This window comes from Strigops habroptila, chromosome 9 (assembly GCF_004027225.2).
Source record: "Strigops habroptila isolate Jane chromosome 9, bStrHab1.2.pri, whole genome shotgun sequence".
Lineage (NCBI taxonomy): Eukaryota > Metazoa > Chordata > Aves > Psittaciformes > Psittacidae > Strigops > Strigops habroptila.
The window spans coordinates 35,220,439-35,292,527 of NC_044285.2; the positions used below are offsets into that span (position 1 = coordinate 35,220,439).

The following is a 72,089-nucleotide window of genomic DNA, read 5'->3' on the forward strand; positions in this document are numbered from 1 at the left end:
CTGGAGATCAAAGGGAATGCTGACAAACTCACATTGCTCCACGAAGGCAGAGGTGAGCTTTGGGTCTGAATTTAAAACACCACTGAAACTAAACTGGAAAGACAGCCCTGAGGACTGGTGGGTTTCCCTATGTCAGAATTTCCCATAGTGCCTCTGGTGCTCTGGGTGTGGATGACCTCTTCTTGTATTAATTTTTGTTGTAGGCAGTAATTTGTGAATAATTTTCTAGGTAAAACTAAGGTTGAACTTTTGAAGCAAATGTACACGACGTGACCTTTATATCTCTTAGTCACTGTCAGGCTTCGCTGAGTGCCCTGCACCTTGACATTCAGTAAAGCAATAAAGAAATCAAATGTACTAATGTAACCTTTATAAAAATATTTAGAATGATAGTTTAATTTTTAATCTCCCACTATGGTGTTAAAATAAGCTCAATAAACTTTGGCAGTAAATCACATTCAGAAGGAACTCAGTTTAAATGACATTACGGTTACAATAGCCAGAAAATTATGTCCTGAACTGCTGCTTCAAGAAAAAAACCCCATGTTTAGCGTGGGGCTGTTGACCTTTCCAGTTTTGGGATAATAATTGGGCAACAATTCAATTTTTGGTAGCTGATCTGGAACCTTAGGTTCTTTCTTCTCTCATGTCTTGCCCAAGCAATCAAGAAGATGAACATCTCTCAGCAGCCAGAGCAGATGATTCTTATGTATTTGAGCTGCAGCACTGTGTTTAATTTCACTTTTATAAAAGATCTGAACAAAAATTTATCAGAAAACTGTTTGAGGGAAGATGAAGAAATGAAACAAAAGAATGGTTTAAGATGGATTATAAAGTTGTTTGATAGCAAAAAATAATTTCTGGTCCTCATATAAAGAGACGTGGTTTGCTGGGGGATCATTACAGATCAGGCTGTAAAATCAGGTTGAACTTGTGGCTCTGGGGTACCTACCGCAAACTGAAAATGCCATAGGTTCCTATATACAAATGCGTGCTGGAAATGAGTGCTGTGTGATGGCTGAAATCTGCATATGAGATACAGGTGATTTAGAAATGTATATACAAGACTGTGTTGCATCTTACATGGAAGGATCTTAAATTATTTCACAAACATATTTCTCAGCATTATTTTACCCATATATGGGTTCCTTCTGTAGTTTGTAGTGATACAGCAGTCTTCATCCATTGACCTGGATGCAATTTTCATCTCTCTTTTCTCTAACTGGACAAAACGTATTTGGGCAGGTGAGGGAAATACGGCCAGCATTGGCTTGGCTGGTTGTTTTAATCCATGAGAGGTATCGACGTTCTACTTGTTCTCTCACAAAATAAAATCCTTCTCCCATAGAGCCAGCCTTTCATTGCCTGTAGTGCTTAGATAGAGCTTGGACAGGGACCATAAAAGTACTTTGATAAATAGGCAGGACTAGAGAAAACAACAGTGCCTCAGCTCTGCTCACCCTCTCCTGCATCTATGCCTGCTTAGCCCAACTGCAGTATATCAAGGTGGAAGGGTACACGTTACCTGTCGTGGGGGAAGTGCCAGGGAAGCTAAATACAGTGAGAAAATACAGCAATGCCACCATCTCAGCTAGACCAGGAGCTATTACTGGAGGACTGACTTTATTTCTTATAGCTGTCTGGAGGTTTCTGTTTCTTTGAAGCTGAGGACTGCACAGTGAAGGTGTGGGAGGTAATGTTCAGTGAGGGGAAGAGAGACAGAGGAAAAGCAGAGTTTGTACTAACAGGGAAAATGAGCTGAAGGGACAGAAACAAATCTTGTCTCTGGGCAGTAAAAAGGTGGATGCACATTATATACGAGTGGGTGCTATTTTCTGGAGAAGTGGCGATATCTACTAGCAGGCGATCTGGTTTGCAGTACTAAAGGCTTATTATGTTGTTCCCGATGCTGCTCTAGGCTTAGGTAATTTCACATTTTCTCTATAAAGAAATAATCTTCTGAATGAGTTTTACTGTATAATTTTCAGTTGAATGTAATTTAAAAAGGCTTCAGTAAAACAGCTCTTTAGTCCTTGTAGGAAACTGAGAAGTAAGAAGTAAAAAATTAGTGATCTGGTTTCATGTTATTAGATTTCCCCTGATCAAGGCAGCAGTGAATATACTGTATTAATAGAGCACCAACTATGTAGAACAAATGGATTATGATATCTTTTTTTTATGATGGTACTATAAATACTTCATCCCTACATACCTTTGCCATTGGAAGTGAAGAATGACATTTAAAGAAAGCACATAATCTTATCTCCATAAAAGTTCCTTTCACCTTCTTGTGACTAATTAGGAACATGGAGACTTCTGTTAAGCATTGGACCTTTCTTCTTGAAGATTAAGGTAGATGAGAGTGTTACAGATGCTGAATCAGAAGGGGTTTCATGCCTATGGTTATACTGTTACTACTTTCACCTTAGTCAAATTGGGGGCATTTATACACTCTTACAAAAGACAGGACTTGTTCAAAGGGGCACAACTGACAAGAAAGGAGTGGGCTAAAAATGTGATACTCCATGAAATCATTTGACCTCAAATACCTGGAAGCTAAGAGGAACATTTCCACTGACTTGTAATCTGGACATGGCTCAGCCAAGGGAAAAGCACGTTGTGTGTTTTTCTATTCTTTTTCTTCTGTTGAATGAAACATCCTATCTAGAATTATCTCATTTCTTGTGTTGTAATTTGCTTTTCCCTTTTTCACTCAGTAATTTCTCAGTTGATTTTCAGTTATCACAAAGAAGCTAAGTTTACATCTCTGAAATTTTTGTAAAAACTGAGGAAATTTTTGAAAAGTTATGAAAAAGAATTATGATGCCCTGAAGTCTGCCAGGATTATTCTACTGTCTCTAAGAACTAATGAGTGAAAATGTTGCAGGAAGAACAGTAAAGCAAAAGTTTCAACAACACAAAAGGGCAAGTATTATATGAAATATTTGTATAAAAACTAATTAAATGAAAATACAATCAGAATTGTATTTTGCTTTTAAATTTGCACTACAATATCTTGGTGGGGGAAAACCCCCTCCTGTTTGATGAAGAACTCTCTAAGGTAGGGAAAAATCTCAGACAGAAGATTTCTGCCTGTTTTAGCTGTCAAAGAAGAGCAGGAGATTGAACTCAAACATCTAAATTTAGCAGAAAAAGAGTAATGTGCCTGCTACGGTCTGTAGTGGGAAAGGGCTGGCACCGTTTCCTCACTGGGCACCTGGGCACCAGTGTGGTCCTTGACTGGCCTGTTGCCACTGCACTGCTCCTGCCCAGTGGGATGTGGTCTCTCTGGAGGGCAGGTCACTGCAGCCTGGTGCCTGAAAATGTTCCTGAGCACATCCCTCTGTAAGCAAAGCCATAATGTGCTTTTTGGCCAGCCCTGAGCGTGCTTATGAATACTTCATAGTAAAAGCTTCCACAGAGAATATAAAAAGCAATTAAATCTTAATGGCCTGATGTTTACATTTTTTTGAACTACAGGTTGGAAAGCCTGAGTGCAACATTTTCAGACACAGCTAACATTTTTGCTGTAAGGGGATTTGTGATAAGCACTGGGTAAAAAATGTGTTTAACTGATCTAATCTCTCATTTTTTCATGTGCGTTTTGCTTGTACCACCAGAAGTGAGGGGTTTCATTTGTATTTGAGAGGATAGTTCCCTCAGAAAAAGAAGGGTTATGAGCTCCCAGGGAGAGGGGAGGATGAGAATGCTGTCCCTAAACACCATCAGGGTGCTTAGACACCATCCCCATGGGAGCCACGATGGCTACATACATTAAAAAAAGACTCAAGTGTGAAGTATTTCATAGTTGGCTTATAGGAGCCAGTCCCACAGGGGCAGCAGCCTTGTGGCGGGGTTCTCTACCTTGGCTGGGACTTGGGACCCACCTCACATTGATCTGCTAGCAAGCTTTCATGGGTATGTTATGTCATGTCAAGCAGCAAGTTTCATTTCCAAATAAAACTTCCTCTTTGGCACTCGGGAGGATGACATCTTTGGTGCCTCAAAGATGCTCCCCACTAGCCATTGCCACCTCAACTTGGGTGTAACTCACAGGCCAAGAGACCCACCAAGGGAGGCAAAGGCAGAGGCTTCCCTTTCAGCCTTGCAGACTCTGTGTCTTGGTGCCATTTTCATTTATTTTAAAATAGAGTAGCAAGCCACCACATGCAGTCTTCCTCTTGTCCTTCTGGCTCACCTTGATCATGACATGGAGGGTTCAGCCATGCTTGGAACATGACTTTCCGACCTATGTGGCAGCCAAAGTATGCCAGCCAAGGGAGAAATGGTTCTCTGCAGGCACTTTCATGAGGGTGCTGGCTATCAGAGGGTACCCATCTGATATAGATTGAAAGCAGTGACCTGGAGTTAGGTGGTGGATCCTCTGCTTCACCCAGGCTTCAGCTGCTTTGCTTCTAACCTTTGAAAAACCCACATCTGCCTTAGGGAAGGCCTTAAATGCACAGAGCTGTGACAATCGTGTGGGGAGTAAGAGCCTCTCTTGGCATGTAAATATTGTTGTCTTGGCCAGCTCAATTTCATCTGCTCTTTTCTCCCGCTGTATTTGATTTAGTCTGCAATCAATAGTGAAATTAAAAGGACATGGGTTTAGTCCACCCACAGTCTTTCACTGTGCTGCTTGGAGATGCCAGATCTGCAGGTTCTGCTGGCCTGTGCTAAGCACCGTACAGAGTGGGAAAGGTCTAACAGAAGTCAAATGCTGAGTACTTGCCTAAAGAATGCTGCTCTCCAAAAACACATGCTTCTGCCCAGAGGAGTTTCACCTGCTCTTGCTCTCACTACAAGCAAGACAGCTCTGCTGTTTATGTCAGTCAGAACAGGGTTAGAACTACCAATCGCTTTAATATCAGTGTAGCTTATGAACTGATGGTACAGCCTGGCACTGAGTCCAATGCAACTTTTCTTTCCTGGGCTGAAGCAAAGTAATTCTATTGCAGTCTTTCACCAATGGGAGAAGATAAAGCTTAGCGAGGGCATTTTTCAGGATCTGTCAGAAAAAAAGAAATTTAATACACATAGATATTTTAAAATACATGAGCATCACATATCTATGTGTGCGTACAGACACGCGTCATCAGTTCTGGGGGTTTTTTTAGGACAGAAATGTAATCTTTCATGTTGCTGTGATATAGGCTAAAAAAGCATTCTGTGCCCAAAATACTAAGGCAAAACTTTCAAAGAACAATTAGTATAACAAGAATATGTTCATTTTTCTTATGGAGATGGTGTCTGTTTTGCTGACAGCCTGGCTTGTAAAATGAGCATGCAGTGAAGTCCACTGCCAGCCTGCTCCCTGTGCAAAATATTCAGAGTGGAAGTGTGTGTGTATGTGTGTGTGTATTTCCCTGTACTGCACAATGTAACATCACCACAATAGATTTTGAATGACTCATTACATGAAAAATCTCTCCTTAGTGCAATGCGAGAATACATGCAAGGCTATACTGAACTATCTGCTGTTTAGTTTAAACCTAGTTAAGAAACCACCTAAAGCCTAAAATTTAAAAATAGTAAATCTATCTGTATATTTTCCATTTGTGCTGTTATAGGTAGATTTATGATTGGAATCTGAAAATGTTAAAAACTCAAGCTGGAAACAGGAGTGTGCACATAGCGCAATTTTATTTTGCCATGAGCAGTGTTTGGTTTCAGGTGAAGCAGTTTGTGCATCATCACAAATTGATGGTATAGGATGATGAGGTGAGTGCAGGCACCAAAGAAACGTGGATTGTACAATAAACTGGTCCCGCTGGGATCAAATGGTACATGCTGAATTCTGTATTTATGAAACTTCAGCACAGTGTAGTTTGCCTCACCCTACAGTTCTGTACTGGGAAGGAGAGACTTCATTATAGACTGGAGGTTCGTAACGGAAAAGCAATTCAGTATGTGCTTCCAGGGCAGTGGAGACCCTGTGCTCCTTGTGTGTATTACTGACACCACAAGAAGGGGCTGGGCACTGCTGAAATAGGTATCAGGCAGATTAAAAATAGACAGACAAGAAAGACCAGAGAAAACACTTTATCCTGTGAGTTTTCAGAGTTCAGTGAAGCCTTATTAGAAAAAACAAAACAAAATATTTGAGAGGCGACTTGACTCCAGAGAATAAACACTTACACAGGGAAAAAATAATGGGTACCAAAGGGCTTTTTAACTTAACTCTGAAAAGTGTAACGAGATCCAGAGGATGGAATCTGGAGCCAGACAAATTCAAATTGGAAACATGACCTACATTTTTAATAGTGGGTGTGATTAGCCAGTGGAACAAAATACCCACAAAGTAGTGTATTCTCTCCTCTTGATGGCTTCAAATCAAGACTAGATGCCTTTCTGGGAGATAAGCTTTAGTCAAAAATAGTTTTGCTTTAGTCAGACACATGTTACAGGGCTCGATATAGAGGTAATTGGGGAAATGTAATGGCCTGTGATATCCAGGAGGTCAGGCCAGATGGTATAATGATCCCTTCTGGCCTCAAACTCAGTGAATCTCAGAATGAATATAAATGCTATCATCTGGATGTGTATTTGAAATAATTGCAGGCAGAGATTAGACACGCAATTGCATATGGTTCAGAATTGGTAAACTTTCCTCCCCCCCAGAACAAAGGCCCTTATTTATGCCTAATTACATGGTGCTGTTGTAATTCAGATAAATATCCATTAGGAACTCAGATGGGATGTCAGCAAATCAGTTTTAACTACTGTGTGTATTGTGTGGAAATGTAGTTTCGAAAGCTTATATTCGACTCCAGACTTGCTTGCACATGAATGTTTCCAGGAAGAGCTCCAGCATGGACATTTACTCCACCCTGAGAGCGTCGTTACATGATTTAGCCATGTCGACTTTGAAGTTGATTCAGTTAAATCATAAAGACATGGAAGTCCTGATCCCCAGAGCAGCTGGCTGCCTAATGCTTATGACTACCTGTGCATTGCTGAATTTTACAGGAAAGGGCTGTTGAAAGAGTAATAGCAGAAAATAAAAAGGTGTGCAAGCTTCTTTGAGTAGTTTTGCCTATGCTGACTTTATCACAAATGGCATCTCCGCTTAGTAATGCACAGGCATCTGCAAAATAGCCAGCTATTGCAATGCTTCTGGAGAAAGAAGTACAAAATATTAACTGGTGAAAGAAACCACATTAAAACACAGGTAGCTTTTAATATGAATTTCCCCACATTATATAGCTTTCAATTTTAGTGTTATCTCGCTCATAAAGCATTCAAAACAACTGCACAGGTAAGCAGTGAGACCGCACAGAGGAAATGATATTGTTAAAGTTCGGTGAAATGTCGTCATTTATGGTACATATGTATTTACCTGTGCTCAGAAGGCACATGCTGCTGAGTATGAAGAGTTTCATTCATAAAGGTCCCCAACGCTTTGTATTCTCAGTCTTCCTCCAGAATCAACTCCAATCGATGGCACCAAACACCCAATTTCCAGGTGATGAGAAAGAGTTTATTTTCTCAAGTTCTGAGCATTGCGCAGAAATCCTCACAGTAGCTAATGTGCCACTTGAGGACTTAATATTCTGAGGTAAGGAGATTTTCCCTGGGCTATATGTTAATTTGAAGGGGGCAAAAGCTTGGATCTGCAGCCACATGCATAACTGCCCAAACATTTGAGTAGTTCTGTGCAGTTTTACGGGTTGGCCTTGTTCAAAGTGAATGAGATCTGGCTGATGTATGTATCCTGGAGTATAAAGCTGGAATCCGCACATGCATCCCAACTGTATTTATTATAACCATCTTCCTTTTTAGCCCCACTTTTTTCCCCCAAGCAACATACATAGAATATCATGACTAACATGGAGGCTGTAGAAATATGTGCAAATCTGTGAACTTTAAGCCAAAACTTTTTTGAATTCTCCCTCTGTATTGATGCTCAGAACCTTACAGTTAATTACACATTTACTAATTGTAGCCTGCTTTTTCCAACCTCTGTCATTTCAGCTCAAAAAGGAATCAGGATAATGGTGACTCTGCAGGTACTCTGTAGAAGAACCAATGTTTTACTGAATCTCAGCATTACTTTCTTATGTGAAGATCAAGTGCCTGTCTGCAGATACTATTCTATATAGTTGTTCTGAATGTCTTGTTAGATTAGGCTAAAAATGAAAGTGACACAAAATAACGAAAATCAAATTTAAAGTTAGCTGTGTTTTAATGTGGCATTTTGCCAGTTCAGTATTTTTTAAAAAACATTGCTATAGCTGCTGATTTTGAAGCTGCTTTTTCAGTACTCCTACAGGGATGGCATTTATGATAATACTGCTGTATCAGCAAAACTACCAATACAGGTATTTTACTTTTATCTTGCTTTATAGCCCTTTATACAAGGCCTTCCTATTACAGTTCTGCTGTAGCATTAATCTTATAAAGGTCCTGAAGGTCATTCTTATTTTCAGTTAAATAACAATATCCAAGAATTTTAATGATGCTCTTGCATTAGTGTTATAATGTTCAGAATTGTTATAAAATTCAACAATGTATGAAAATGTCATCACGAGGGATGAATGAAGCAGCTCATCTGAAAATGAAAATCAGCCCAAATCTTTGCAGGTGTTCAAAAAACTTCAGGTAATTTCATTTTGTCTCCCTTACCTCCACTTCTCAGGTACTTCTACAAGTTCCGGTGCCTGAAATATCATCATAATTGATTTTTTTAGACAAAGGAAGTGCTCAGAGCTAATTATCTAAACTTAAGTACAGCATTTGGTACAGTGCCATGTGGGAAATTGTTAGCTGAAATGGGAGATTAGTACAGAAATTGAAAAGTGAATAAGAAAGTAGTAGGAGGAGATGATCAGTGCTGAGGGAAGGTAGTAGACCTTCCCAAGCATCAGTCTTGGGCCTGATATTGTTTAACATTTCTTATTAATGATGATCCCATAAAAAATAAGCATGTGCTAATGGAATTTACTAGTGGCATAAGGGAGGGAGGTACTGTCACTGCAGAGACGAATAAAACTCTCATTTAGGAAGAACTGAGTGACCTTGAGGACCAAGATAGGGTAAATTGGATGAAATTCAGAAGGATTGGAGTGCAAGTTCATGCATCTAGGCCTTGTTAACCAGGTTTCTGTTATACCTGTGTGCTCACAGGTAAGAAAAGAATAAGGAGGGGAAAGACACAGAACATACAATGCAAGATATTTTCACCGGAGTCCTGAAACACTGGTAACGGTGTATGAGGCACATGTTAGAAATCAGCCAGGATAGTGCATGCTATTCACAAATGATTCACTTTATTTTTGGTAAGCTACCAAAAAAGATGATTAAAGTGACCATGGGAAGGGAGAGCTTTAAGTGTGAGAGGGGTTTGGCAAAATTAAGGTTGAGGGAGGCCACTATAAATACCACATGGGCATAAGCTCCAGGAAGAGAAAACATCTATTTAAACTAAAGGACAACATTGGCACAAGAACAAATGAGTATAAATTGGTCATGAATAAATTTAGGATGGGAATTGGAAGCTGTTTTCCAAACAACAGAATAGTGATGTTCTGCATTTGCTTTCCAGTGTTAACAGTGGAAACAACAACAACAAAAAATGCAAGCTACTTTTAGTATGGAGTATGAGTTTCTGAAAGGGATGTGTTCGGCTAAGATTGCAGGGAAGTAGACTTCATGACAAAAGAGGTCCATGCAGGCCAGTCTTTTTAAGCCTGTTTTTCATGACCACATATTTCAGAGCACTTTTAAATGCTTCCTTTCCTTCATGTATTTTTTAGATAAACTTTTTACAGTGTACTGCAGGGACTGCTACCTGGACTGATTTAGGGAAGGCAGGAAACTCTGGTGTCCCGAATATGCTGAATACTTTCCAAACAAAACAAGAGAAGTGTCCAGCATCCTACAGGGCAAGGCTTAAGATGCTTAAAGAAATCACCATTCTCAGTGGAAAACAATGCGAACTAAGTCCAAATGGGAGCAGCACCCCTTTGAGGCTTGGTTCTTTGTTGTTTCTCATACTTCTCTGAGCCTGCTGCTCTATTTTGTAGTTTGCCTTCTCAGCCCCACTGCAAGTAAGAAGCAGTAAGAAATAGGATGTCACACAACACTTCAGATGCATAAGATTAAACAGATAAAAACTGGAGCAGTTGGTTGAGTCTGACTGGGTGCCAGCACTGCAAAGGTGCAGTGAAGATGGCTTGGAGGAGAGGGGAGAAGGGAGGATTTCTCCAGCCCTGGTGGTGTGGTGCAGAGCTGTGCTAGCAGTGCCACAGTTTCTCTCTTCTCAGCTCAGGAAGCACCTCTGTCCTTTGGTTTGGTTTATCCCGCTAGGTGCCTCAATAGTTGCTTAGTGTCCCTTGTTCCAAAATGCAGTAGTGTATACTCAATGCATAGTCAATGTGGTCATAAAGGGATTTGTATGGAAGATTGGGCTTTGGGGTTCAGTAGCTGGAGTTTTATGGGTTCCTTACCCACAAAAGCAAAATTAGGTGTTTACAGCTCTTTTATAGTAACAGATACAGCTTCATCAAAGTGCTGGGCTGGACTGGTAATGTGGTGACACCCTTATTAAGAGAGCATCTCATAGTTAAAAGTTTTATGATTTTCTACCTATGCTTTAGGTAAAATCTGATGAATGGGGCAATGAGATCTGCAGAATTGCATGATTCTGGTTGTTTTTCCTTTCCAGCTAACTACACACATACTTTTTCTGAAATCAACTGTTAATATTGAGAATAGGTTAAGAAATGAGAAAAATGAAATCCCCAAACAGTACAGGTAGTTTGGAAAAGGAGAAGAGATAGGCTGCAGCTTTATGAGGGAACAGTGCTTTGCTTACACCTTGTCACCATGCACATTAATCACATTTGCAGTAGGCAGCAGCTCTACTTTTCGTACAAATACTTTAAAAACAGATTTAAAAAACCAAGCAGGATAGCTGAGTCCCCAGGTTCACATAAATGGGGTAATGAACACCTGCATAACAAGAGAGAAAAGCCATAAACACGGTGATGGAAGTTTTCAGTCCCCTTTCAGCTGAGGTTTTCTGCTGCTTTCTCAGGTGCCAGGCAGGGGGGCAGCTGCTTGCTGGGTTCTCCCTGCAGGGCAAAAGGTTCACAGTACCTCCAAAAGCTGCAGCTTTGCCCTCACTGACTTTGGTGCAGCGCCCCATGTGTGAGCTACTCTGTGGCTCACTGGTCAGAAATGCCCATCCTTCAAAAGGAAAAGATAAAGCTAACTGGAAAAAAAAGATTTTCAAGGAAAAACTATATTAAAGGTCAGAATTGAAAGACACGCACTGTGAAATGATCAAGAAAAAACATTTTGATTGATTGAAACTCAAACAGAGGAGCCCCTATTTTTGGTAGTTTTTAATTGAATTTTTGTTCCTGAAACTGAAGAAGGGGAAGTTCAGGTTAGATATAAGGCAGAAGTTCTTTACTGTGAGGGTGGTGAGGCACTGGAACAGGTTGCCCAGAGAAGTGGTAGATGACCCATCCTTAGCAGTGTTCAAGGCCAGGTTGGACAGAGCCTTGGGCGACATGGTCTAGCGTGTGGTGTCCCTGCTCATGACGGGGGGTTTGGAACTAGATGATCTTAAAGTCCTTTCCAACCCAAACCATTCTGTGATTCTATGAAATGTGTGTATCTACAGAGCTATTTTTTCACCCATCCTTAACTTCAACCAGGACACAGTATTCTGTGAACACCTGGGTGAGACAATTTCATTCTGCCCTGTCCTGCTAGCAAACTCATTTAAAATGAATCAATCATAAGCATGGCCTATACTTATGGCTGTATTTCAGTGAGTTATTACTCATACACCCAGGTGTGAGAACATGGCTCATTAGGGAGTGCAGTGGCCTTGAGTCAGGGATGAATTGCTCCCTGAGCTCACTGCAGCCCATGGGGGCTGGCCCTGGTAGCCATGGTTGCAAGGGCAGCACTGCCAGGAAAGATGCTCGGTTTTTTCCATGGGTGGAAATATCTACGAGGATATAAAAGCACATTATCAACTTGTTTGCAAACAGACCCATGTGCAAGCACGTGTGTATGGGAGCTTTCAAGTGACAAGCGTGCTGAGGAAATGCCTGTGGCCACAGCAGGTGAGAGAGATGGCTCTGTCAGACATGTCTCTGGATTTCGGCTGCCCGCTCGCACACCACACGAAGGCGGCAGCAGCACTGATGCTGTCAGGAAGGATGTGAGGGGCCTCCTTGCCTGCGCTGAGGCTGGTGCCTGCCTCCAAGCAGAAATAATGAGCACCTCTAACATTAACAGTGATTGAACACCACCAAAGCCTATGAAAATAGCCACTCATGAGATAAATCAGGTGGGGGCCAGGGTGTGTAGGCACTGGAGCAGCCGCCATGGAGCAGGGGCCATGCTCAGCACCTGAGGTGAGTGGCCTGGTGGGGCAGGTACAGCGAGGCCAGATTGCTTCCTCTAGTTTCTCACCCCTGGGGATTATAAAAATAAGAGGTTATTTTGCAGAGGGCTGTTGGGGTCCTGCTTTGCTATTCTTTGTCCCCCCCTTGGACTAACGCCAGAGGAGACAAGTGCTGGCAACATCTTCTGACGATGGTGCCATGGTCCTGGCCTCCCTGCCTGACTCTGGGCAGCCATCAGCCCCACAGCTGTCGTGTACTTCGTCATGTCACAGGGAGCCGCATGGGGTGGGCAGTGAAATGACACCTCTGTGTGCGAGCTGTGATGCCATCAGGACGTTACAGCTTGCAAAAAAGGAAAACAAAAAGAGGTAAAGGAAAAAACCCCACAAAACAGCTGTGCTCGTTCCTCACTCTTCCCTCAGTGTTGTCTTGCCTTGTGCAAAGACTTCAGAGGTGTGAACACATCCTGTTTACATCTGCCACCCAGACGGAGATGCTGAGGGGAGCACACGGCTGAGGAGCAGTAAGAGGCAGCGACGTGCACGGGGAGAGCCGCCCGCAGTGGGAGACAGCCGCAGCATGGATGCGCTGCCCATCTACCATGGGGGCATCTCCCGTGAGGCTGGGGAGAAGCTGCTGCTGGCAACGGGCACTGATGGCAGCTACCTGCTGCGGGACAGCGAGAGCATCCCAGGAGCCTACTGCCTCTGTGTGCTGTGAGTACCGGGGTGCTGCTCGGAGGAGCGGGGCAGCCAAGAATAGTGGAGCTGGGAGCAGGGTGCCGGGATGGGCTGGTCAGGGGATAGCTGATTTCCAACCTTCATGTCCACAGTATGGGGTGTTCCCACGTAACGGTGACAAAATATGTTGCAATATCACCATTTGCAGACGTGCGAGACTCTTGGCTCCTTCACCTTGACTTAAGGTGGAGGGATGCATAAGGGGTTGGGAGTCCTTTGCACAGCAAAGAGGAGCAGGTTTTGCCATGCAGAGCCTATGGTTCCTACAGGCATAAAAGAAAAGAGAAAGCAGGCCTGGAACACATAGGAAAGACGAGTGAGGGGCTATGGAGAAGAGCCAGGCAACTTTACTTTGTGGTGGGTAATCCTCTTGCTTTCTGCTCCCATCTTCTGCTTCTCTAACGCGCTCATGGGTGTGCTTAGCCACATCCCTGGCATCCCCTGTCATTGGGAAAGGTAGCGTGGATTGCTGTCATCCAGAATGTGCGTTTGCTTTGGGATGCTGTCAGTCAGGCTGTGTGTCCCAGGAGCTGTTGGCTTGAAGTAAGCTACCTGTAAAATACATGAAATCCTGATGGGTAACAAACTAAGTGGTAATGTTTCATCAAATAGGGTGAAAGGAGAAAAATCTGTTGGGATGGTCTGTCATAGGGTAGATAGGATTTCCTGAGAGAGCCGGGGGACTTTATAGTCATCGGAGCTAATTTTAATGAGGCAATTTAATTGCCCTACTTCTGGCAATAGCAGAAGTCTAGTAAGTCCTGAGAGATAATGCTGTCCGATGAAGTGCCATTGCGTCAAAAGAACAAAGATGTGTCTACCACAGCTAAACAGACACTTGTGCCTTACTTCAGTAGGAGAAGGTATACAAGAGAAAACCATTTTAGAGCCAGCATGAAATTAGCTAGCAGAGTGCACTTAGGTACCTGGCAAAAAAACAGAAAAGTCCTGAGTCAGGTTTTCCCCAGATGTCTTGAATATGTTTCCAACAACAATATGTAATTAAGCCCTGGGTGGTCATTATTATTCACCTATTATAGACCAGTAAATGAAAGCATGCAAGAAGGTTATAGGCAATCCAGAAATATACAACCTTCTTTTCAGGGAAGATCTTTGTGGCAGAAGATGTATTTTTTTCTTCATGAACTCAGGATAACCAAGGTAGGCGCTACTGCTAACAAATAGCTTAACAGCTAGCTGAAAAATGGGAAAGAAGAAGCAGCTTGAGCATCTTGAAAATGGACTAGTCATAGCAAGAGGTAGGGAGTGCTATGATTCCTGTGATGGGAATAGGCAATGAAAGCAGAATCTCTTTTAAATAACCATCAGAGGAAATGGTGATATATCTCCTTAACACTCAGAAGTCATCCAGTGCAGGTGAAACACTAAGGCATTAGAGAAAGGGTCAGGCAGAATGTTACAATGCTGAATAAAATAGAGAATCCTAAAATCACTCCACCAGTAGTCTAAATCAGGGTGTAGATATATAACGAGGTCTTTCATCTGCACACAATCAGTTGGGATTTTTTGCTATATTAGTGGTAATTTAGGTCTTTTGGAAGAAATGTTATGAACGAAATAAAATATATGAAATTTAAAAAGGAAGAACAGAAAGGATTGTTAACTATGAAGCTCTACAGTCTTTGGAAGAAAAGACAAGACACTCCAGTGATAAACATAAACCTACCTAATTGTTTCTGGAAATTACGGGCCATTCATGTCTTCATGTTATGTTGTGTTCAAACATATATATCTGACAAGCAAAGGTATAAAAGCAAAAAGTCTTATTGGTGAATGTTATGCAGACTTCTTATAGAACATGTATCCTCAATGCATTTTTTATAAGGGGAAGTTTCAAGAGCATCTTGGATAAATCCAGACAAAAAATTAAATGAAAAATGTTTTGATGAATATGATGTGATATAGACAGAAAGGTGGCTGAAAAATGCTAGGGCTAACCCTTGGTTCTAATGCTTCATAATATTTCAATTCAGAGCATTATGTAAGAAATAGGAGATAGGATAAAAAACATATCACACAATAACTGTGGAGACAGTTATCATAAAGATACCAGGAAATCGTCTCACACTGAAGATAGCAATGACAGTTGAAAGAAATGCGGGCCATAAACTAGAGAAGTGCTTTGACAGGCAAAAGTTTGCCAAAGCTGAGCACTTTAGTGGAGAGGTTGGGGGAGTGAGTAGGGAAGGCACGACAGATGTAGATATGTATTCAATGGAGGATGCTAAGCCTGGCTTTAGCAAAATAACGCAATGGACCCAACCTTCCAAATTCCATTCTGGACATCATGCACGGACATGAAGCAGGTGGCAAGCATGTATGTGCATGAGAGCTTTGGTAAAAACTGAAAGGAACATGCTGTTGCTGTATTCACTGCTAAAGGAAAAAAAGAAGAAAAGTAAAAGAGAAAGTATTTCTCCACTTTTTTTTATATTTCCTTCTAAGTAAATAATGGAAATTATTAGGAATAACAAAGTTATTCAGAAATTTAAATTTTGGTTCAGAATCCATGCTGAAAATCACTCTAGTAATACCTAGATATATCAAGATTAGGCAAAACATGTTTTTACTGAAGACGAAGCTGTTCGGTCATTAGTTATATTGCTATATGTATCAGGGCTAAACAAAATATTTTACATCTGACAATTTCTAACAGAAAGGGAACGACAATTCCTAACAGAATGACAATTTCTAACAGGAGGGAAACTGTTTCATACTGCAAGTGATGTTGCTATTTCTCTTAGAAAAGAAAAAGAGAAAAACAGTCCAGTTTTCCAAAATCAGAACATGTTCAGTCTGTCTTCTTTTCCTTCTCCCTGTGCTTCCCATGTGAAATAAAAGAAACCAGATCTAAAAACCCCCAGCTTTCCAGATCCAAGCCTTCTTAAGGATCTTTTTCTATCATGGGGAAAAGGGGAATTGTCAAAATCAAAAGGTACATTTCTGACGAAGAGAAAAGAAACATTTATCAAAAAAATCATTTAACAAATGTTTGGATATCAATACTGTCATCAGCTTGAGCTCACATAGGTGGCCAGTCTGCACTTCCAGCTCCAGGTACAGTAACTGGAAAATCCTGTGATTGCCACTGCATTGCTTAGGCTCAAACACCTCTGTTTTCCAAGCAACTGCACAAATTTGTAATGCCACCACTTCCACCACACCCTCCCTCCCTGGGCACCCCTAAAAACCCCCAACATTTTGGCAGTCTTTGAGCCTCCTAAGGCACGTAAGAAGGGCACCAGTGCTCACGATCAGGCTCATTCACCTTTTGCTTTCCCAATTAAAAAGCAGAGCCCTGACCTTTAAAAAGGAGATGAGTCAAAGACTTCATGAATCCCTTGTGACTGATTTTACAGGGCAAGCATAAAAGAGACAGGTAGTAGCATAAAACCTGACCTACAGAGATGGGTAACTGCAGCAGGCAGGACCCTCTCATTGGAGCATTTGGCTAGAAAGCTCTGCTTCTCTCTTCTTTGTTTCTCCTGAAGTGTTGTTTTGTCTTCTTTGAATCTTGCTTTCTGCTGTCCGAAGTCACGGTGTGCACATGGCATGTCTGCAAGCCTTCAAAGAAAGCCTGTTTTTTGGTGTGGCTGGGGCAAAGCACTAAGAACCCACTTTCATAAATATATAGTACCACAATTAAACTCTGCATAGAAGAGTAGAAAGGTTTTGGTTTGCAACCAAACACCAGCGTGTCCCCTGGGGCTCTTACAGAGGTGCTGCCTGCAGTTTTTGTCAAAGTTTTTTAATACCAAATTCTCCCAAGATCTTCATTGTATAAAGATTATTAAATTGATAATATGTACTTTAAGGATATTGTTCATCACGTTTTGAGTGTGTCAACAGAGAAGCATAATATGTTCCTGGAAATTCTTTAGGGTTGCATTGAGAAGCAAGACGACTTTTGCTGTTCCTGAGAACTGGGCCAGAAGAAAATGCATATGCTTTAAAAAATGCATATGTATTACCTGTAAACATGTTAGACAGTACATGCAGTACATCAGGGTTTTAGTATCAAAACCTGATTGTACCAGGGAGCTTTCTTTACTGCTCTGTTTCCCTCTCAGCTCAATAACCCATTTGGTGTTTTTAGCACCCTCAGAAGTCCTCTGTGCGTACCACTCCTAATGTCAGTGGCGGGCACAGGCCACAGTAATGGTAGCTAGTTTGAGAAGTAGCCTCTTAAACTGTGCCTGGAAAATGCATAAATAAAATGCCTGGGAGTGCCGAAAGCACCACTTTCCTTTACAGATGTATGAGCACACATGCAGAAACAAGCAGCTCATGCCTGAATTGGCAAAGATAAAGCATTTGTAATTTGGGTCTTAAAATTCATATGCTTGAAAATACTTGGTATGTTAGTAGTTGCTTCAGACCTTTAAGTAAGCTAAACATGACACACTTGTCAAACTGTATGTTTTGATTATTTGTTTGTAACCAGCCGTTCATGTACTGTGCTGCATTCAATTTGGAGAATAATCAAAAGCTGGAATAGAAATCTGTTTAGAGCTCTTGAAGCAGCAGCAATGGCAACAGGGATGGCTGCAGTCCTATCAGATTTTATGTGTGCTATTTTTTCTGTCACCGTAACCACAGTGCATTAGTTCAGGCAGTGTGCTGAACCTTTCTGATGCAGCAGATGTATCAGCTGTAGAGTCAAGGTGTGATGCAGGATCATGAGCTAGCTTCAGTTTAGCATTTCTTTTGTTTCCTATCTAATATTTTTGAAAGAAGTGGCAGAATAATTGTGTTTATTGTAACACTGCACATAATCATCAATTACAATGTAATTTGGAACAAAAGCTTCTCTCTGAGGAGGAAGCCCTCAGTTCAGGGTTGCCATTGTAAATATCACGCACTATGTTCAGCTTTGAAAAAAGTTTTCTGCAGCACAGTGGTAAATTCTACTGAGGTGAGTATTTCAGCTCCCTGCTAATCAGTGACCTATGTCTTTGTTGAGAATAACTTGGCTAATGGCCTTCAGATATTCCAGTGGCTTTTCTTGGAAAGATTTTAGAAAGGCAGACAGCCTGAATGATGGGTAACTGCTACATTGATGAATCTGTAAATGACAGAATGGGTACAATCATTAAATAGCAGAACCTATATTAACTCTACCCTCCTTTTGTAGGCTTGGGTTTTGAGGATTTAGTTGAAGCTGTGATTTTGGGTTCACGGATTTTTATAATTAGATTGCGCCTACCTGCTTTGAGAGAAACAGGAAACGTTTTGTAGAAATACTTAAAAGAAACATTTACATGGCTATTGATAGTGTTTTATCTATTGCAGTTCTTGTGAGTTTTGCCTAAAGTGATGAAAGAGATTTCACCAGATAACCTTATTTCATGAGTTTTTGCCTTTGTGAGATACTATTTTAGAGGACATAGTAATTCATGAAGCTTAGTTACTAGCCCGCCATAAAGTAATTTCCTTCTATTTAACATCTTAGATTTGAATAAATTCTCATTTTATTTCCAAATTTGAAATTCCTCTTTGAGGAACTGCTTTTGGCTGGCATCGCTTTGTACCAGACCAACACAAACCCTGCTCAGAAAGGCTACTCACTTGCTCTTTAGGTAAATCAGTGGCATTTCTACTGATGGTTTGGAGTGTTCAAGTAGTGACAATCTTCCACAGAAATCTGTGCATAAATTCAGAGACATTTCACAAGCTTTGACTTGCTCTTTCAAGCTTCTGATAATTTCAGAAGAGAAAACAAAGATAGTGCATTTGTGTTGTAATGCCACAGCATTACGGCAAGCTAATGTTAGTTACTGATTCAGTTTCACGGGTAAATTTTTGCCACAAGTGTTGGTAGGGGAATCAGTGGCAGAAGTGTAAGCTCAAGTGGGCGTGTATAAAGCACTGCTGTGAGTTAAGCTACAGTAACTCTGTTGGGCTTTTAAGATGTTGTAAACACTGATTTAAACTATTTTATTCACTCTTGCTGACATAGAGCTTGTAGCTTGCACATCATCTCCATGTGAATGCTATTTCTTCAGCATGGGTTAGCTGATGGGTGGTAATTGCTAAGTTGCTGTACCTTGATTGTATGTCTGAGACCTAAATAAAGCAGGAACCAGGCTGCTTGTCAACCAGAAAATGCAAATTCCATGACAGAGTGAGGAGCTGTAAGCTTAAATAGGATTTTCTCCTACATTAAATAACAGGACTTTTTGGCCTTTCTGTGATTAACAAACCAAGCAGAAAGATAACAATTAAAAAGGAGAAAAGCAAGGAAAAGAAAGAAGTTGAAGTGAATGGTTGGATTGACTGTTTCATCATGTTGGCAGCTGTCACTTCTGTTGCATGGGGGAGGCCATGCAGCTCAGGGGTACTCTGCGCAGCGGAGACCTTGATGAACATACATGTGGGATGTGCAGGCTCCAAGGCACTGCTGTGGATTCCCCTGACCTTATGAGTTTTGGCTGTGTAGTAGCCATCTCCCACCTCTGTAGCCTCTGTGGCGTTCATGCCAGGGTTGCCCACTGGGATGCTACCTAACGTTGGTTCTTCAGACCAGGAATTCAGGAGCTGATCTGCAACCTACATCAAACACCTTTGGATAAGACAGAAACAGCAGCAACCTAACCTCTCATTATATGTGCTGTGTGACATTGACCCCTACTCTGAAAGTATCTCAGGACCTCTCCTATAGTACTCACCTCCATTGCATCAAGTGGTTTCTAAGCATTACCTCAATTTGTGAGCTGAAGAGTTTAACTCCATTTCACACCAGAGAAACTGTGGTACAGGAGGCTCACATCTGCAGTATCTCTAGACTTCCCAATGTGAGGGAAATGGGTATGGATTTTGAGACTACCCAGTGTTATTCTGTACAACCTGCTGGCTTTGCTTGTATTGCTTTGCATTGCATGGCTGTTTCCTTGTTTCATACATCTTCTGTTTCCAAACCACCCATCTTCTATTCCTGGATTTTTCACCCCTCCAGCATTTTGTGCTGCTCTCAGTTCAAGCCCCTTCATGCTTCACCTTTGTATATCCCTTTCCTTACTCATGTAGTCTTACTCTCTTCCAGGGTTCAATTTTCACTGCTGTTTCCTTGCCCAGCTTGCATAGACACAGGTCCCCTTTTTTTTCTTTCCACATCCACCCCACCCAGTCCCAATCTTCCTTTCCAAGATGCCAAATATAAATGCATTGGAAAAACATTGTTTTGCCCAACATATCCTGTTTTCTGGCACTTCTGCATTCTCCATCCCTAAATAAGTTTGAGGCAAACACCTAAGAAAGAAAATTTCAGCCTGAAAGACTGAGATGTGGCAAAGTTTTAAGAGACTGGGAGTGGGCAGAATATAATGCTCAGGACCACTTTTTGTAGGCCACACCATTGTCTGGTTCTTAAGCAATATTGTAAAGTGAAATTCCAAGATAAGGTCAGGATGCAAACATACCAGGTAAGAAAAGCTGTGCAAAGACATCAGAAGAGAAAGCTATGTAAAGAGGAAGAAATTGGTGTAATTTATTGCTGACATGGCTTTCTCCTGTCTCTCTGTCTTTCTCCCTTTATATTTATTCCATTTTGAACCCAGGAATGAATACAAATTAGTTTAATAAAATTTCCCAACTGAGATACAAAACATTTGGAAATTATCTTAAAATATACTGTGCAGCTGAAATGTCATGGTTAATTTTAATATGCAGCATGCTGCTAATATCCTCTGGCTATTCCAATGGTGCAGAAGATTGTAATTATTCACCTGTTAAAGCAAATGGAGCTTTAACAAGTCTGATCACAGCTGAAAAGGAGGAGTGGAGAGGACAGGTAGACAGATGCTGTCTCAGTATGTCATCTGTGAATGATGCCTTTGTAGCTCTTTGGGAGGAATTATATAGCTATAAAGAAAAAAGCCTGTGTTACAAAGTGGACTGTTCCCTGTAATAGCAACTTTTTCTAGATTCCCCTTTGACAAAGTTTTCCCAGCATTGCAACAGAAACAGTGCTAGTGCAGTTCCCAGCTGGTGTAACACATCTTTTGTTACGGAGATGAAAAAGTAAGTGGGATGACATAAAAATGTCATCAGTAGTGACCAAAGTGTAAGTGCTATCCAATATTTTCCTTACAGCAATGGCTGTTTTCTGCTTCCTCTCATCACCATTTTGGCATTTTTTGCCTTTGATCAAAAATTTATAGGGCCTCATTCATCAAGCTGTTAATTCACGATTGCTCCTGTCCCTTGAGTTTCACTGGCATCAAAGAGGAGCTCTGCAATGAGTGAGGCTTGTGGCTGTCCTTGGCCTGATGAAGGGATGGGGGAGCCCTCCACCAGGTCTTTGCCTGGGTGTCAAGAGGTAGTCCTTCTACAAGATATGCTGGTATGCCAGTGTCACTGTAAGAGTGCTGTCTGAAATCCTTCTCTCAGTGACATGTGTCCATCTCCTGTTGATTTTGTCCATCAGAGAGAGGAGTTCAGGTCACTGAGAGATGGACTTGTCCTGCATCTCAACAGGTAATGGCTTCAAAGCATAAGCTGTGTGAGATGCTCCGAGGGACTAGCAGGATGCCTAGGCCACAGAGTGTTTGTGTTTTGGCTTTAGCTATATGGTCACACCACATATAGGAGCATTGTGTCACACTGGGAGCCTTTTTTTTGCCCTGAATTGAGTAAAATGTAGAAACCTGAGCTGTCCCCCCACAGTGGCTGAGGAATTTCTCATCTTCTGAGACCTAAAGCCCAGTAAATGAACTTTTCCACCTGCTTTTGCCTGGTGATACATGTTTTGCTCTATGGGAGGAAATGTTCTATACAATCTCAATTTTAATTTTTGTACTTAATTTTTGTTTTAAGAAAAAAACCTTGATCTTCCTTCAGTCCACACTGATCTCATGTTGAGTAGTTTAAATCATAAAATCATAAAAACCTTTCTCACGGGAGAACGTGGCTCATCAAAATCCTGTCACTTGCACTTGGAAGGTAAAAAGCACTTTGAAGTGGTAATGAAATAAGTTCCTGCTGCTTAACAGAAAGTTTTGATAAGATCATATTCACTGGGTGAGTACTTATCAGAAGAGCTGTAATTCATTTAGTGGAAACAAGGATCCCAGTGGAAAGTATTTAGATGGGAAGATCTAGCTGTTCAGCTTCTTAGCAAAATGCATCCTCCTCCCTTTGTGTATGTCCTTTGAAGCAGGTGTGGTGGTCCTGGGCCATCTCCCATCTACATGGTGACTGTGTTTACTGATGTCTTCAGAGCCAACAACTGAAGATAATGTGTTTTTCAGCATAAGTGCAGTGAACTCCTTCAGGCCTTTGAGTCTTTCCTCCTCTAGAAAAAATCTGTACGTTTGCCAGGTGAGTGGCAAGCTCTCACTTGTCCCTCACAAGGCAGGAGATAGGTGTCTATCTTATACTTCACCCTGCTTTGGCCCTCAGTATTACTCTATCTATCTGACCTCTATTTTTCAATTCCTCTAGCTTAGTAAACCCTTCTGGCAAAGTGCTGAAAGCCATCAGGCATTTCAGAGCCAGGGCAGCACCCCAGTCCCTCAACCACTTCAAGCCATGCAATCTCTTAGGTAGACAACATGATGAAAGAAACAACAGATGGTAGTAGCTTTCCAGACAAGTGAGCCATTTGTGGAAAAATCAGATTTTAAAGAGACTGAAGCAGTTGGAATGCTTTGGGACAACCAAGAACAAGCATGGCTAAAATGCACAGTGTGCATTTGAAAACAGGAGGCAAGAGAGTGAGTTTTAGATTTTTACAGAGTGATTCTATCGGGTTTGAGGCTTGAAAAAAAATCACTATGGGGATGGTCAAATACCCACCTCAAAGAGAGGGGACACTATGGGCTGTAAAATGTTACTTTCAGTAACCATATATTGGCTGGCATGCTACATATGTAGGTGCAGGAAAGCCCCTTGTGATTTCTGAAAAGATTAATGTGAACATCAGCTACTTGTGAAAAGCTGACAATATAGGCACAGCTCTTGGAGGTTTTAAGAAAGGATGTGATGGTGTGAGATTGTCTAAGGGCGCTAATGGGAGATGCTGGATTCCCTGAACATGAACATATCTAGTAGCTTAGAGCGATGTGCTTTTAAGCAACTGGGCTTGAGCTGTGGCGTCAAACAGTCAGTGGCTGTTGTGCCATGGTATAGACAGGAGAACAGCATTGTCCTTCTGTGTCCTTCCCCACTCCTGCAGCCACAGCAGGTTGTTCACACCTTGTTCCACGGGTCCTGACAACCTGCAGCAGTTGAGTTGCTGAGGGAAGAAGTGGGGTAGCAGCGGCTGTTTTCCTCCATAGGTTTCCATGCAGTGAGCATGGCTGGCCACTTTTCATGTCTGTCTGGTGCTGGGTGGAAAGTCATGTCTCTGGGGACAACACTCCCTTGGTTAACATGAAGAGGTGGAGGAAGTTGTGGGATTAGGGGTCAGAGTCAGGCGTATTTCCATACACGAGGAGGAGGGCAGTGCCTCAGAGAGTTCATCCTTGCAGCAGCTCTGACAGGAGGGAACGACTCTGTGTCTTCCGCCTCTGTATTTAATCACAGTGGGAGTCGAGTGTTGGGGGAGAGCTCACAAATCACACCAGGCAGTTTTGTTGTGGGGTTGTAGCAGTATGACAACTGTTAACAACTTCCTGCTTGGGAAAATTATATCAGACATTGCTTTGCAAAGGTTGCTGTAATGACTTTTCAACAAGAATTTATCCAGGAACCATGGCAGGGAGCGTAAGTAATTGCGATCATACGCTACCTGTGTCATTGATGGTTTCTGTTATTCTGTAGTAACTACTATAATACTGTGCATAATTGGAAAGAAATACAGTATTTTTTCTGCTTTCTTAAGAACAAGAATTGATACTGAAATACAGAATGGTCCCTAAAATCCTGCTGTGTATTTATGTAAATCTACGTAATATGAAATACAAGCTTTCTTATCTGATACCATCTAAACTAATGTTGTACCCGTGGAACTAGTATTGATTGTCTCTGCTTTTGAGGTGCATTTTTGGATATCAGTATAATAATCTACCACATAAATCATTCACTGTGTTGGGTTCATAAGAGAAGCCAGACTGAGTCTGGACACAAGTATGTCTTGTGTTATTCTTGAAAGACTCAGATTTAGAAAAAAGGAAGATTCCACACTCCTATAAGTCTCCTTTATCAGTTTTTGAGGATTAGAAATGTACGGGCAAGGCAAAGAGGAATTTTCCTCGCTTGTGTGGGTCTAGCTTTCCAAATAAATTACACTCATACTATTGCTTCTGGGAACATCTGCATTTAAATGAATCACAATACAGTAATACTATCTTCCAATAATACACCTTCTCTTTTTTCCAGGGAAAGTATGTCTGGTGTGTCAGTAAAAGGAGGTCAGTGAAAAATAAAAGAAAATGCTGAGGCAGGAATGAACGCAGCATCACTTAACTTGGTATAACTGGATATTGCTTAACTAGATCTGAGTCAGACCAATTCCTCTCATCCAAAAAGAAGCCAGTAGCTCTGACCTGCATCTCAGGTGTTTTTGTCTACCTAGAGCCTTTATGGGTGAATTTATTTTTAAGGAACAGTTAGCAGATGAACTGGCTCCCACATAACAGAGTGTGCCTCTTGTGAACCCTGACAGTAGAAATGAGTAATAAATACCTGTTGATATTTTTTTTTCCCACAGGCATCAGGGTTATGTTTATACCTACAGACTGTCCAAGACAGAAACTGGGTCCTGGTGTGCTGAGGTGTGTACTTCTCCTTTCTCTTCTGAAAATTTCTACATCCTGTTTGGTGTTCCTATTGATTTAATGAAATATATTAAAATTATTCATGTTTCTGCATAGTCTGATTTTCATCGAAGGTAATCGATCTTGAGTGTGCCCATCAGTAAGATGTCTTGGTGCCATGTCTGACAGTCTTGAAATCATAAATTAATTCCCTGTTACATTTCAGCTGTTGCATAATGCAATAGTGCATTATTTTGCATCATTTTAAGTGGCAAAAATATTGTGTTTTTATAATTTGACAAGCACAATCTGGTCCCTATGATCCCATATATCATTAATATCAGAATATTTGAGGAAATTATTTTCAATATCTATGGTGTTTTAAAGAAGTTAATTTCCCTCCAGATTAATTCATCGTTGGTGCAAAACATATATAGGGTAGGCTAAACTTGATACAAAATGTATTTTCACCCATCTGATAAGAAACTGGTAATTCAAGCATAGAGTTAACACCATTTGCAATACAGACAACTATTTGGGTTGATGGAATCAGAATGCTAACCTGTGTTTCTTTTATGAAGGTCTTGTTCTTTGGATGTACTCTGTGTATTAATTCATATTTAGCTTTCTGTTTGCACATTAATGAACACTGATTACGAACATTAAATAACTTCTAGACAGGCCTAATTCCTTGGCCATTATTACAATAGAAGTGGTCTGGAAGACAAAACTAATTCCTGGGGTTACTCAGAAGCAGACTGGGAAGTAAAAGTGACTCATATGAGTGAGGAGCAAATAACTATCTGTGCCACTCTTGGGAATGGTACCCAGGAAGAATTTGCGCATTCATTCCTCTAAGGCATCGGGAGCACGCTGTAGGTTTGCACTGCCCAAGCAGGAGGGTTTTTGGGGCAGGCTGGGGGTGGTAGTGCACCCGGTGTGCCAGGGCGAGCGCTGGTGTCTCAGGAAGGATGCTGGTACCCTCAGGGACCTGTGGAGGATAATAACTCCCTGAGCAAGGATGCAGCCTGCTTTGACCCTGGATAATGTCAGAATCTGCAGTTTGGTGTTATGTAGGCCTGCTACAACTCCTTCCCCAGGACCTCCACTGGTTTCCTATGTCTGGGTCTTGAGTTTTCCGTCACTGTATTTTAGGCAAACTTTGTGTTTTACAGCGTAGGTGTCCTGAAAGATCAGGACTCCCAGTACCTCCTCTCAATACATCCTCTGCAAGGAAAGGTGCTACCTATAGACCGTGATACCAACCCTTCCATTAAGCAAACAGGAATATTTAAGTAAATGTTGCTAAGAACATGCTGGCCTCAGCTGTTAGAAACAGCAGCCTAAATCCAACTTATCCCCATGAAATGTGCCTCCAGGGCCAAATCAGGCACCAGCTGCAGCTGGTGCTTTCCTGTCTCTGCTTCCTTCCCTGCGGCTGGTTAGACTCTGACAAGCTCAGGTCGCACCCATCTTTCAAGGAGGAAACAGGGAAATTAAAACAGCACTGGTAAAATCCCAGCCAGATGGTGCCAGGGAGGCAGGATTTAGCCCACAATAGCTGATGAGAGCAAGGTCCCTCAGCTGGGACTATGCCAGCAGGACCTATGCTTGTCCTCCCATGATTTTGGTGGGGAGGACTTATCATGAGAATGCCCTGAAAGATTTAGCAGAAACATTGGATTTTTTATTAAAAGCAGGCACAGTTTCATTTCACAGTGTTTAAAAAGATGCTAACATAGAAAGATAGAAAAACTTCCACTTTTAATAAATAGGTAACATTTTGCTGCGGCCGTTGCAAAGAGGTAGACAGAATACTCAATGAACACGTAAACCAGTACTGAATACTCAGAGAAAGGCTTGCAAAAAGACTCTGTCCGTGCCTGAATTGAGTGCTGTAAGGACTCCCGCTACCCAGTAAGTGCCAGGTAGCTCTCTAGATTGTCTTATTTATTTCCAGGCTGGAAGTATCTTACTGATAAACCCCAGGCTGGAGGTTAAATCACTGGCTGCAATAAATCAGGGTCAGAAATAGCAAAAGAACATTTGGGAATTCGCCTAATAAGCATGGCAGGCTCTGGGTTTCTCTTGCAGCGATTAAGAAATTGTCCCTTTTCCAACCTTATATCACCACACAGCTGGAAACCGCTCTTAGTGCAGGGAGCGGAAGGAGGAGGGCAGTACGGCTCATTGACTCAGTTTAGGTTGGCACATCAGGGGGTCCAAGAGAAGGGCTGGCTCCTTCCCTGTGGGGTGTGTGTGCATTTCTGGGGACAAGGCTTCTGTGCCAGTGCCTGGAGCCTGGTACAGAGCTCGGCACTCAGCATCTCCTCTCACCTCTCACCCTTTGACTTCGCAGACAGCGCCCGGCGTCCACCGGAGGCACTTTCGGAAAGTGCACAACCTCATTTCGGCCTTCCAGAAACCTGACCAAGGCATCATAACGCCTCTGCAGCACCCTGTCGTCAACCACGCGAAAGCCAAATACCCGCCTGGTACTCAGGGGACAGAGGGAGGCTTGGCTGTGGCTGAGCAGAGCCCTTCATGGTGGTGGGGATGGAGGTCTTAGACTTTTCATCTTTGACCTGAACTAGCTAGCACGGTGGCATTGCCAGAAATATGTCATAACTTTGCTACTACATGATTGAAGTGCTGGCACTCAGGTGCTCATTGGGGATTGGGCCTGTCAATGTGATGAGAAAAGGGATTTTGAATATGTATTCCTGAGTGCTATACTGGCAGTAGCTACCTTCCCTCCCCAGCACCCTCCTTCTTGTAGGTATGAACCTTCTGATCTGTCCATTTTTATTCAGTATTCCTCCTTTAATATCTCTGTGGTTATTTTTCTTAGGGATAAATGAAGGCCATGACTTCCACCTGCAGCCATCATGAAGATGTTTCCTCAAGTGTGACATAACCATATCTTCCAGTATCTCCTGTCATCCATGCTCTAGAACAGAATGATTCATATGATAGTTAAAACAACTCCATGAGTTTTCTTGTAACATTTGCAGAAATGTGTATGTCGTAGAATTTTTAACTCAAAATTTAGAAGTTTAAAGTTCCCGAATGTTTTGACTTTAGGGGATTTTATTTTCTTCTCCCCCCCCCCAACAGAAGATAAAAAATATGTACTAAATAGTGTAATATCTTCTTTTTTCTCTTTGTGCTTTCAAGTACAAAATACTTTTCACTTCAGTATTAGGTCCTGATTAATAATTAGTTACTAATTTTACATTACTTCACTTTGGACTCTGCTTTGCTTTGTTCTAGTCATTTATGCAGAACTGAGCAAGTCTCCTCCTATAGCCTTAGCGAAATTGCTTACATTAAAGCCTTGGGTGGGCTGTGTGTCTGTCAGTCGTACAGTTCATAAAGATATTCCACAAGTGACCCCATGAGGATCCCTGCTAACTGATTTCCCATCGCACCAGGTGCTCTGCCCTGTAATGCATCAGAACTGGCCACCACTGCCTGGATGTACAAAGTTTGTGGTCTGCACAAATAATCAAAAGCTTCAGCAATGCACTGAGTAACTGAGAACAACCAGTAATGTGGAGAACATTGGTTTTGCTTTTAGATGTTTTCTGTACTTGAAACAAACCACCCCTGCATAGAATTTAAAAAAATAAACCTCTCCTTTCTGCTTTTCCTTACCTATCCATGTGTGTTTCTGTGCTGCTGCTGGAGGAGAGGTTTGGATCTACAGGACTTGTCAGCCATGCAGGGTTAGTAAGTGGTTACTGGGGAATTTGGAGTATGTGCCTTTTACTCTTGGGGTTTACCAAGCATGATGGCACCGTCCTGTTTGAACTGGCAGACAGTAGGAAAACACTTTTGAACAGACTGGATGTCCTACAGCCTTCTTGTTTCAGGAGACAGTACTGTGTCTGCACTGCGGCAAAAGGGCGGTAGACATGGCTCGGTGGCACAGAGGCAGCTGATGGGACTGGTGGTGATTCCTGAGGCAGCAGCTGCCTCTCTCTGATAGTATTTGTATCTCCATATAAGATACTTCCATGCGGATGCCACCTTCACCAGTGTGTTAAAAAACCTAATTGCTGGTATCCTGGATCCTGCCTTGTTTTCACCTCACTAAAGGCAAGCTGGATGTGAAGAGTGACAGAGCTTAATGGGCTGCAAGTGCGAGATTCAGCGAGGTTAGGCTGCTCCAAGCAGCATTTGCTAAGGCTGAAAGGTTTACCTTTTATTTCCTTCCCTGTAAGTGGCTCTGTGTGCATGTAAGAGAGAGACAGTGCAAGCAATAAAACATTTTCTGTGAAGCACAGCAAGTTCCTTGTAAACCAGCAGTGGAAATAAATGCAGTAAATAAACAGTCCCATTGTAACAGGGACTGGCAGGCAATACTGTTGCAAAGTTGAGACAATTTCAGCTCATTGCTCAGTTTCTGTCTGAATGAAGGCCAAAAATCATTTATGGTGAAATGTTCCGTCCGCGACCCCCCCCCCCGACTGGTCACACGCTGTATGTGCATGTGGTGCTCTCTGTCCCTGTGTTATATATGCTAGTTGATTGAAACAAGGGTCTTACCTTCATACAGTGGCAGATCTGCGGTGACTGGTCCCTGTGTGTTCCTCTCCAGCTTTGTGCTCCTGCAAAGCATCCTTCCCTAAAGCCAGCTGACATGTTGGGTGATGGCAGAGTGTGTGTGTGCCCCGGGGCTACCCAGGAGAGCCCTTTTGCTTGCTAAGTGCTAGGTCTAGACTCCTGGTTTACCTGGCCTCTTCTGGGAGCAAGAAAGAATGTGCTTGGAAATGGTCCCAGGCAGGTGATTTCACTGTGGTGGGGATAAATGTAGTGGGAAGCACTTTGCCGAAGGGCTGTTTCCTTGCTCATCCGCTCTGCAGTGCAGTGAGCTGAAGATAACTGCTTTGCCTATGGGTGACGCCAGAAGTGCATTGTTCTTCTAAAAGATACATAAAACAGGCTGAAAGATGCCATTTTTGCTTAAAGCTAAGGATGTTGTTTCAGTTTCTCATGTAAATTATTAAGACAGAGGCTTGTTTGTGTTGTTTCTTTTGGGTACCCAAGGGTCTGGAATTGCTGTAGATTTCACCTTAAACAAGGTAAATTCCACCTTGAACGAGGTGGAAAGAGAAAGAAAGGCTCACGGTACCTGTAGGACAAGGAGCTGATGCTTGGTTATAGGAAGAGTAATATGGAAATGATACAGATTTCATGCATTGACTTAGGTGTGAAGAGCTACAGATCCTTTTAGGTGTGAAGAGCTACAGCAGCTTCATTCTGTGGGCGTCACTTCCCAGGTAATGTCTGTCACCTGTTTCTTCCTTCCCTCCACCCCTGCAGCCACAGCAGGACGCAGTGCCTCGGTGCTGCGCTGCTCTGCCCTGTCCCACCCTAGCCCTCCTGCGGCCCCTTCCCCTGGGTGCCGCAGCCCTGGCTCTGACAGCGAATTGTGCAGCTCCCTGCAGGGACCCTGTGTCCCTGCCCTGGCACTCCCTGCTTTGCCTTCTTCACAGTGAAGGCAGTGCTGCTCCTCTGCAGTGACTAATCCTGCCACAGCTCTGTTTTTCCCTCCCCTAAGCCCTTCCCTACTCCCCAACTACAGGCATGACACGCTGCCCGCAGCACTAAATCAATACCTTCTCCCAGGAATCAATACCTTCTTCCCTTTTCTATGAGAGCACCCCTTTGGCCTCGCTTCCTTCTTATCCATGCAACACAGCTCTTCCAGCATCAACCCTCACACTCTCATTACTACAAAGCCCAGCTGCTCCAACCTGTTTTTTACCACATAACCTCTCCTTTAGCCTTAAACACTTCTCCTGCCCCTCTGGTTCACTGTCTCCTCCTTTCTGCCGCATGTGCTGGGCTTTCTCTTTTTCCTCACGCACACCCTTTTGATACACAGTCATTCATCATCATCTATTTGAGGCAGCTCTACAGAACGTGTAAGTACTTAAACTTTGCTCCCCATCCCCTACCACCACTATTGACTTCACCCACTCAGTTCTTGCAAGTGCAAAGGCATTTAGCAGATTTTTTTCCTCCCTCAGCTTTATTCTGATGAAATGTAATAACCTGTGCACAGAAACTGTGAAAACTGCAGAGTTATATCCATGAACTTTGGTGAATCAGAAGTAAAATTAAATCCTGCTAGCAACCCCCTGCCCCCCCAGCTTTTGAATCAACCAATATTACCTGAAGCCCTTATTTAGTTGAATGGAAACAACTTTTACTGACATGACCAGAATATCCCAAATACATGGTGTAAACAAAGACAAGGTCACACGCCATCAGTTTGCACCTTTATTTTTTAAAAATGAAATAGTCAAAGTACTTTCTTTTTCAAATATCGACACATAATATATTAACTTTTAGTATTTACAGCGTGTTGCTGGGATGTTCTTGTAGAAAATGCATGCTTCTGGTCTGAAACCCAGAGCAAAATGCATCAGACCATTTAACTGCAGCCATATAACATAGACCTGTACAGTATCCAGTCACTATTCAGCACAGGAGTTAGAGCAGGAATAAAAAAATTGGGATCTATTGTTTCCTAGCAACGAGGCTGAGGCCATTATAACACAATTTCTGTAAGATCAGAACCTCTAACTGGTGTTAGACAGAAACCGAAGATCGTGGCATACATTGTAAACGTTTTTACTGTTGATGAGAAAGCTAAAAAGGAACATTACTTTGACATATATTGTATGCTATGCTTCTCTTTCTTGTTTATTGACACTTCTGCCTGAAGAGTATGAAGATTTTAATGTTTTATCATGGTTCATACAAGTAAAATACTGTCAAGGACACGATCTGATATAATAACATTTATTAAAAGGCTAAAGTCCATCACAAGATCTAAGGAAAGACTGGAAATTGTCGAACATGTTTCCTTAGACAAATAATGGCAGGTGACAAATGCCCGGAGAAATCCACAGCGAGTCCGACTCCACCATTCCCAGTTCCTGCCAAGAAGTGACTCCTCTGGCAGTTAGGGCGCTTTCGACCTGGTATGTTTTGTATCAAGGAGAGGTTTAAATAACAGTCAGCATTAATAGGGAAAACCCTCACTGCTGTCAGCGGCAGCCTCATCCGAGTGGCACTGTGCTAGATCAGCTGCCCTATGGCAAATGTCCCCGAGCAAGCTACCACCCTGTCAGGGATCCGCCCATCTCTTTTTTGCTCGGGCTACAGTAGGAGCTCCTCTGCCTAAACCACCTTCCCCTTTGGAAGTGTACCTTGGCTTCCAGCAGCACCCACTGCTGTTGCTCACCTTGGAAGGCAGAGTGGGGCTTGGTGGGCAGGGGGTGCAGGGCTGGGACCCCAGAGCTGTGGAAGCAACTGTGGCTAAAAAGGGAGGCCACGTCTACCTGGCTCCTGTACAGCTGAGAGGACGTTAAAAGAGCTGAAACCAAACAGCTAGGATGTGTATACCGAGTTGCACATTGACCAGTTCATATATATTTATTTGGCTATGTTCTACATAGATATCTATATATATATATTTATACCTTTCAAATGTTCTAGATTTGCTAAATAAATATGAAAGCAAAGGAAACATTACTTGTACACACTATTTGTTTGGCTGTCATTAAAAATACAGCACGTATTTCGCATGGTAGATACTTTGCTACAGGATAGTGTGCAATAGTGATTTTATTTTATTTTATTTTAAATTTTTTTTTTTTTTTTTAATTTTCAGAACCTTGTTTGCAGTGCAGAACGCTAGCATCAAATTATCTGATCTAAGTAACAGTAAAAATTTCCACGCCATTATTTCTCTTTTTGTCATTTGGGTCTCTACGCTGTAGTGCAAAATAAAAAATAATAAAAAAAAAAAAGGAAAACTGCAAAAAATCCAGCACTGAGAAATCAGTCTAACTACTAGGGGAAAAGAAAAAACCAAGGATACTGAAATATTCCCTGCCTCCATCTGAGGTTGTTCATGAACAAGATGTCCCAAAGCTATTTGTTTGCTCAGTTTTCACAAATCACTCCTGGTTGGCCCATGCGCAGCTACTTCAGTCTTCAGTGCTCTTTCAGTAATAACTCATTTCTTTAGCACTGTCACCTCAACACAACATTTATATTTAGTTTCCTAAATGTCTGAAACTGTTATGATGAAAGTATTTATTTTTTTTTTCTTCTGTAACCGGGCCATGTAATGTCTTGTGATTCCTTATACAACCACATTCTTATAAGAAATATTGTTCAAAAATGTACCTTAGACTGTACCCAGGAACTGGGAAAATGCCAAATGTACTTTCATTGACAAACTTGTAACACATTTCACTCTTCGATCTTTTGGCATAATATGAGAACAACAGTAATCAAGGCAGTATTAAAAAACACAGCTGTAGTAATACAAAGTGCATTTCCTGCATATAATACAAATATAACTTTAAGAAACTAAAGGCACAAGCTAACTAAATATGTATTACATACTAGAAATGCACAGTTCAAGGTAATTCTAACAGCTTCCAATATTTGCTTATAATGGGTATTTAAAGCAGTTTGAAAATGATCCTCATTAGTGAATTGCAAAAAAGTATAATTGCTTAAAATATAAGTAAAATAGACTCTAATATTGACATCTCGGATCAGTGATAAAATACATCATCACGTTTATGAATGCACTCTTATATACAATTCATAACTTATTCTTCCATTGATTAAAAGCGTATTAGAGGCTTGAGGATTTGAAAGTCCGTTTTTAGGCTGGTGTGGAGGTATTCAAATTCTCCGTGGTTGTATGGAAAATTACAGAAATCAGAGCTGACAAACCCAGATGTTGCCAGCTCCCAATTCTGTCCATTAGTTAATGATGAGCCTGATCAAAATGTGGATGTGCAGATTTTGGTCCACAGTTCCCCCTGGCTGGGGAGCGGAAGGAGTCTGGAAAGAGACGTTAATGGGGTGAGACCAGAGTTCAAACCCCTGGGCGGGTTCAGGCTCATCTCTAACTTTGGTACAGTCTGCTCCACTTGCCCAAAAACAAGGGGAAAAAAAGAAAACTGGAAAGAAGGGAAGAAAGACAAAGAAAGCACTTTGTTGGCTTCAGTAATATGAGCAGAAATTGTTTCAACATATTTACTATGTCTGTTTTGAAAGAAATGTGCAATAACATCACTGTTACGGATACACAGGCTCTATTACAAGACTTCTAGCTCCATCTGAAAGTCAGTATAGGAAATCTGCTCTCCCGTCCCTCCCACCCTGTGTGCCCTCCCCACCTCCCAATAATCAGGTCTTTTAGAAATGACTAGCTGAAGAAAGGATCACCTACTCTGCTATGAAATAACTGTGCCAGCAGCGCATGATACCTTGGGAAATAAAAATTTCTGTCCATGCAATATAATGCTTTTCTATGCTCTCTAGATATTGAGCTGAAAAGTGAAGAGTCATCCCCAAAATGACTCTACGTTTATCAACATATTCACTATCCACACTTAGGTTCACCAACTCCCAATCCACCAATCTTCTTCAGACTTGAAAAAATGAATAATACAACAGGATTATTAATTTGAGATGAAAATAACACGATGCCTAAAACCAACAACACTGCAATTTCCAAATGATCTGTGAAAAGACGAGTCCTGGCCCAATGACTACAGACAGGACTGATACTGCACGGCTTGTCCTTACCACACCGTGTGGGCCCTCCCATGTGGACAACAAGGGTTGTCCTGAAAGCACTGAGTTAAAGCCCACCCTGGAGCACACTGATGTCAGTGGAGAGACTCCAGTTGACTACAGTGCTCGCAAAGCTCTTCTTTGGCCACCCCTGACACCCATCTGAGGCCCATCAGGATGGTGCCACGCTGCACCTCTCCTCCAGGAAGATCAGCAGCTCTACGTGTGCTGCCGGACTCCAGCATAAACCAGTGCCAAGGGAAACCTTGGGAGAGAGGCCTCCACATGCAAAAGTAGACACAAGGCGGCATTCGTCACTGAGAGGTGGCAAAGCTAAAGGCCATATGGGACAGCCTTTTACGTATTGTATCCAATACAAGTTGCGTTTCCCAGATTAGAAAACCCCTTAGATCACAGCTGTGAGGAACGACATGTGTGGGGTCGGTGAGCAACTACAAAGTTCCCATACACAGTCTGGTTTCTATATGCAATCCCTTGAACTTCTGGGAGACGTCACTGGGATAAAAACTACCCAGTGAATATGGGCTGCAGAATCAAGCTCTGTAACCCTTTAAATAACTGGTGAATTATTAAATCAATGACAACAAAAAAGCTGTGTTTCTTTAGCAGGCAGCAGAGCACGCTGCGGTCTGCCCTACCCCACGGGGACGCGCGCAGGTCGCGCTGCTCAGCCGTCAGGACTCTGCTTCTGAAGGTTTTGAATACTGCCACACAAGAACTAAAAATCGTCACTGTCATCTCTCAAAGAGTTAAACGAACAATATTAAAATACCATCTTCTGTCACATTTAAAGGCAGTTGGATATGTTTTTTTTCCTCTATATTTATATATACAGAGTTCTGATCTAGAAAAACCAATACAATAAACCATTTTACGTTTAAAAACAGGCAGTCTTTGGTGACGCAAAGGCAGAGATTTTCTTTGTTACCTTCTGCCTATTTCACTCTGTCTCATAAAGTGAATATTATTGGCACTGTCAGAAAGTTCGAGATACTGCTCCACAGATAAAACAAAATATCCATCATAACCTTGTACCCGCCCAGTGCTTAAAAGCTGCTGTTTCTCTCCATCTGTCCATGCCCTAATACCTTCTTCCCCTTCCTGCAGCCGTCTCTGCTCCTTAGTCCAGGCCTGAGCCACAGCTCTCTGCCTGGCTACCTCTAACACATGGTTCTTTTCTTCTTCGACCGTTGTTCCATACCGAACGTTAAAGCAGAGTGCGCCGTGCTGGAGCTGGATGTCAGCAAAGCGTCTAGTCCTCCCATTGATGACAGAAGTCATCTGCGACACCGTGACGTTGACGCCATTCTCCAAGATGCGTCGTCCTCCAGTGTTGCCGATGAGGGCCAAATCTTCTTCCAAAGACCCCAGCTTGATGAAGTAATGCGTGTCTCGGCCCTCTATGGTAAAATGCAGGTTCTCCAGGTAGTGAGCGTTGTTGAGGATGGCAGCAATGCGCCGGCTGTCCTCGTTAGCCACACCTATGATGTCAGCTGTCACTAAACCGTCCTTTATAGCGAATTTGATGCCTTTTCCGAATACTGAAGGAACAGCTGCAAATCTTGGTTGCTTCACTCCTTCATAGCACTTGCCATCACTATACCTGGGTGTCATAGGAAGTTGATCCAAGGATATGAAGTTTCGGAGTTGCTTTTGTAGCTCGCACTGAATGCCAAGGATAGTCTGGAAAAGAAAATACCAGTAAAGTTTGCAGCTGAGGCATCTTGCAGTTCAATATAGCGTCTCACAGACCCTACTAATCTCTTTATTGCTTAGAATGGATCTTCAATTTGTTTGGAAAACATCATGCACATCTACAGAGCCTGGGTATATGCACAGGCTTTCTAATCACCTAAGGCATTGTTTTCTGCATCTTTGACTCTTTTATTTCTAGGAAACAAACAGAAAACACGTTTATTAAAAACGCTATTTTTGTATTTACTCTTCCTTTTTTTGATTCCACCCCTCCTTGAATTGCTACTCTAAGGGCTGGCTTTCAACTCTTAGGCATGGGGAAACCTGAACTCAAAGCTGTGCTCTTTGACATGATTCTATGCGTAGTCTCTGTGTGTCTAATTATGTCTTCTGTAAAACAGCAGTAACAGTTTTCATAGCCCATTCTTTAAGGAAAGTAGGCTGCAAAGGTCTCAAGATACTAGAACAATAAGAACCAGGCAAGTACATCAGATTCATAGACTGAGGCTAAAAAAAACCCCCTCACTCCAACCAGCTGTTTGTCTTTCAACACTATACCCATCACTACACTTTTTCTGTGCTTTTGTAACAGCTTCTTTAATATCCCAGTGACAATTTTGCATGAACATGCTCCTACGTCCGGAACTAGGTCTGACCCTCCAGCCCTCTGCACTTCTTGCAGTCATTTGTGCATGGAAAAAGAGGTGTGCAAAATGCTGTGAACATGAACTCACAACACTTTATACTTCCTTTTCCTGACTGCATTAGAGGAAAGGTGTCTTTTCTCTCTCATCTTTGCAAAATCATATTTCATTGTTAACAGATGCTCATATGGTCAAATGCAGAACATGAACATCTGCTCAGAATATCGGTAGTTGGTTCTGTTGATGTTTCACTGATTGGTAGACCCTGATAGCTGCTGCATGGCTCTTCTTTACTGAAAATAAGCCCTGGAACAAGATTGAGTTTCACAGACCCCCCCTATAAATCCATAGCAAAATTTCTCTTTTCCTTTCTCTTTCCTTTCTCTTTTCAATAACTATGCTGCTGCTGTACCTCAATAACAAGAGGTACAGACTTGTAAAGCTGTTTTTACGCTCAGTGATTTTGCATCTCTTGTTGCATCTTTGCTAACAAAGATGAAAATCTGTTGTTTTAATATTTAATCTCACAAAATTTTTTGTAGCTTTTTCAATTTTCACACAAACACCCTAACACTTTTACCCTTTTGTTTCTCAAATTTGGACAGTTTCTCTGTAAAGAGCTGCAAAGTTGTTGCTAAAAGCACTGTGTTTCTAAAAGCGTCTCCTTAAACCTCTCACTCCACTCTGAATTAACGTGCATAGAATTAACGTGTGTATAGAATTAACATGAAAGTTTCTAGCATTGTTAGACTATTTGCCTTGCCTGTTATGGAGAAAGATACAGTCACATTGTTTCCTTGGTTCCAATATATTCTAATAAAAATCCTTATTTTAGTATTAGAAGCAGCTGAACAGAGTTTTTGCTGACCTTTCCAGGATCCCACTCCTGGGTTTTTGCTTGAAGCTCTAGAAGTTCGTATGTTGTCCCCAAAGCTTCTATCTCTGGTTTTGGGAATCCAGGTAGTACATTGTGCAACTGGAAACCAAACAGCTCTAGCCAACTTCCAATGTCTACAAAACAAGGAAAGGATGCTAGCAATAAGGTACATAACTCCTAGAAAAAGCGTGGGTAGTCTGCAGAAATTGCAGCTATGCAGAAATAATGATTTCACATCCATTTATGTTTTCAGTACTGGTTACAGCATTTATTGTAGCAAACAAAGTATTTGATTACAAAGCATAGCTATACTGAGATCAATAGTGTACCTTCTATTTATAATGGAAAAAATTCAAATTAAGCTGCCCCCATTCTTCCTCTAATTTTAGCACTTAGAAAAGCAGCAGAAACAGTTATTAATTATTTTCTTGGTTACCATAAAGGCTATAGAAAACAGATCAAGCTCACTAAAATGTTATCTATTAAAGACATGAATTTAACATATGTAAGATTAAAGCCAAATAATAACTTCGGACGTATGCAAAAGATTTCTGGAGTCTCAAATCCATGCCAGAATTTGATAGAAAGTTGTAGTTTCTTGAGATACATGTTACTTTTACCTGTTGTGTACTTAGCAACATCTTGGATTCTGCCAACTGGGTAATTATTTTCAAATGAGTAGAGATTAAATGGTTGTGGGACAGCATTCAGGTGTTTCCATATGTGATGGTTTGGTGTCGTCCACCGACCAGCAATGACATCATAGTCCCGCTGGCCCAGATGAACTAATTTAGTAAGAGAATCATAGAGCCCTCCATGAAAACCAATGATAACCTGGAAATCTGGATTAGTCTCCTGGTAGATCTCTCCATATGGGGTGTACAGAATTTCTTTTATGACTTGGCCCCGACTGCTAAATACAGCTAGAGGTGTTCCAGTGTTATCACAAGCAACATAATATTCTTCTCCACTGCTTAATTCCATTGCAATGAGATGACCTTGGAGATCATAATACAGGGATGTTATTTCTGAGCTGGTATGATTGTACAAGTGAGTAACTCTTATTGGGTTGGAGAGATCAGCATAAAAGAACTGTAAGTGTTGTCCGAGGCTTGACTTGCTCGCAACTCTTCTTCCAAGACCATCATAACAGTATTGCACAGTCCAGCCAGACACTTTGTTGTATGCTTTGTTCAGCAGACCGTTAGAGTTGTATTCAAAGATCTCATTGCCTCTTTGCCTGAGAAAACCATCTTCATCCATTTTATATTGAATTTCTCCAAGTCTAGTAATGCGATCTCTCAGATCGTATCTCAGAGGAGTGAGGCGTGCGCTGTTCCCATGGCTCAGCAAGTTGATGTTGCCATTAAGGTCATAGCTGTAGCGCCACTGGGTTTTATCATTCACAGACACCGTCTGAAGCTGACCATCAGCATCATATTCATAAAAGTATCTTGTTATATTGGCATCTACACCTACGCGTATATCACAGATCACCATACGACCCGTATTATCATACTGGATGGTCATCCAGTAAGCGATAGACTTGAGAATTTCATATTGTACTTCAATCACCTGACCATTGGCACTAAAAATTTTGGTATGTTTCATCACAGTGGTGGTTATAACTTGGTTTAAATCATAATTAATGACACTGAATTTTCCGAATTGTTCGGTCCTGCCAGAAACATCGACGTAACGGTACAGATCTATGGGAAGAGGCGTCTCGTTTATCATGGCCTGCATGCTCGTGACACGGAAGTTGTTATAGCTGTAATCAAATCTGGCATTTACAAGCCCTTCTTCACTAAACCTGAAGATCTGGCGGCCAATAAGTGGACCTGTCCAAAACAAACAGGGGCAGAGGAAAAGCAAGAAGAATAATAAATTATATCCACAGTATACTTAGCCTACCGATCAAGCACAGACAGGCAATGAACTCAAATATACCCTTAAGCCTTACTGCTACTTAACTGTCTCAGAAAATACTATTAACTAAGAATATGTTAGGTTATTCTCTCACAAACCCTTATTAATGTTTGCTCTGCAAAATATTTATATTTTATTAACATTTGCTTAAATGAATCCTCTCTTATTAATAATTATGATTTCTGTTTACTTACAAGATAATTCTAAACTAAATTTATATTACATGGCTATTTCCTTCTTTGTATAAACAGTCCTTTTGAATTTATGCTATATTATGGTATAAACAGGGAAACTTGAAAATACAAACAATAAAACAACTTGATTTAGTATTTAGCAAATATCCACACAGTGGAATAAAAACAATCAAACATTATATGAGCTATTCCATACCAAGCAATAAAAAGAAAACTGTATTTCAAATGGGAGAGCTATATATGCCTATGGACACAGACACAGATACACACACATTTTTCTATTGAAACATAAAATATAAGAACTTGTAGACATAAAAATAATGAAATTTCATGCCAGGGAAGTGCAGGATCAGGGCCAAAAATTTTAGTAAAGTGGTCATAGTTACACAAACCTGTTTGCCTGTATCTGATGGTACAGATGAACCCATCATGCATCAAATGGATTGTTTTAATAACCCCAGAAGATTCCTCATAGGTGAACGTGACTTGAGTGGTATCATACAGAATCTCAGAAAGCCGGGACTGTTTGGTGTACTTGTAAAGGACCCTGCGCCCTGTCCCAGGGTACAGTGTCTGCAGAAGCCGTCCATCTCTGGCGATGTCCTGTATGAACGCCGCGCTGCTGTCTGGAGGGGTGTAGATGTTGCGGTAGTACCCGACGGACAGCATGGTTTGCAAGGCATGGCGCACCATGCTTGGCATGGTGACCGACAGCAAGTAGCCGGACTGGTCGTACTCAAAGATGTATCGGCGCTGGCTGTGCAACAGCAGCATCACAGACTGCAACAAATAGGAACGGCAGTGTAAGCAAACTATTATTCATCTAGGGAGTGCCTCATGGTTAAGGAAATGCTGAAACAACCATCCACTCCTGTAGTTTGGTCTTACTGTCTGCACAATGCCAAGTGAAGCTTTCAGTTCCAGGAGACCTGGCCAGCAAGGTGGTACAAAACAGGAGAATAATAGTAAGTTTAGAGGTAAGGACCTCCAAACTGGAAGGCAGATTTGGCGCTCAGTAGCATTTCAGCCTCACGCTGACTTGCTATGTTGCTTTGAAATATTTAGGTCGTCCTCCCAGGAAGCAAAACCAGAGAGAACCTTTTCTGCACACACAGGCAGAGCATCTGCACTAGCAGATGTTTCTAGGGCAGGTGCAAAGGGGAAACTTTCAGTGGTGTGTACAAGGCGTTTAGCTTTTATTGGCACTCTGCATATCTCTAGCACAGACCTACCCCTTTTTCTGTATGTCTTCTATTAAATGCACGTTTCCCCCAGAGGTCACATGCTTACAGATGAAGAAAACAGTCTGCAGGTTCTTTGGTGTGACTACTTCTAGCTCTGTTTTTTAATGGTTACAAAGAATATAATTTCTGCAGAGGTACTTGATATTTTGCCCTGTGCTGGTTAATTGTGGCTGGTCAATGAAATCTGGCTGGTTTGTTTGGCATATGAATACGTAAAGTCACAGTGTTGCAGAGTACGAGCCCACTGGTGGACAGTCACTGTTGAAACATCCTTGCCACAGTACCTGAGCTGAGACAGAGTGCTGACACTTCACAGTTTTTAGCTCACAGCCCAAACCTACCAGGCACATAAGCAAATTTATCAGGCTTCTGCGTGATTGAGACATCCCCTAAAACAAAGTCTTATGAGGAACAGCGTGACTGCTTTTCCATAAAGCATTGGGGAAAGAAATCAGAAAAAAGGGCTTTTTATATCCTCTAAGCTCAAAAATCTTCTCTGGGAAAAAACCATCAATAGCTCAGCTCTGCAATGTGTTAAGTAACACTGGCCCTAAGCCACTTTGCTCTGACAAATATCTCAAGTGTTTATTCAAAGGGCCAAAGACAGGCTAAGCCTTGGCCATCCTCTCTGCAGCCCCGGCCCCCTGCCCTCCCAAGATGTATTTCTTCCTGCCCTTGGTGAAAGGCATCTGTCACCTGTACACAAGCCAGAGAGCACCAACATATGCCACTCACAAGTCACCCTCTGCCAACTGGTGACGACAGACCTTTACATCGAGCTTTCTCTGATCGCTTTACTGCTAATCTGCCAAGCATTTCTAACATGCACAGGGTTTATTCTGTTTTCACCTTCCGTCAAGAGTCCCCAGTCTGCAGTAAACCACTGGCTGAACTCTCTCCTAGCACTGATGTGATGCCTCTCTCTCAATACTGCTCCCGGGCCTGTTTTTAAGCTGTCTGCCATTGACAGAGTATGAATAACAAGATCAGAAACATCTCTAATATAACTTTAGTGCCCCTGTGTGCCATTTTTACAGCACTTTGTGGCTTTTCCACTTTTGTTCAGGATAGTAAAAGGATAGACAGTACAAGGGTTGGAGACTTAGTATCCTCTCTAGCCTATGAGAAGATACCTCTAAAATTAATTCCCAATTCATCCTAATAATATTACAATAGATTTTTCACTCTTTGCACAAATTGGGTTCTAATTGTTTTAACGGATTTCAGAGGGTAGCTCATCAAACATCCAGAGAGCTGTCATTTTATAAAAGCAACCAGAGCCTGATCAACCACGTAATGATTGATGCCACATGGTATATCAAGACAAACAGCCAGTGGCAATTACTTGGAGCTCTAGTGGGGATCCACAGAAATGCTGAGCATCACCACTAGATGTCATTTCTGTCCAACATACGCACACAGCCACTCATCTATTTTGCCCGGTGGTAAACAGCAGGATCTTGGAAGCAAGCTTGGAATATACAGGAAATTTTATAACACCGTTAACTAATTGAGGAAAGTGATCAAAACAAGAAGAACTGGATCTCATCAGTAAAAACTATTTACAGTGCTACTGTCATAGTGCTTTTAAAACCTAAAGTATTGGAGGTTGTTTTAGAAGGAGTAGAGATTTTTGAAGATGTACAATTATAGATTCATAGAATGGTTTGGGTTGGAAGGGACCTTAAAGATCATCTAGTTCCAACTCCCCTTCCATGGGCAGGGACGCCTCACACTAGACCAGGTTGCTCAAATTAACTCATCAAGTGCTAAAAATGAAGAATTAAATAACTGTGAATTGGAAGTGAATTACAGAATTGATTTTTTGATAAAAGGAATCATTGGATCTTACGAGGTTTCAGACAACCTTTAGCAATCATTATGTAATTAACACAATGAGTTATTGACTTTAATGGAACCACAAAATGATATTTCATTGTCTAATTTTGATAGTGAATCCATCTTTCCTTGGCACAAGGAACAAACAGTGATGAAAGTACATTAAATGATTGGAGATCATGTCCATGGTGTGTATGAGTTCCAATTATTTTAACGACCAATTACAGCATAACCTGCTAGCTTTTGCCATTTGCTCTTACAAGATCAGGATTTGGCCACTTGTGTAGAATTCCAGAATAACAGTTTTAAGTTATATGACTTTATTTATAAGCTCATCCTAAACTAAGAACAGACAAAGTGTTTTGGAAAGATAAGAAGTATACATCTTTCCAAAATTATGGTCCATTAGACCCAAAGAAAAAAATAAGATTCCTCCAAAAGGCACATTGCCCAAATATTTGAAAGCTCTACTAAATGCCTGTTTACTTGCAAGTTGCAGAAAAGCACAGAGACAAAAGAAGTCCTGACAAATTCATCTGAACCAAACTTCTGAAGCTTCTAGGGTTTGCCAATCTTGCTAATATGTTCAAGAATCATTCTGCATGCAAACAAGGAAGGAATCACATTTTTATGCATTCTCCAGTCTCAATGATTTTTTTTCTCCGTGTTAGGTTTAAGTTTTTTGAGGATCAAGCTTAAATACGTTCAAAATAAGTACACCAAAGCTTATCGTAAAAGTACACATTTGGAACTATTTTATGTATAAATAACTTCAAAGCCATTGGATTTTCTGTGTGGAATACCCCCTATCAGTTTTACCTCATCTGCACCCTTCTAGCCTTTCCCTGTGGTTAAGAGGTTCAGAGAAAATGTTCTGCAAACTCACAGTATATTGGATAGTCCAAGATGTTGCTATTTAAAAATAAAAGGGTTAAAAAGATGCTGTTTTAACACAATTTCACACTAAGTTTTGAAAGCTTTGAAAATACAGGTTGGCCTTTTGGTTTTGGGAGACAAGGACCAAATGAAGTGCTTCTACAGATGAAAGAAATGCTGTTCTTCCTCAGTCTGTACAACACTTATTCCCTCATTTTGTGACCATTATCCATAGACATAAATGAAAATTACAATACTCAGGCAATTTAGACACGAAGTCACTACAAAAGCAGAGCAATAACTTATTTCATATTAATGTTGCCCCCCAAATGGCTCTCATAAATACTGAAGTAAACTTTCACCTCACAGGATCAATCCCTTTTTTACAGTGCAGCACTGAATAGATATAAGCTTGTACTTGCTGCTCATCATTTTGGTTTTAAAGAGCTGTGTTTATGTGGAGCAAAGAGTTCCCTTTCAGTACTGTTATATTTTTGACTATGTTATACAGAGTAGCAACATGTTTTTCAGCAGTGAGCATGTCCTTTGCTCACTTAGACTGAGACCAGGAAGTCATTTTTACTTACCAATTAAACAAATCTGAGGCGCTGATAACTTTTTCAGAACTAAACTGTGGTAGGTTTGAATGGGTGGCATGTAAGCCCAACCATTTCCAGAGACATTTTTATTTAGTTATGTAATTGTATGCATTTTTTGTTTCAAAAGTGTTAAATACTCTTGCAAGAGTGGCATTATAACATAGTTCATCATATAATATCTCTATAAAACCAAATATTTTTGGCCTTGGTACAACAATCCACTTTTAAAAATCATTTACCTTTTCTAAATATGTGTAACTCCATATTTTACCATCTGCCCATGTTCTGGAAATTATGTTCCCACTTGGATCATACTCCATTTTCTCAGTCCAGGTTCCTCTTTGGATATAGGTGACTAATCCAGAATGCGAATAAGTGATATTGACCTCATTGTACTTGCTGATGGGTGACCATAGAACTGGGCGTCCTGTCTGGTCATACATAATCCGAAGAGTGAATTTTCGATGATCATCATAAATCTTTCCTGTTCTGGTTACATGATCAAAATCAATGGAGAGCAGGTTTCTGTTGTGGGCCTAAACACAAAGATAGAGCAAAGTAAGAAAACCATGCATTTAATCACACACAACACAAACATGTCTGTGTCAGCTCCAATCAAAATGTGCAGTGGTTTAACATTATGATGGAAAATTTAGGCCTTATTAAAGACAAGAAAATAGAAAAATATTCACACAAGAAAGAGGAGGACCAAGAAACAAATGCTGCTTCCATTCAGCGTTGTTATACTTCCATTACAGGATGTTTCCTATTTCCACGTACTAAACACTCACCTCTGCTCTCATTTTTCCCTAAGTTTTTCATCTCAACTGCAGACGGACTTTTTGATTCCAGCAAAGACGTGTAGTTAAGCCCACAAATTAACAAAGATATCCTATCTCACATCCTCTCTTTTAAGGTCTGTTAATGTTGACAGGTCAGCTACTGCTCTGAGACAGCCCACACCAGGTCACGTGCCGATGCTGCAAAGGCAAGAGCTGTGCTTGCAGCTCCCAAAGACCCTGCTTGACAGCATCTTCATACTTCTTCACAAAACCACCCCACTCCCAGAGCTCGTGACAGCCAGTGGCAGCAGTGCCTGGTGCCAGCCATGCCTGGTGCCAGCCATATTCCTCACCGCAGCTCTCTCCACATTTGGGACCTGCCACATCTGTTAAGCTCACTGTGCCTGACAGACGAACACAGTGACTGTGTTACGAGCTGTTAACATTTATGGTCCAACAGGAAAATGCAGAGGGGCAGCCCAGTTCTCAGTTTGAAATCAAGTTCAAAGCAGATTCGTGAACACAAAACATATTTATCCAGCGTTCTCATCATCTGCCTCCTTACATCATCCACTCACTGGGCAATCACTATTAAAACTCCATTTAAATCAGAGATATAATTTAGGGAACCATAAAACATTGTTCATTGACTTGTCTTTTTCAGATCAATGCTCAAAGTGCTCATTGTATTAACCTGCTGCATTTTATCTAATCACTTGTATTAATCTATTCCAATTAATAACTTCTTTACAGCAGAGACGATGTCAGTGCAGGTGTTAGCACAGTGCACAGCGCAGTGCTAACTCCTCACTGAGACCTGGAGGCATAGCCATAAAGGAAATGGTTAAGAATATCTGTTTAATAATTCAAGCTGTGATCATATGGTGGTAGTGATTAGAAACAACCTTTTTTTTTCCTTCCCACTTTCTGTTTTTAGATACAAAATAATTTGAAAATCTAGAAGAAGCAGGTGTTCTTTCCTCAACTACCATTCCTGGGGTTTTATATACACACATGTCTAACTTTAATAGTGTTCATTTACAATAGCTATAAAATACCTATATACTCCTGTAGACTGCTGTAACTATTACAATTTATGCTCTAATGATAGTTAAGGAGCCCAAGTAAAATGTGATGCTCAGTTCAACTCACAGAGTGAAAATAAGGTTTGGGTGGATGCCATTACTTCCCTTGTATTCCACATTTTATGTCTCATTAGTTTACTTTCTTGTATTAGGTTTAAGTTAAATTTAACACCCTTCTCAAGGGACAGGACAATACGCTGGTAGCAGGCCTCATTTCAACATCGTCAGTGGCTTCTTAAAGATGACTCCTCCAACGTACATACAATGCAGTAAGGAGCCCCTGTGAGAGGGTGGAGATCATATGTCCTCTTACAAGCCAGGGAAAACTGGTTTCTGAAAGCAATGTCAGGTCAGAATGTCAGCTGCTGAAAATAAGGAGAAAACTCAGCTGACTTACTTCAATAGTAATACTAGTAATGCATAAAAGATATATTTATTATATATTTTTAAACACTAGTGGACTCTACTTCCATTAGTTTTATAGCTAGAAATCTCGCAGTGTAAATAATCATATAAATGTGCACTTCTCTTGACTCTCATTCTCAAGCCTAAACTGTCTAGAATCTGTAAATCAGATGAGATGATTGTATTATTTCCTTGTCTGTGTTTTGATTTGAGTCAATGTAAATGGATACACACTGGCAGACGATTTGGTCCTATCATTAGAAATTGCTGTAAGACTGGTAAATGAAAGGAGATAATTTGCTAAATGCCATAATAAACATAGCTGTCAAAGCCTTTATGTGCAGGACTTTTGAACTGAGGCCAGTGAGTTACTTCCTTTTTTATTAAAAAAAAAAAAAGGCAAAAATAAGTAAGACTGGCCAAGCATTCAATTTTCAATTTTGTAGATATTCAGTTATAAAACCTGGACTGCATCCAATGCCAAGTTCCTCTAAGTTATGCAAAAGACAGGAGGGAACAGAGCTGCATTCTAATCAGTATATTACTATGCATCATGCTCATTGGTTTTAACAGCAGCTTTTGCTTCATTTTTAGAAGTCAATTAAAATAGCAGTTCAATTGATAAAAAAGAAGTCTTGCTAGATTAAGATTGATGTTAAAATGCCTGATTGTACATAGATTTATTATTAATATAAAATGCATACATGCCTACGGACTGTTTTATATACTTTCAGGAACTGCCAGGGCAGGCGGTTCTTCACTTAAAGGAAACCTGTGATTAATTCCTGTTTCCCACATTGGTTTAGATACTGAGATAAAGTTAGATGTCTGTTCTAGCATTTCAGTTAACTTACTCACTCCTGTTCTATTTCTAGAGCAGGGAATTCGCACCATGCAAAAATCTCACTTTTTAAAACACAACGTTTACAGCATTACTCAGAACGTGCTAACTGTGGTCTCTTTCCAAAACTGGAAATAACATTAATAGAGAGACATGCTTTCAAGATGGTTGCTAATTGCGATTAAGAATTCAAAATGGTAGGACCAGGCAGAGAAGGAAAAGCTTTCTTCTCTTCAACTAGGTCATCCTTTATCTCATCCCCAGTTACCTGCCTCCTAATTTATACCTGTTAACACTCAAAGCCCTTGGTTTCAATAATGGTATCAGGACTGATCTCTAAGTAACATCTATAAACCTCCTTTCTATGCTTTTTTTTCCCCTCAGAAAGCTCTTCCATTGTGCTGTTTTTCTCTTTGACTGAGGGCTCCCACAAGTCTGTTCATTTCCATTGAGAACTGGTCCAATCCCCAGAGCTTTTCTTTACAAATAGTTTCAAAGTTCAGCATAGTTCTTTCTGCCCTACATTGCAAGCTTTCTACTGCGCCACAACATATTAAGTGTTTAAAAACTTTCTTTGTAAAATATAACTTAAAATGAAACTAAAAGTTTTCAGAAGGTCTCACCGGAACCTCATCCAGCAGAAGGGCTTCTAATGATGCCACATTTTTTTTTCCCAGCAGTACTCAACGATCTGTCAACAGCCCTAAATCCTTTTCATTATTTGGTGTATTGCTTTAAACACACTATATGATGGTATTTTTGCTCCTGCTGTCCTGTGTATTTCCTTTAATCACGCAGGAAGATAGAAGTCTCTGGGTAAATGCTGCTGGTCTTTTGCCTTCCTTGCCACCTACAGTGTTCCAGCTCCTGCCACCTCCACTGATTCCCCACTCCACCAGCATCCCAAGCAAACACCTCACTGCTAAAGCTGAACTCCAAGACCCAAATATTTCATCTATCCTCCAATGTACTTCTTATCGGTAGTAACAGCCTCAATAGTCCATTCGTCCCTTTCTCTTGTGCCTATTTACATGGCATATCCTATGTCTTGAATATTTCTTGTTCTTTCCACTATCAAATCCTTGTTTAATGTCCTATCCCATCAGGTTCCTTCCCACCTTGCCATGACAGTCCTCGGACAGGCAGTCCTAGAGCTCAGTGCAGTCAATGGAAGGGAAAAGACTGTAATACAACTTGTCCTTCTGAGTAGGCAGGGAAAATCCATAAACCCCCTTGATCTTGGATAGGTATAAAAAGACACAGTTTACAGAAATAACAATGCAATGCTCAACAGTTGCGATGCTAGTGGGTACTTTTGGAGGGACACAGAATATAAGACAGCAGCATATCAAAATTATTCTTACACTGCACCTTCCATCCTCTCATGGGATGAAGGTGAAGGTGGACATAGAGGAGTACATGAGGAGTATGAGTGGTTCTCTGCACCAACAGATTGATCCAGAGGTAGGTCAATCAGCTGAGATACGGACAGCTTCAGCATTGCAGTATTTCAATGAACATTTTATAGCTCCAGCCAGAAATTTGTGAATTTCCTCCCTTTTTTTTTTGCCAGGCAATACCAAGGATCATGCGGAAGCAAGTGAAAATGAGTTAAAAGAACCTGCAGTCAATTTCAACAATAGAAAATACAAACTGCATAATAGGAAAACTCTGCAGGAAAACCAAAAGACTATCCAGGGATTTTAATAACCATCTCTGTATTTTCAGAGCTAACAGATCTACCTTCTGAGACAATACCTATCCAGAAAGGTTGCAGTTCATAATGCAATATTTTTAAGGCCAAAATTCCCAGTTGTACTACTGGTACAGGCATTTTAAGGTGTATTCATGTGAAAACCAAAACTGATTTCACAAAAAACCTTTTTTGCAAGGTAGCAGTCTCTTTGAGCCTCAGTGTTACCTCATTAAATGCTGAATGTTGACCATCTGTCATTGTAATCTGCGAGTTCTCCTCACAGATGAAAATAAACCATGGATGCAATGTTAAAGTAAATCTTCATTGGAGCCATAGTGTAACCCAGCCAGAGGGAGTGAAGGGGTCTCAGGGTGAGTGGTAGAGGGCAGAATACACAGCCTGTGTGGATACACGGGGAGGCTCTGCATCACTCTGGCTTGCAGGAGATGCAGCAGCCAGGATACCCAAGGTGTGCCCAGTGAGACCCTGCCCCAGCTAGAGGCTGGCACCAGCTATTTCCCCAGAAGAAAGAGGGTTGATACATCTGTGAGAGGAAGAATGGCTTCCAACTCTGCTGCTGAGCCAGGATGCCTTGTGCTTTGCTCATAGCTTCTTCCAAAGCCATAATTAAGTTCTTAGTTGAAAAAGAAGAGGAAGAAAAAAAAGTAATTATGTCTTGAGGTCAAGTCTCACAACCAAAATCAAACAGAGATCAAACATCTCTGTGACTGCTGGAAGAGTCTGATTTTGAAATTCATGGCTGGGGCCCACCATTGATATGAACTTTCCATCACTGTTCTTACAGAGTAGAACATTTCAATGTGATTTTAGTTCAACAGCTTTCAAAAGGAACACTGCACTTTACACGAAAGGAAGCCTTACCCTTAGCCTTCTCTCAAACGTGGAGATATTGCCTTTGGTCTGCTCCCTCCTTTGCCTCCATTCAATGAGATTTGAGTTATGCTCTCCAGGAAGGGAGATATTGCACTTCCCTAAAGTGGGGCTGACAACCCCTGCTAGAATATGAGGCTCCGTGTTGAGCGTGATTTCCATTCCGCTGGCAAAGGTGACTCTCAGAGACCCATCTGGGCTGACCCGGTAGATATTCTGCGTGTTATCTGTCAAAAAACAACCACCAGAAACAGGGAACACAGAAGAGCTCAGATCTCCAGATTTACAAAGCAAATATTACGTGCAACAGGGCTTTATCCCTAGGTTACAGACAGCTGAATGCACACCAACTGCAGCGTGATTTTTGCAACCTGTGACCTCCGGGCCTTCCCGTGTTCAAAGAGCTTTTTGGTACATTTGGCCTGATAATTTCTGCTGTGAAGGTTTCCTGCAGCAGGAATAAAGAATTTTTGCTTTCAGCTTAAAAGTATGTAAACCCATAGGCTGGGTTGGGCTCTTTTAACTCTTTGAAGAGGATAGCGTAATGCTTCAACAACTGCAATGAGTGTCTGAGGTCAAGCATGAAACTCGGGACTATCAAAAGCATCCTTTTTTAAAGCTGGTGCACACAGAAATAACTGGTCCAGCTCCTGAGACACGAATATGTAGAAAATAGTTGGGTATGTCAAAAAGTGAAGATAACAGATATTACATTAAAGAGACTTTGTGACTCAGATGTAAGGATTTCTGACTGACTAGTTGTTCACAGGGTGCTTCGTGATAGTTCCACAGAGATGTGGAAATATGCAAATTATATGAATTCATAAATATGATAGGTATAATAATAACTACATCTGTTCATTTCTGGCACTGCCCATACTGTGCTAGCACTTTCCCAAGACAGAATTTGGTAACATACCAACTTTGAGGAGTTTCAGATTTAAGGACAGACATACAATCAGCCAGTCAGGAGATGATGCAGAGATCAGATGGGGTCACTTGGACAAAGCCTAACAGGCAATACAACAATATAATATGATTATTTCCACTTATTCAGTGCTGTCTCTGCAATGCAATAGTGAAGAGGAATGAGTATCTTGTGAGGTGAGTTCTTCCTATTTGTGTCTTACAGATCAAAAGGCGAGAGGAAGAAAAATTCTGTGATTTGCTCAGAGTCACAAATTTTTTCTATAGCAGACGTGGAAGGAAATCAGAGAGCTATTTCTCAGTACCTGCTGTCTCAAAGCCTGAACAATCCACTGATAACAAAAAATCAACACGGAGAAAAAACCCCAGATTGATTAAACTATATAAAACCAGAACTTTGGTGATGAATCTGCACAATCTGGAGGACACTGGGGCAATTCCATTAGCCAGAGAGTAAATACTTCTTGAGAGGTATGATACTGGCAGGGAAACACTGGGGTGTCTACAGGGGTTGAGTCAAAATCTCATCCCAAGGCAGTCACCAGCAGAGGTGGGTCATGCTGTCCTCTTTCCTAAAAGTGCTGTCACCAGAACACAGCACTACCAGAAGGAATTCACAGCATTGGTACTTCAGTGCTAAAACATCAGTGGAGCATGTCATTCTTCTGGGCAGTATTTCTCAGAATAACAAAGCTCAGTGTATTATAGGTCAGTCCAAGTCCTCCAGATACTGAAGCAGAACGTAGCACATAAAGCTTGAAGACACTGGAGATTCCAGTAAGTGGAATCTATCCATGAGACTCTTCTAGGAGGAAAAGAATTCATTTGTGGTTTGTTTCAAATTGGTACCCCAGAAGAATTTTAAGTCATATCTAGCTATTTGTACTGAAGCAAGGAAGAAACAAATGAACTAATTCTAATGTCTTTTTTTTTTTTTTTTACAAGCAGTTAAGAATGCAATAAGGTCTAGACTTCGTAACACAATGATTAGGGAAAAAATACCAGAAATGCTTTAATTACCTTGTTTTAAAGTATATATTGTAGAGGTAGCTGAGAAGTTTGTGGCTGTGATCACATTCTCTCTATTTGAAGTATCGAGTTCCACTCGTGTCAGCTTTTCGACATCACTGTGAAAACTGCTGACCTCCCCGGTCGGGAAGGTTGCATTGGTCAGATGGCCATCGGAGTCATACCTGCAAGACATGATGTTAGAGAGCCATGAAATACATCACTATCATCTTGTAGATACTCCTGAAAGGGGAAAAAAAAAAAAAGAAAACCAGTAAGATGAATTGTCAACACTGTGCAATAAGTATAAAGATAAGAATTGGTCCATGTATTCACTCTAAATGCATTAATTCCCTCATCCGAATTCCTGCTTAGGTTCTTTTTCAGTGGTGCTAGACAAAATACGACTGGGAACAGTATGAGATGCTACCTTCATCATGTAGCTTTTGCCAGAGGTTTCAGCACTGCACACAGACGGTCAGGGCTTAACCTGCTGGGATGTGATGCAGGAGGGAGGCCACTGGAGGTCACTCGGCATTCAGGCAACCAACTCACCCCCAAAAAGGCGTTTTCTAACCCGTAAGTTTAAATAAAACCAATTCTTAGATTCTGCAACACTCAAAACCTGCCTTTTGTTGCTGATGTGTGAAGTACATAATATGAATGGCACATTTAAAAAGGGGACCTAACGCGTAACAATAGCAATAAAATTAAATTGAAATCTGCAGCGATTAAGTTGCCTACATGGTTTTTACTCTTGTGTTACGTTTCCCATGGGCCTACTCAAATCAGCAGGAACTTCTCATCACAAGTAACAGCACCAGAATCTAGAGCACCACGTTTTAATTCACCTAAATTTCATCAGTGCTAAAGAAATTCTTTCAGTTTAAGGTACTTTAAGTGAATCGGGCCATGTTATGCGAAAGTCAATAATTAATTCAAAAGCTCTGGAGCAGTTTTTCTAACAGGTCTTTTCAGTTCTACAGATATATTTGTTCTTTCTGATGAACACAGAAAATGCAGAACATTGCTTGGTGCTTGATATTATTTCATATTAATGCCTCCCATCTTAAAAACTGATGCTAACATTTTTATTCATCTACGACATCGCTGATACTGCAGATGTATTTGCATGAGTAAAACCAATTCTCATGTTCATAACATAGAAACCTTTTTGTGCAGGTAGGAAAGCCTAATTAAGTTTTCATGTTTTATTAACTGTATCCTCTCATTGACAAAACATATCCTCAGTTGGTGTATCAACTGGCAAAGCTGCGCTGTCTCCAATGGAGCTCTTCCAATTCACGTCAGCGGACGATCTGGCTATGTCCTTCACTTTAATGTGTTGGCATAATTTCCTTAGGATCTGTATTTCCGCCTAATTAGTCAGGGAAAATCTATGCCACAAGAAGTTGGGGGGGGGGGGGGGGGGGGGGAAGATTAGAAAATTCAGGATTTTTTTCTCTTCCCCCCAAAACAAAAAAGAAAAATAGGGCAGCTGTTCTTTCAAAATGAAACGCTGGACAATGAACTGGTGACCATCTTGTGGTTGACGAATAAATTAATCAAATGTTAAATACAATATAATCTCTCTCTCTCACCTTCTACTGCTCTCATATACATTATGTGACTTATTTCCATTCTACACTTATGCTGGTTCTGTGCAAACTGATCAGGTACCACACCCAGCGATTAAAATTGGCTCTGATACTACTTTTTATCATCAGAAAACTCCAGGAACGTTGGACAGATATATTTCATTTGCTGCTTGATTGAACAGATATGACAGCTTGCTAAGTTATTTGGATTTTCTACTGTAACATAGAAAATTCCCAAATAATTTATTTTTACTGTGTAAATGCAGCCAGTTTTTTGAATGTTCTTGTGCACAAGACTTGGGATTCATCTTCACTGAGGACCCAGTTGTAATGGATATGGCTGCTGCTGAGAAACAAAACTCCCCCTGTGACTGAAAATGGGATGACCTTTTACTAGATGGCTGGCCAGATACGGTACTAAACTATAACGAGACTAGAGCGCAGGCCAATGGACTCTTACTCATGCAGATGGTCCCACTGACTTCAAGGAGAACATGCAGATGAGTGTCTCAGTAACGATTCCCCAGCGTGACCATCCAAAGGGGTTCTTTTTTTTATTCCAGATTGCTCCAAGAAACTCAACCCTCCACAGACAGATTCTGCCACCTTTCACATAATGAATACTAGCACACTGGGACTCAGCTCCTGCAGAGCAATGTCCTACACATACTAATAGAGGCAGAATCATGACATATTTCTTAATGTTAATTTGGGGCCCAGTTATGCCACTGTTAATCATGTCAGTGACCATTTAATCATGCAAATAATTGCATTGATTTCAGTACTCACATGAGGAAGTGCTCACCAATATTTGAAATGCACACTTGGGGATATAGCTTCACAATCCATTTGCATTTCTATGTGTAGCACAGGTAAGAGTTATATCATTTCAAAGGAAAAGCGGTCTAATTAATTTTTTCAGAGAGAGTTGCTTCTTGCAGGTGTTTTCTTGTCCTTGATTTAACAGAGGCCCAGTGCTCCCCCTCCCCTTTTACAGCTTTAATGATACAATATTAAAAAATTCTAGATGACTGAAAATTGTACATTAGCTATAATTTTATGCAAGAGCTCTTTCAATACTTCCATTCCATCAGATTAGAGTAGATGGATGACAAGTACTTTTGTAGGTGGTTTTCTACCTCTTAATAATGCCCCTCTTTGAGTGAATCTGACATATAGGTTCTGAACAGTTCATTATCTTGGCTCATTTTCCCAACTATGATACGTGTTGTTAAACAAACTCATCCCTATTTCAGTTTGACAGTGACATGCGTTGAACTTTTGGATGTGAATGCAAATCTAGTTTAAACAGAGAAGGTGATTCCAAGCAATTTAAACGTTGCTCATATGATGATTCTCTTAGCTCCAGTACTATGTTCCTATAAGTAACCCCTTCAAAAAAACCCCTAATTTTCAAACTGAAACTGGGTGTCAGTTCAGAATGTGACCTGTCTGGAAAACAATGTCTGGTTAAAGGATAACTAAGGACCATCACGCCCCATGACCTACATATGGCAGAAGGTGAGCAGCATCTCCTGAAGGCACATCCACTCAGTGCACTGCTGATTATAGTCAGATGCCCCTCTGACTGCGGCAGGTTGGGTGACATTCCATGTATCAGACATTCACGAAATTGTAATTTATTATGAAGGACTTAAAATATTGGATTGAACATAAATATTAATGATATGACTTTAAAATTGTGCTGTTGTTTTTGTAATGCTAATAGTTGTAATTCTGTTAATTTCTAGAGTTGCAGTTAATTTCTAGTGTGCGGTTATGCAAAGCCTGGACAGCTCAAAGCATCAGTGAGGACAGAGTTACCTAGCCTGCAGCTAAAGCTGTGGAAGTATAAAACCTGTTTAATCTAGCACTATCTCTTTGTGTTCATCATATACGCCATATATGCAATCCTTCCAAGGCACAGCTCTTTGTGAACAAATCTACATGACATACTGTGGGGAGCACTTGCAAGCAGGTGAAGTCCTTTAAAAGATCTTACTATGCTTGAATCATACTTCAACAAACAACTTCCCAGAAGACACCAGGAACAAGCAATAATGTGTGAAATGGTTTACACTCAGTGTCAGTGGGACAGAGTGAGACTACAGAGATTAAGAAGCACATGACTAGAAATATTCTGCTTTAACATGCTCTAACAATCAAGGCCCTGCCACAATACATGGTGTTCAGTGTTTTAGGAAGTAATAGGCATGACTTGGAGCTACTGTAAAAGCTTATTGAAAGCGTCATTGGTCCATGGTCTGGACTGATGCCATCCTGAAGTAGGGATTTAAATGGGTCACTCTCAGCGCTGAAATGATTCAGTTCTGTTTATAAAAGGTAACACTCAGATCAGTATTTAAACAGCACCAGGAAAACAGGGATCTTTGTCTTCTTGCAAGATAATTTCAGTTTGTATCAATAGATGCCTAACAATGACAACTAAACCAAAAAAGGCCCTGTATGGTTTTGTTTTCTCACAGATTGTCAAAAAATGGTCCTCTCTAACGGTTTATACCTACGTTTACCCTACTAATTTAGTCTTTGGGAGAATAATAGAGGGCAGGATGGAAAAGCATCCTGTTGAATAAAAAATCCCAAGCACTAGGCAGCAGTTTTCTCTGCTTTTATCCTACTTCCATTTTAAGAAATATAATTCTAAAACCCTATAATGATGGTGACTCAACTACCTCTCCAAGTGACTTGTGCAGTAAATTAATCCTCCTCAATGTGTTTTCTGTTCATATCTAACCTGGATGGCTTTTCATTTTAGTTTTTGACCATGAACAACTATGCTCACAGAAAGGAGGTATTATTATCCTCCTTGGAGACTCTGAAGTAGTACTGCAATGTTAACATATGATTTCCAGCCATCACCTGTCACATCCTCAAACAGGGATTATGACAATTAATTATAAATAATAAGAAATCCTGATACGTCACACCTCTTCATAAATAAAAAATGAACTTCTCTTGGGTTGTTCTCTCTCTGGGACTAGATTGGGATGTTATGACTACATCTTTATCTGTCTTGCCTTGCTCTTTTGGTCTCCTGAAGGTCTTGCTTACGAGCCCATTCTTACCCCCCTTATGTATAGTCGTTTGGTACTACATATCCTTTTTGTTATTATATATCCTCTTCCACTGCTGACAGAGACAAGTTCACTCTTTGAATCCACTGAGATTCTCAATTGCCTTTGCAACACTCCCTTCTCTGATCAGTATGCTGGTTTTCCCCTTTTTGACCTCCTCAGGAATTTTGCAAATTCCTGATTCATGTCACAACTTGCCTCTACTTCTTTAGTTACAAAAAAATCCACAATATTTTCATTTAAAGAAACAAATTCACAATAATAAAGTGCAAATGAAGCATAATACCAAGCAGTTTCTGCTACACTTAATGGGCACTACGTCCAGAGCTTTTACAATATGACAGGCTTTGGCACTTAAGAAATGGTAGTGTTTCATTTTAAAAGCTTGTGCAACAGTACGACTTGTCCTTCTCATGCAGGGGTAGTAGCAGGGTGTCTTTTAAAATTATTAGAATTGACTAAAAAAAATTCAATGTTCATTTAAAATAGGGTTCCTGACATCAGGCATTTAATGTCATAGACTTACTCATACACTGTTGTCCATCCATTTTCATCACTCTTGGTTGCTAAAAGCCCCGTGTTTCCAGGGTATGTCATCAGAGCCAAATTGTAGCCTTGGGCATAAACTCTTTTCAGAACCCCATTGCTGCTTATTGTCAGCCAGTACACCTGCCCCCCTGGCACCACGACCCACAGGGGCAGCCCACTTGTGTCTCTGCGGATGTGAACCGAGTTCCCATTGCTGCTGGTGATGGTGCCGATATCTCCTTCCCCACTGTAGGTGAAGTTATAAATGTAGTCCCTCGTTATGAGGTTCAGCGTGTGCAGGTGGGTGCCGTTGATGGTGAACTGATACAATTCTTGGTCCGCTGGCGACGCAATCTCATACATGTTCGTGTCACTGAGGTGAGCCTTGTTTCGGCTGACTGCACGGATGCGAACATTGCCAAGGTCTGCTATGTACAGTGTGTCATCAGGAGAGACTGCTAGAGAAGAAGGTGCTTTCAGCTTTGCATCTTTGGCATAGCCACCATCACCTGGAGGAGAAACGGTAATTTTAGTAATCCGTAATGTCCGTATTTAAGTTGATCCCCTAAGCCTGACACACTGCTTCTCCTCGGTATCACTTACAGGTCAATAAAACAAGATCTTCTTCCAACTCATTAAATCCCTATTATCTAAGGTTGGTGCAATTCTAAATTACTTGCAATGAAGACAAACAAGAATATAAATTATCTAATTTATAACATTTTTGCTAAGCCCCAAACCCTGATGCTCAGGAAAACTATAATGGCAAAACTGTGAAAGAAGAAAAACATGACACCTGAGTTTTTATTCTGTACTTTCTGTCTGTTGGCATGTAGTTAAAGTAGAATTGTGTTACAAATAAAACAAAGAGAAAATAAAACCCAGTAATTCAGCTAAAATGACAGTGAAGAAAATATTAATTTGTACTTAATAAAAACTCAACACTACAGGAAAACAAAACAAGAACATTAGCCCAAAAGCCCCTTGAGAAACCACCCCTTCCAATATCACTTGATAATTTATTTGGTTTTTGTATTTTCAGGTTTGAAGAGGATATCTGCATTATCATGGGCCGTATATGCATATCCATATGAATTTACATGAGCAGGATTTTCTGTAACTAACAAGAAAGCATATTAAACCTCACTCTTAGAGAAAAACACATAACCGTCTGTATTGCTCCCCTTCTCTTGACTGAGAAATTAAATTTGCTGGAGAGTTTGAGCATGCCCTATGCTTCCTTGGAGATGGACAAATGAGCTGATCTTTCTGTCAAGCCGACCCTGCCTTTCACCACCGCAGCCCTGGCACAATCCTTAGAGTTGTCACAATTTCTCATTTTTCAGCACTGAAGGGAGTTTCCCTCAACAGGATTCTGTTCACTGAGCTGCCATAGCTGGCAGCACTTCCAACGCACATGAGGCCTTGATTATCATTACAATGCTGGGTCAGCAACCCACCTTCTGTGGAACACCATTTACATTTTTTTCTCTCAATCATTGACATACTTAATGTTTTCTTGTCAGTAATTAACCTTTTACTTGAAATGAGAGGCTTAAGAATTATGATGACATTATGGAGCTGAACAGAGTGGTCCTTTGAGATGACAAGATGACAACATACTGCACACCTCTGAATACAGGAATGCTGTCCTTTGCCCCATTATGAAATATGTTTCTATCAAGAAAGTCCTACAATTTGTTTTGGTGCATGCAGGGGAGAGGAGCTGTGTTGCTGAGAATGTCCAGTGGTGCAGCATGGACCGGGCACTGCCTGTTCCAGTTCAAAACACACAAAGAAGAAACTGAACATTATGTGTCTGCATCATTTTGCTGGCTGTGCAGTGTGGTGCAAGCAATAGGAAGGCAGAAGCTAGTGTCTTTCACTTGATGTGAAACATCCTGGTACTCTTCTTGGTGGGAAGGGCTGCCTGGTCCAGTAGCATTTAGGCGCAATCTGCACTGGGGCTGGTATCATCTTCAACAAGGGCAAACATAGCTGACACAGGAAGGCAGGCTTAGAGCTAATTTTGAATTGAGTGTAATCTCTGTATGAGAAGTGGAATAGCTAAGATGACCCTGAGGTTCCTCCAGTGTCAACTGGAAGACTCATGTCTGTGAATCCAATAGATTAAATCCACAAAGAGCTGCTGCTACGGTTTTCCGCCTTCCAAGGAAACTGAATCATTGCTCCTCTCTCCTTCCCCTTACTGTTTTGCAATCTGCAGCAGTGCCAGGAGATCTTAACAGATAAGAGACAGGAAATAACAAGCACCTCCTTACCTGAAAAACAGTCACAATTAGGATCAATCTTGCAGTCACAATCTGATGGGGCTCCAGCAATTATAGAGATCTCACCGTTGGTTGTGACCTGTTGTATACGGTTGATCTTTCTTTCATCTGTCTCTGCAATGTAGAGTATGCCACTGTGAGACACAGCAATTGCCCTGGCTGACTCCAGGGTCGAGTGGATGGCCACCTTGCTGACGATGAAGTGGTCGATGCCTGGGACCTGGCAGTGAATGGGGCGCCCAGCAATAATTCGCACACGCCTGTTCTCAGAGATCTGCAGGACGATGTTGTTGTCCAGGACATACAGTGAGTTGTCTAGAGGGTTCACGGTGAGGTCTGTTGGCCACTCTAATCGCACCTGGAAAAAAAGAATTAAGGGGAAGGCAGGGGAAAAAAAGAGAAAAAAATGATTAAGAAAGCAAGGCAGTTTCATTGAACCAGCTCTGATCACCATGTCATCAAGGCACTCAGTGGACTCACCCAGCACTGCTTCTCCAGTATCTACCTTTAATTGGGTTTGGCAGAAGAAGTTTCAATAAGCATACTCTTTCTGAGGTCCAGCTCCAGCATGGAGCAAAACTTGACTCGAAAAGTAATTTAGCACCCTCTGAGAGCTATTTGCACAAGTCCATTAAGGTGAGAACTTTATTATACCTATGCAGTCATGCAAATAAAAACAGGCTCTTCATGTCATGCAACATCAGCCAGAAAATTTTCCAGGTCTGAATGTTATTGTTTCAACGTGGCAGTCAACGCTGGCAGGGTGGAAAACAGTTAGAGATTGTCAATGTCATAACACTTTAATTGACTGTTAGAACAAAAGGAAAACGACATACTAGAAGAGTATGACACATTTCCACAATTTATTTACTAAGCAAGAAATGTTAATAAGACTTATATGCCACAAGAAATATAAGCTCGTTAATTCTTTGTAACATAATAATACACCAATATATCACATTTCACATGATACAGTAGCCAAGCTGCAATTATTTATAATGCTTTTGCTTTTTGAATTCAGTATTTCAGTCTTGGACTACATAAATTCTTCACACTTAAGGTTAGCTTTTTGCCTTTTTCCATGCAGGTGAGAGATCCAACCAAGCAAAGTTTCCAAATCACATTGGAGGAAATACTAGAAGAATGACCCCACTCATCTGATTCCAGTTGTGCCAGGATCTAGTGGAATTAAATGTGCTCCCAATAAAAGGTGGGGCTGCCTGTCCACCTGAAAGACCATCAGTATGTTGGCTGCTGACTGTAGCATGTACTGACCAGAGCTTCAACCTCCTCCTATTGAGAAAGCTCAATAGGTACTGCAGGATTGCTGACTTGGGAAACAACAACAGAGTAGACTGGTCCCTCTTCCCAGTTAATGGCCAGTGGAAGATCTGGACTGCCGCTTGTCTATGGAAAGGTCAGAGAACAACTGAGCCACCGAGATTGCAAGACAACCTATTTTTGTCTGTCACAGGATGCTCTGTTTGTTTTCCTTCACAAAGAGATGGCTGCTTGTATCTGAGTGGAATTTTTCTGGACTAAATATTTCAATCAGAAGAGAATAAATACCAAGTTAAAATGTAAATGGGTTTTACGCTTTATATATTACAGAGACTTTTATTATTTCATTTTCTGATTTTGTTGATGGTTTTTCTCATTTTTCCACTGCACTAATTAAAAGATGAATGTAGAGACCACAGATGCTCAGCAGTGAGGAATAACATATGGTGCAGTGTGTGGCCATTGCAAGCCACCTGCTTGCCTGGGGTCAGCTCAGGAACCAGGCTGGAGGCCAAGTCTCTCCCTTTCTCAAGCATCAGTATTTCCTGAATAATCTCATTTCCAGAAGAACATTGCTGTTTTGATAATCAATGTTTTAATAAAGCGAGGGCAATGCGGCTACCATGTCTCATCCTGAGTGGTTACATGGTGCACCACACAATTATGAAGGCTCACGGAGTAATCTAATTCCTCCTTGTGCCCAGTCCATTTTACTAGACATAATAATAACTGGCATTAAGACTACTGCTGTTGGGTTCAAGATCTCCTCTGAACCAGGTGGCACAGTCCTTCCAAATGATGATAAATGTGGTGACGCAGTTGGAAACAGATTCCTCCCACAAAGGTGCTGATTTGTGTGTGTGTGTGACTGCCTGGATTCCACCCGCTGTGCTAGGGCTGGTTTACACACTGCTGCTAGCTCATGCTTTAACTGGGAGTTCACTGGGACACCAAATAAAACCATCTAGTTAGCATAAAGATCTCTACAAGGCTATCTTCAGGAAAACTGGAAAAAAACATATTTGCAATGTATCTTTAATGCAGAACATTCGATCGCTCTATCAAAGTAAATAGATTATTTTTAATGGGAAACAGACGCCTTCAACTTTAATGGCCTCCTTCACAGATCACTCTGCTGTAAAAATAATCTTTGATTAACTGTAACTAGATTACTCATGATAAAAACTTTGGTCTGGAATTATCTATTGTTGCCATAATGACTCAATATAGCACCTGCCATGTCTTAATAGCTCGTTTTCCTTTGTGAACCAGCAACACTGTCTTTGCCCATTGAATAACTTGAATTCCTCCCACTGTGAAGGCATGCCCAATGTCTTGCAGATAAACAGGGACTGGTTTGGGCCAAACCAACTTTTTCTCTCATTGATTTGAGGCTGATTTGGTCTGCTGACATAGAATAAACTTCTATGCAGCTGTCCATTTCACTTGCAGCAATGTGCCTAAAGCTTAGTCTTAACATCTGCTAACTGCAAGCACATTTGCTTTCATACTGATCACATCTGTAAATTAAGCTGCATTCTGGTAAAAATAAGTAAAATTTTAGTTGGGAACATCTAAACGGTTTTGGTTGCCACACTGGAACTGTTGCCTAGTTCTCTGTTCTGCAAGGCTAACAGAAGGTATGGCTACAGCTTCTCTTTCCTGGGTTTAAAGTGGTCATGGATGTATTAATGCTTTAATCCCAGGTGAAATATTAAAGCTAGCATGTACCTGTCTGGAGACTGCAGCATAAAAACCAGCTGCTGCTGGTGAAATAGGTCAAAATCAAACATACACACAAACACAAACCCTTGAGCATTCGTAATCTGAGGAAGAATTTCAGATTTAGAAAAAATCTGCACTGGTCTTGTCAGGAAGAGGCTTCATGGCATCTTACACTGGGGCTGCTGCAGTCCCACCCCATCCCTTCTCCCATTGCAGCCCCCAGCAGCAAAGCCAGTGCTTATGTGGCCCTGCAGAGAGCAGGTTCAGGACAGTTTGCTTGCTAAAAACTAATCACCTAAATCAGCTTAAGCTGAAGTGTAACGGCACCCTCAGGTTCACTGTTACCTTGAAAAGTCACCAGTTGTTTCTTTTCTTTTTAAGCAAGCTGCCCTCTGGCAGGTTTCTGTGACCAAACCATCAGTTGTGCTTCATTCAAAGCCAATAAACTTATTACAGAGAAGCACTTCAATTCTCATCTGATATCACTGTGCTTATTAAAAAGTTTTTCCAGACAAAACCTCAGTTAGAATTAGAATATTAAATCAGTTAATATACTTTTTAATTTGAAGCAGTTCTTCACAAGCCCCTGTAAAAAGTCCTCCCCCATATATGTGTATTTTTCTTATAACTCAAAATTGGGACAGTTGCAAGTATTTTTCTTATATTTAGTGCGTTCTTTTTTTGAGCAGTGTACAGAAACAGCATTGCTAATTATCCCATTCTAAATGGATAGACAAGGTTTGTTCAGTGGCAGTCAGTTCCTCACACTCTTCACAGACTGAAATTTTCAGGTGACAATTCTGTTTTGGTTCATGGCAGACTGAATATATGTAATGGAAATCACTGCCAAAACAAGTGAGGCCATGAGCAATGAGACCTTTGCATGTAAGTATTAACATGCCAACTTTTGTGGCAGTTCAGCATTTAACTGTCGACATAAAGGCTCCAGCTATATCTAATAATCAACCTCCGGTTTTAGAAGCGCAAAATTAACACCTACTGGTCTGGCTTTCTAATACTTTTTTTCATGTCAAGTGTTCCAGAAAACGCAAAGTGCACTAATGCAGCTTCAGTCTAAATGAATTTTTACTGGGAGATCTACATTTAGGTAGACAAATAACTTTCAGACCTGAGTGGTATTTTTTTATTTGTTTCTTTCTTGCAAAATATACATGTTCTTGTATAACTATATCTATCTACCTACCTATATGGTTTCAAAATATTTATTTTTCTGTGGTAAGTTGACCCTGGCTGGACACTAGGTGCCCACCAAAGCCGCTCCGTCAGTCTCTTCCTCAGCTGGACAGGGGAGAGAAAATGCATGGAAAGGCTCATGGGTCGAGATACAGACAGGGAGAGATCACTCACCAGCTACCATCATGGGCAAAACAGACTCAACATGGGGAAATTAATTTAATTTATTACCAATCAAATCAGAGTAGGGTAATGAAAAATAAAATGTAAATCTTAAAAACACCTTTCCCCCACCCCTCCCCTCTTCCTGGGCTCAACTTCACTCCTGATTTCTCTACCTTCCTCCCCACAAGTGACACAGGGAGATGGGGAATGGGGGTTGTGGTCAGTTCATCACACGTTGTCTCTGCTGCTCCTTCCTCCTCAGGGGAGGACTGCTCACATCCTTCCCCTGCTCCAGCGTGGGGTCCTTCCAACAGGAGACAGTGAAACTTCTCCAACACGAATCCTTCCCACGGGCTGCAGTTCTTCACAAGCTGCTCCATCGTGGATCTCTCCCATGGGGTGTAGTCCTTCAGGAATAGACTGCTCCAGTGTGGGTCCCCTGTGGTGGGAAGCTTCTCACAGAAGCCACCCACTGCAGCCCTGCTCCTATCAAAACCTTGCCATGTAAACCCAATACATTTTCCCACAGCAAAGCTTTACAACTAAATAAATGTGACTTTTTTGCAAAGTAGCACTGATAGGAGAGCCTGTACTCATATGTCTTAGACGTACACACCTGTACCTGTACGCATGTTCGAGTGTTAGTTTATCAAGAATATTGTTTTACTTTTGGTTTTGACCATATGGCTGAAACTTTCTGCATATTTTGCATGACATTTGCATGGCTGTGGCATTTTTGGTAGTACTTTAAACAAAACAGATCAAACAAATTCTACTGTTCACATCAAAGTAAGAAAAGTAAAGAGGGAAAAATTTATCCTTGTCTGCAGATGCCAGTTTCAAGAGCTTAACTGTTTGGTTGCAGGGGTAAATTTCACTGGGATAAGTTTCATTTATCATGGATTAAAAGAAGCTGCATAAATTCCTAAAAACGCTTCGCCATTGCTTTGATTTCTTGCCATGCATTGCTTGTATATTTTGATTCGATTTCATGTAGCAGCATGAAATTCATGCCAAAATTTTTCTGATAGTCCTGACTGATGGATTATTTCCTATCAGTACTGCTCAGCTTCAAGCACGTCTGTTTATGCTACCTTTGCCTTTATTCAGCTCTGCGCTACACATCTGCAAACCTGATCGTAGCCTCTTCCATATTCCTCTTTCACTGCTAACTTCCTTTTTTTCATCTCCTCTTATTTATACTCACTTCAGTTGTGGTTTCCAGGCCAAACCCTTTTACTCACCACAGCGTTCTTTTACACAGCATTTTTCTCTCTTCCTGTTCAAACCCTTCTTTCTCCTTCCTTCTGGGAGAGAAATGGCTCAGAGGAAGGGCTCATACAGGTGGTCCATTAGAAGGGAGCGTGTAGTTTACAAGGCTGAAGGAGACTGGCTCTACTTCCCTGAACTTTTTACAGGATGTCTCACTACATGTATTTCTCTCTATTTTCCCATAGTTGACAAGCACAGATATTTTTTTAGCATTTTCTGTCAGTTTGCTCTCACTTCTGGGCTCTTTCTTCTGTTGACACTGACACTGTCAGCTCCTCTCAGCAGCTTAGCTTCTTTCTTAATGGCACACAGAAACACAATCCTGCTCCTGCGGTCTGACACCGGGGAACCCTTCCCCACGGTGGGATTACAGCCTCCTGCTATGCTAGAGGAGCCGTTGTTTCTCATGCTCCTGATGCTGCATATTATAACATGCAGAATTACACAGTTCAGCTGTAGCAGTCCCTGCTCTAAACTTCACAAATGTTGCTCTCTCTGCATTCATTCTTCCCCAGTGAAAAACCCAAATAAATTAGTTTTGCAGTCTAACGACTGCTGTTTTCTTCCCTGGGCTGGGAAAGCAGCTGCGGCACATTTATAGATGCAGCTCAGAAGTCTGAGGCCACCAGTTCTCTAGGATCATGGCTTGGGTAGTCTCCCCAAGAACCTGCCTTTGCCATCAGTTATTTCCAGCGGATGAGGGACCCAGCACAGGAATGTGAAGGCAAGGCACCACTTCAACAGTTTTCACTGCTCATCTTCGCTTCGCTTGCCACAAGATTACCTGCGCTCTCACTTTCCAGCTCTCTTCTTGTTTCATTTCTTTTTTATGATTTTTTTTTTTTTTTTCTGCTTCACAACTTCAAAGACTGTATCTTGGGTCTACTAAATCAATAGGAAAAGTTGATTTCTATGGGGAGAGGTTTCACACTGCCTTTATTTAACAATAGAGGGAATATTATCCAGAATCACGTAAGCCCATTGACTATGAAAATCAATGGGATTTAGATTCCTAAGCCATTTAAGTCTGTTTAAACATGCTACTCCTGGTTTATACGGGCTATGAATGGATATTTTGTTAAATGCCTAGAAGGAATTCACGTAGTATTTTGAGCAGACTGCTACCTCTGAGAGGAGGAATCTAAGACTCTTCAATTAAAGTATCTCAAAATAGACCATGAATATGAATCTAACCCAAATGCATCTCCAGTGCTGGAGTGGGAATAGATGTCCTCCAAACATACCATTGCAGCTCATCTGCATAGGCAAAAGGAGTGAGTGGGACCAGGTGGAAATCTAGCTAACAACAGGACTGTTTCTGTATTGCCTCACTTTCCAACTTGAGTTTCCAGGTCCTGGCACTTGTCAGATGAGACGGCACAAAAATAAGGTTGCATAAATCTTAATAAATCTCTCACTAGTTTTGGCCTCATCTTTCCATTTTGGGCTCAGAAATTCTGGATACAGAAAGCCAGTGTGCTGCCAATGCAGAAAAGGTGGGAGGAAGATCTTGAAAAGCTTTAATTGAGACAGTAATTAACAGCTGTTTGGGAACAGCGAGAGGCTGGAGCTAGTACATTACAGTGTCTTCTGTTTCCAATAACTACTGAGTTTCATAAAAGCATCTGGCCTGAAAATTGGGAGGAAGAGAGGATACATAGAAATGAAATTTCCCATACTGAAAAAAGCGAAGAAAGTGTAAGCCCTGCCTTTGAGCAACACCAGCCACCGTGAATGCATCACCCAAGTAATAATTTCACAACCAAATTAGTTCCTTATGACTCTGCCCCAAATCCTTGAAATTTAAAACCTGAAATTTAACTGAAATTTAAATTAAATTCTTGAAATTAAAACTTCCTGCAGATCACTGCCCAGGAAACTGCCTGTCTTTCCGGGATCATGACCTCTGACAACACCACTGCTCCTCAGGGCAGGGCTCCTTTGTCCCCAGGGCTGGGCAGTAAATAAAATTGAGGGAAGCGAAGGATGAGGAGCTGCTGCCAGGAGGTTTCCAGCTCAGCATGTGGGAGCCACAGCTGTCTCCTCAGCTGGATCAGGGCTGCAAAATACATTCCTGCAAGGATCAGAACAAATGCTAATTCAACAGCTTTCACAAGAAAATGCAAATTCACTTCTGTGGTTTAAGCTTTCCCTTAAGAGTTACACCATTAAACTCACAAACACAGCTTCTGCAATGGAAAGAAAGAAGGATGGAAAAAATAGATATTCTGCAATTCATGTTTATGGCAGGGCATCTTCTATGGCAAATTCCTACAACAATACAAAATTCAATAGTAACAGCTTTTTAAAATCCATTGTAAGAGTGCACTAATTCTTTACTGAACTGTTGCAGAGTTAAAGCAAAAAAACTATAGGAAAGTTTGATTTTTAACTTTAAATTATACCTTTTTTTTCCACATGGGTATAAAAATTCTAGGCAGAAAAAGCAACTGCATTAATTGGAGTCCTTACTTTTACAGAAATTAGCATCAAGATTAATTATTATCATGACATGATTTTCTGCAACTCATTTTTCACAAGTATTTACCCAATAGATATTCCAACGGAGCAAAATGGATGTAATCTAACTAGCTGTCATGCTGCATTGAAAGCAAACACATACTGCTGTTAGACTCCACATACCTAATAGAAAATTAGGCATCTTGCATTTTGCAGAACAAACAAGACAACTGCATTCCATGACGGAATCCTTCTATGTGAGTATTTACATTGATTAGGTACTTGCAAGAAAACGCATTGGAGAGTGCTTGATTCTAGTCTGAGACTGTAAGCAGGCACTTGGCTCAAAACTTCTGCCAGCTAAGGGCATTGATTACTGCTGCGATGCATATTTGGATATGCATTATCAGACTGTGCCAGAAAAGCTTACAAGGATAAAGTTTAGGGCTAATGTTTTTTCAAGCAGAATTCAAGAAATACCACTCAGCTAAATAATGCATCTCAAGCCTGGGACAAATACAGCCTGGATCTAAAAGTAGAGGCACTCAGTTTTCTTGCCTTCCAAAAAGGCTCTAGACAAACATTCTAAAAGTGTGCCTTAAGTTAGGTTTTCAACATGTTCCTCATCAGATAGCTAAGTTTAGTTTTTGATTTTCAGTAGCTGAGCTCTAGACCTAGGAAGGCAGAGAAAGGCTCCAGATCTAGAAGGGCTCACGAAAGCTCTACAAAGCCTCTTGGAAAACAGACACCCCCCCCCCCCCCCCCCCCCGGGAGTGGGGTACAGGAAGGTTCAGGAGGCCCTAGAAGGGGTCCCTGCAAAGTTCTATATTCAGAAAGGGTCCATAAGGGTGCTAGATCTAGGAAAGGCTGCTGAACCAGAAAGGGCTGCAGAGAAGTGTTAGATAGGCTCTGAAAAAAAGCTCTAAAAGGCTTCCAAACCATCACAGGAAAAACATCTAGTGGGTCTCTAGACATGCTCCAGAGGAAATGGATGTCTATGTCCCGTCCCCTCCCAGCTCTCGATCTAGAAAGACCCAGATCTACAAAGGCGCTAGATGTCTTCAGGAAGGCTCTCAATATCTCTAGCAAAGTTCTAAATCTCTGGATCTCAGGCTCTTAGCAATTCCTAGATCTAGAAAGCAATAAGAACAGGGCTAGATCTAGAAACATCCTTTTAAAACATCATCTTTTCCTTTTCCTTCAAACCAAATCCAAACACTTAAGCAAATAGCATCAGCTATAAACCTTTCTGGCTGGATGGGAACATACAAAAATAATTTTGCAATTAAATTAGTTCCTTATGACTAGGCTACTTATACCAAGTTTCAACCACTTGACCTCTCCTGATCCCCCTGATTTTTGGCATACCTTTCATGAGCCACCCAACACACTTCTTACAGTTGTCACTATTGATACTGACACAGAAATGTAACTGTGAACTGGCAAGAAAAATAGAAGGAAAAAGAAATACATATGGATGGAGGACCTAAAGGGTTTTACATCATATCATGACTTTCCCCAGTTTTCACCAGAGACAGCTACATGCTGTTCAGTTCCCCATTTTGCTTTGAGCAGTTGATTGAATGGCTATTGAGTGATGTTCAGACATTTATGATTTTCCTGCAACGCGACCTACATTGCTAAACTTCATAAATTTATTCTCCAAGGCAATGTATCATTTTGCATGCCATCTCCCTCCCAAAGGAATCTATCAGCAGGAGATGAGGCCCAGCCTGTAAAAGCTGAATGTCCTTCAGACATTTTTAGCTAATTTGTTTGTAAATGTGAGTGTTATTGTCAGAGTAACATACTGCATAAAATGGTGCTCTCTATCATTTTGTTTGCCTCTCTGTGGCCTAAACTTCATAATGCACAGCTATAAACGTCATCTCTGTACGGCACACTACAAATGGATACAACTGATTTCTGTCTTGACATTTGCATATTTTTTCCTCCGCTGACACAGTGTCTTTCCATTTTTTTTCCTTGGCGCAAACTAGGGTAGAAAGGATGCTGAAGAAAACATGGTACCATGCGGAGGAGAAATCAGGCATTCTTAGCTGTCACTGCCCAGGCTGCAGCTCCTACCACGTTACTTCTGTGGTTGTCACAGCTTACTTTCATTTGACTTCAGCAGCTTCCAAGCATAACTCAGGGCAAACTTAGTACTAATAATAATACTGGAAATATCACTAATGCCTCCAAAGCAACACTTCTTGGTACTAAAACCTTTTCAGTCTTTGTTTATAACCAGCTTTGAGACCTAAGTAGTACCCAGAGAGCACGGGAACAACAGCCTCAAGAGTTCCCTCGTGCTGACATGCTTCAAAGTCCTGCCCTTTGTAAGCTGTTATTATTACAGTGTTGTTTTGACAGGCTCTGTAGACTTTCAGGTTCCCCTTAGCACCTGGAGCAATTTGCAAGCCCGAAGTATCGCTGCGTGGGTTTTTTTGACCCCCCTTTCCACCGATTACGGTGGTGCAATGCTCTCTTTCAGTCATACAACCATACCTACACTTTCTTTTACAGCTCTCGAATGCAGAAGTTTGCAGCTATGTAAAATTTCAATGACCTGATGATAGAATTAAATGCCTATATAGCTTTTTTTCACTTAGACTGGTTTTACGCCTTTATTTCTGTAAGCTTTCTCCCAATCTGTGCTGTCGTGAAGACAGACCAGGAGTCCAAAGACCAGTCCAAAGACCAGTCCTCACTCCTCTAAGATGCAGGGCAATCTTCCTCTGACCTTGTCAATGCAACAATTTCTATCCCAGCAGTGTGTGACATTGCTGCAGGATGGACACCACCACCTCTGGTGCCTGCTGCCCTCAAACCTGCCCTGTACTCAGAACTCCAAAATTGTGCCAGCCTGTTTGGTCTCCCTTCCCCTAATGATGTGCAACATTTCCAAATCCCCAAACCAGATTACTCTGGGCAATCTGAAAGGCTTGGAAGCTCAGTTATTACTGTTACTCACTTCATGATATATATACACACAAAACCTGTTAGACCTGTGGGAGGTCCTTTACCCCATCGATGTGTGAAGGGTTGATCGGTGAGAAGAGAGCAACATTCACACAGTGTATTGGCCCTGAAAATCTGAAGAAAGAAAAGGCTGATGTAGGAGTTGCCTCCATCAAAGCAGATATGTCTTAAAAACCTGACAGGCCTTGTTATTAGTGGATGTGGGTGAACAACTGGATTAAAAGGAGGTGCACTTGGCCTGCCTCTGCATGCTCCCATCAACATATACATTCCCTTCTCAGCAGACCTTCTTTGGGCCTGGGCTCCAGGATATCGGGGACCAGCTTTCACTACCCGATTACTAATGGTAGTTCTGCAGTATACGTAGAAACCATATATACATATATGTCTACAGACATAGTTATATATGAATATATACGTATTATGTGTATATATATTCTTCATACATACATTTCGTCCTCTATGTCTCCTCGACAGATGACAAAAGTCAGATGTACTAACCAATATCTCTCAACCCATTGCGGACTCCCACCAGTCTGGCAAAGCTGCACTAAACATTTTCATCAGCGTAATTCAGCAGAGCAGATACAAGGCCACCGCCTTTGCTCTGTATACAGAAAAGTATACAAAGCAAAAAGTAAGAGAAAAGTCATGAGCAGAGGTCTGTCAGGTCTCCTTCACTTCACCATCAAGTGTCTAACACTCCCTGCTGCAACAATCAAAGAAAAGGATGCAGTTGCTGAAAGAGCTGATTAAAATGTGCATAGTCTTCTACTCAGTAGTCATGCATTATTTATGACAGATAATTGAAATAAATTGCTGTTTTGCAGGTGACCGATACAAAAAGAGAACTTGGGCTTTAAGGAAGAAATTGCAGTGTGACTTCATCGCACAGCATCTCACTTCTATGACTAATATTTCAAATTCAGTGATAGAATAATTTGATAAGAATATAAATTAGCTGTGATGAAACCCCCCTACTTTCTGTTTGATATTCTGAAAATCACATTATACACCTACAAGTTTGATTCATGAGCTCTCATAGACATTTTCCACCTCAGATCCTAATCCTATGAGCCTCTTTGCTCTCAGTTACTGTTAAAGAAAGGCTACTTAACCTCCCCTTTACCCCTAGGAAAAGATTATTTTATCTTCTACCTGAAAATCCTTTTTAAGAAAGGTTTTCAGCTTGTTTTTTCTTCAAAGTATGGATACTAGTGACTGCTTGTTCCTGTATATGTTATAGCTGGAATTATTTGGTATAGGCTTATGGTACCCAAAGACTAACAATTAACTGAGGTGGGGGGCCCCTCATCTTTGAAAAGGTTTGAAAATGCCTCAGTAAAGGCTCTGCTGCTACACACTCACTACTACGCTTTCAATTAAGCTTGGAGTAGCACCCGGCGAGAAGCCCTGGTTCCGCTGAAGTCAGTGCTGGGGCCACGACTTCCGTTCTGGTTAGCTTGTCTGGTACTGCAGCAACGCCAGAGAACAAA

General features: G+C 41.2%; 2 protein-coding genes across 17 annotated transcripts in view; one reads left to right on the forward strand and one right to left on the reverse strand.

Annotated features, from left to right (window-relative positions):
- Window positions 1–7,451: 7,451 nt before the first annotated feature.
- On the forward strand, window positions 7,452–27,896 carry SH2D1A (SH2 domain containing 1A). Its single transcript, XM_030497213.1, has 5 exons — window positions 7,452–8,601; window positions 12,791–13,084; window positions 24,780–24,843; window positions 27,185–27,320; window positions 27,677–27,896. The coding sequence occupies exons 2-5, from the start codon at window positions 12,948–12,950 to the stop codon at window positions 27,715–27,717; spliced, it is 378 nt and encodes a 125-aa protein (XP_030353073.1). The 5' UTR covers window positions 7,452–8,601; window positions 12,791–12,947; the 3' UTR covers window positions 27,718–27,896.
- Window positions 27,897–31,103: 3,207 nt separating this feature from the next.
- Window positions 31,104–72,089, reverse strand: part of TENM1 (teneurin transmembrane protein 1) — a 1,007,752-nt gene continuing 966,766 nt past the window's right edge. For 15 of the 16 annotated variants that reach the window (XM_030497216.1, XM_030497220.1, XM_030497215.1 and 12 more), the window contains 9 exons: window positions 59,503–59,869; window positions 57,219–57,729; window positions 52,012–52,184; window positions 50,056–50,291; window positions 44,604–44,900; window positions 40,199–40,586; window positions 38,304–39,524; window positions 37,675–37,817; window positions 32,958–36,150 (listed from right to left, as the gene is read on the reverse strand). In XM_030497216.1, the coding sequence (XP_030353076.1) occupies window positions 35,392–36,150; window positions 37,675–37,817; window positions 38,304–39,524; window positions 40,199–40,586; window positions 44,604–44,900; window positions 50,056–50,291; window positions 52,012–52,184; window positions 57,219–57,729; window positions 59,503–59,869 (4,095 nt within the window). In that variant the 3' untranslated portion in view covers window positions 32,958–35,391. Of the gene's footprint in view, window positions 36,151–37,674; window positions 37,818–38,303; window positions 39,525–40,198; window positions 40,587–44,603; window positions 44,901–50,055; window positions 50,292–52,011; window positions 52,185–57,218; window positions 57,730–59,502; window positions 59,870–72,089 lie in introns of all 16 variants that reach the window. The other variant, XM_030497214.1, reaches the window with a different exon arrangement.

What these genes read in the sequence shown, in the direction of transcription:
- SH2D1A (XM_030497213.1), top strand. Translation starts at nt 12,948, where the DNA reads ATGGATGCGCTGCCCATCTACCATGGGGGCATCTCCCGTGAGGCTGGG. An exon ending in CTGGGTCCTGGTGTGCTGAG is followed by an intron (nt 24,844 to 27,184) that starts GTGTGTACTTCT and finishes TTGACTTCGCAG; the next exon opens with ACAGCGCCCGGCGTCCACCG. An exon ending in GAAAGCCAAATACCCGCCTG is followed by an intron (nt 27,321 to 27,676) that starts GTACTCAGGGGA and finishes TATTTTTCTTAG; the next exon opens with GGATAAATGAAGGCCATGAC.